The 72,089-nt window shown below is 32.5% G+C and overlaps 3 protein-coding genes and 2 long non-coding RNA genes across 8 annotated transcripts; 1 reads left to right on the top strand and 4 right to left on the bottom strand.

Moving 5' to 3' along the window:
* Nucleotides 1-9,668: 9,668 nt before the first annotated feature.
* On the bottom strand, nucleotides 9,669-10,830 carry LOC134247436 (uncharacterized). The gene is made up of 2 exons (XR_009987839.1): nucleotides 10,742-10,830; nucleotides 9,669-10,067 (listed from the first exon to the last, which is right to left on the bottom strand). It is a non-coding gene; the product is annotated as an uncharacterized LOC134247436 (long non-coding RNA).
* A 12,406-nt stretch (nucleotides 10,831-23,236) lies between these two features.
* LOC134247440 (uncharacterized) lies at nucleotides 23,237-30,334 on the bottom strand. Of its 3 annotated transcripts, none has more exons than XR_009987840.1 (6): nucleotides 30,273-30,334; nucleotides 28,853-28,936; nucleotides 28,698-28,742; nucleotides 26,259-26,307; nucleotides 26,095-26,175; nucleotides 23,237-24,556 (listed from the first exon to the last, which is right to left on the bottom strand). It is a non-coding gene; the product is annotated as an uncharacterized LOC134247440 (long non-coding RNA). The 3 variants fall into 3 exon arrangements; XR_009987841.1 differs by having other exon boundaries at nucleotides 26,259-26,299; XR_009987842.1 differs by lacking the exon at nucleotides 26,259-26,307.
* Nucleotides 30,335-33,145: 2,811 nt separating this feature from the next.
* LOC134247435 (pancreatic triacylglycerol lipase-like) lies at nucleotides 33,146-36,122 on the top strand (the record flags this gene model as incomplete). The annotated part of the gene is made up of 5 exons (XM_062729803.1): nucleotides 33,146-33,189; nucleotides 33,585-33,850; nucleotides 35,191-35,410; nucleotides 35,590-35,691; nucleotides 36,052-36,122. Coding segments are annotated over exons 1-5 (687 nt in total), but the record flags the coding sequence as incomplete, so codon positions are not given.
* A 5,854-nt stretch (nucleotides 36,123-41,976) lies between these two features.
* Nucleotides 41,977-54,880, bottom strand: LOC134247439 (ribonuclease T2-like). Of its 2 annotated transcripts, XM_062729805.1 has the most exons (10): nucleotides 54,828-54,880; nucleotides 54,328-54,444; nucleotides 53,942-54,026; nucleotides 53,812-53,855; nucleotides 53,356-53,416; nucleotides 53,185-53,252; nucleotides 50,777-50,887; nucleotides 49,200-49,248; nucleotides 49,026-49,109; nucleotides 41,977-43,637 (listed from the first exon to the last, which is right to left on the bottom strand). In XM_062729805.1, exons 2-10 carry the CDS (start codon nucleotides 54,366-54,368, stop codon nucleotides 43,482-43,484), a joined length of 699 nt encoding a protein of 232 aa, XP_062585789.1. In that variant the 5' UTR covers nucleotides 54,369-54,444; nucleotides 54,828-54,880; the 3' UTR covers nucleotides 41,977-43,481. The 2 variants fall into 2 exon arrangements, with proteins under 2 accessions (XP_062585789.1, XP_062585790.1); XM_062729806.1 differs by lacking the exon at nucleotides 49,026-49,109.
* A 13,961-nt stretch (nucleotides 54,881-68,841) lies between these two features.
* LOC134247437 (centrosomal protein cep57l1-like) lies at nucleotides 68,842-72,086 on the bottom strand (the record flags this gene model as incomplete). The annotated part of the gene is made up of 4 exons (XM_062729804.1): nucleotides 68,842-69,894; nucleotides 70,250-70,394; nucleotides 70,789-70,997; nucleotides 72,066-72,086. Coding segments are annotated over 4 exons (618 nt in total), but the record flags the coding sequence as incomplete, so codon positions are not given.
* Nucleotides 72,087-72,089: the final 3 nt, after the last annotated feature.

The following is a 72,089-nucleotide window of genomic DNA, read 5'->3' as shown; positions in this document are numbered from 1 at the left end:
GAATGCACGTACAGTTCATAAATAAAATACTAAAATAGACATCGCATCCAAGTTAACGGCATTTTATTTTACTGCAAATAATATTTTATTTGAGAACAAAACACATTTTTCATTGTACAAAATGTGACTTGATCAGCCTCTCACTGTGTACAAACTGCGTCATTGTTGCGAGATGACGTCACACTGACAAGTGCATTGCGATCGGTGCACCATTTGTATACTGTTGTGTCGGATAAACAAACGACAAAACTGCATGTAATAGTAAGTGTGTAATTATGTAGTATAGAGCTATCCAGCTGTTTGAAATAGCAAATAATTTCATTTTGTGGTATTTTGAAGACCTTATTTTATGTGTGACATCATAGTAAACATTTCCCGTACAAATTAGGCCCCGCCTCCTTACTGTAACCTTAACTGTGCTGCGTAATGCATATATTCACCAAGAGATTTGTTTGAAATTCGAAATATTTTTTTTTGCAATATTGTATAAAAACATGCCCTCCAAATAGACTTCAATGTAAAATTCAAAGTATAATTAATTTGACAATAATCATTTATTAAAGCAGAGCGCCATCATATTATACAATTATGGGCTCTTTTGGTGTTGAATATGGTTTGTTATTTACCAGAAAAATATTCATATTGACCGAGGCAAAGCCGAGGTCAATATGAATATTTTTCTGGCGAATAACAAACCATATTCAACACCAAAAGAGTCCATAATTGTTTTATCATATAGTGAGGATTTGAATAGACAAGACATTGAAGGCTGTATGACGTACGACACCATTCTTTTTTGCGATCTTCCATTGTTGAAAAAAAAATTCAGATTACTGTTTGTAACCTCCGTGTTTTCCTTTCCGAGTTTCGCTATGTGTAAGACGTCCAGATGTTAAAAAATAATCCTGAAATAGGTTTGAATAATTAGGTTCTGTCTTTGCACATGTCATGACTTTTATCTTCTTTAAAAATGATTAAATAAGTCAGCATTTAAATTACTAGCATTATTTCGCAACTGACAATTCAATATATTCATTTTACGACTTCCATAATTGTAATATTTTTTAGCTTTTATGCAATTAATATTCTTTATGGCAGTCTTGAATGATGTAAGTGAAGAGAGGTTTCGAATATTAAATGGTAAATCATTCCAAAGTCTTATAGTTGAAGGGAGGAAACTTTTCATAAATGAAGTTGTTTTGGCTTGTGGAATATGAAATGTAAGATTGTCGTGATTCCTTAAGGGATAGGAATTAGCTGGTAGAATGCATTGTTGTAATGAATCTTGCAAATACTGGGGTGCTTATCCATACACTATTTTATAAAATAACACTAGTTTATGTATTTTTCTTCTTATTTCAGGAGTATCCAGGCCAAGCTCTTCATAAAGCTTTGAATTTAATGAATTGATTCTTAAACCGGTTATTATTTGTGCAACTGCAACTTGAACATCTTCAAGTAATTTTGCATCTCATTCGGTACAATTATCCCATACAATATCTTAATATTCAAGAACAGGACGAATAAAAGCAAAATATATTTTTATCGAAGCATCCCTCTAAAGTGTGATATAACATTCTTGGGATATTTAAACGATTACATACTTTAGCATGAATATCAAGTATGTGGGATCTCCAATTACCATCCTGTTGAAATCGTAATTCCTAAATGAGTATGTGTTTTAACATTTTTAATAGTGGGCCAATCTTCACCAAACTTAATTTTTGGATGGCAAATATTTTTCCTGCTAAAATCTAGGTTGACTTTTTTACAAGGATTAAATTCTACTGCCCATATATTAGACCACTGTTTTATTTGTCCATGATCCTTAGTTGATAAGTTTGCAGAATTAAAAATATCATCATCAGCTATGACATAAAGAGAGGTGTCATCTGCAAAAGCCTTACAGGACATGATGATATTAATATACAAAGAATAAAAAGGGACCAATGACTGACCCTTGAGGGGCACCGGAATTGGTAGCTCTAGTAGTTTATGAAAAGCCATCAAGAACTACTTTTTGATTTCTATCAGACAAGTAGTTCTCAATCCAATTAACAATTTGTTCAGATATACCATAATATTTTAGTTTATAAAAGATACCTTTATGCCATACTCTATCAAATGCTTCTGAAATGTCACAAAAGACAAATCTAATATCTTTACCTTCATCAAGACTAGATATTATTAAGGTCTTCCGTCTTCACGGAAGACCTTATAGTGATTTTATTGTTTCTTATTATTATTATTCTTATTTTTTTGACTTTCTAATTTTGTGCACGCGATTTCTCCAAGACTACTCAATGGAATTACATGAAATTTTCAGGACAGATGTGTTGTTACATGAAATTATTATATCCGAGAGAAAATTTGGAAACTCGCTTCCGGTGCCAAGTTACGGACAATTTCCTGATATTAAAATGACATTTTGTCCGTGATTAAACTCAAAAACGGTAAAAGATATCAACATAAAACTTTCAAGGATTATAGATCGTGATATATACCATCCAGGACAGAGAAGCTCTTACAAAGTTAAATACTGTGTAAATATATTGTAGCTACTTGACTAGACTTTTATAGGCAACTTGGTAAGCAGTAAGACACCAGACAGGTGTTAAAGGCTAAATCAAGAGGCACCAGGCAGGTGGCTGTTGACTTATATAGTCAGTTGTATGGTGAGGCAATTGTCATATGGCACTAGGCAGGTGCCGGTATTAAGTGAAGGTATATAAGTGTACAAAGCACTTAGGTCATTTGATTTAAAGACACCAGGCAGGTGTCATATTATAATCGTAAATATTGCATTCAATGATATCCCCAGTAAAACTCGGTAATTCGAGCACGGACCTACTGACCGCTCAGGTCCGACACGTTACAGTAGTAAGTTGCAATTGAGTGTCAATCTTAAAACTTAATTTCCGTTTCACTGCTTTAGTGTAACTGGGCTAGATACAATATGTAATGTGTATAATGTGTTACATATACTTTCTTAACGTCGAAATAAAATAAAGGCGCTAAGAATGTTTTATTTTTAAAATTTAATTGAAGCTATCATACCTATTTAATAGATCAGTCCAAAGAAAAGGCGCGAATATTTACTCGTGGCGTTTGGCTTTTGAATGCTTTTTTATAATTCTTAGACAGGTGAACTGCAAAAGTATACACAAGTATGTTTAGAGCAGTACTCCCAATAGCTTAATGGTTAGCGCGTTGAGGATAAAAAAGTAAAAAAAAGAGCGCATTCACGTTGGCGACATGGGTTCAATGCTCCTTGTGACCAAAATTTTGAATCTCTTTTCAGCTCGATTTTACGTGGGTTTCTTTTCCTAAAACGGACGGAAGACCTCTCGTTGCTCGCAACGAGATCGTATCTAGTTATTATTATTATTATTATTAAGGTCTTCCGTTTCCAACGGAAGACCTTCTACTGATTCTGTTGTTTCTTTTCCACTATTATTATTATTTTTTTTTTCTTACCGATTTTGTGCAGGCGATTTCTCGAGAACGCCTCGACAGTTTTTCATGAAACTTTCAGCAATGATAGGAAACTATTTGAACTTCATGCGTTTTTTTTATTCTGCCGTCGTCACTTCCGGTCGCGAGATATGGCCATTTTTCTGTTTTTAAAGTGTCATTTTGTACGAGAGTGTTCTCGAAAAGGTTGGAGATTGAGTCCTGAAACTTTCAGGGATGAAAGGTTATGACTCTTAGATTTGAGAAAGCTATATGGTTTTTGTTGCCGTCGCGTCCGTCGTCCACCAGAAGTAGTTAAATAATATACAAAATTTTATTTTTTTCTTTTTAAAATGTTTCTTATGGAGGCAAATAGAGTGTCTCGAGTAATATTATGTCCACCGGAAGTTATTTTTTCCAAACCGGAAGTAGTCCAAAAAATGATCATTTTTCATCAAAATTATCAGGGATGATTCCTTCACACTCAGAAAGGAGTTATAGGTCATTTTAAGTACTTCCGGTCACACCGGAAGTGAATTATAAAGACCGGAAGTTGTTTGAATTTGATAGATTTTACTCTTAAATGTGTTCTCATGTATTTTGAATAATTGATCTGAACACTTTTTTTCATTTAAAGTTGACTTAAACCCTTATCAAAAATCGAACGGAAGACCTACTCGTTGCTCGCAACGAGATCTCATCTAGTTGTATTATATATTTCTAGTAAATGATTAATTGTGGAATCACCTGGTTGAAATCCAGACTGATATTTATTAATTAAATTATCTTCAAGTCAATAATTATACAAGTGCTTAAATATAATCTTTTCCCAGATTTTACATACAACTGAGGTTATTGTTATTGGCTGATAGCTATAAACATCTTGTGCACTTCTTTTATTCTTATAGATGGGAGTAATTTGTGAATTTTTCCAAATGTCTGGAAGTTGCCCAATAGTAATTAAAAGTGAATAATTGTAAAGTTTGGTAAGGGGATTTACTATCGAGTTAATTATATTTTTAAGAATTAAAGGTGACATACAGTCAGGACCTGGAGGTTTAGTAACATTTATAACTTGGAGCTGATCCAATACTTCTTGCTCTGTGATAATAAAATCATCAAGTGAAAAGTTCAATGGTGGTCCCGGTCCGTGTAATGGTACCTCAGGTTCATTGTAAAGGTTTGAAACTCCAGCAAAATATTCATTAAGTAAGTTAGGTTTTTCAACAGGATGAAAGTATGTATAATTTGTGGACTTTAAAGGTGGTGATGGTTTGCTTTTATTATTTTCTTTGGATAAAGATTTAACTATTCTCCACCATTTTCCAGGGGGTATAGATTTATCTATTTGGTCTGAAAGTTTTTAGTTGAGTCTATGTCGTGAAGCTCTAATTTCATCAATTACTGTTTCTCAAAATGCGGTAGTGTTCCCATTGTTGAGGGTTTTGAGTTTTCACTGCTTTCTTGTGTATACGATTTCTTTTCATCATTAGTTTTCAAATAGAATTATTCATCAATGCTTTATCTCTGGGACTAATTGTTATGGTTTTCGTATGGATATGTTTTTTAATGCATGCATTTATTTTGTTTATAAAATCTGTATTTATCTCATTGATGTTATTAGAATTATCTCATTGATGTTATTAGAATTAAAGACTTCACTGTTCCAATCAGTTGCATTTAACTCATCATTAAGACCTTTATAATTAGCACTTTAATAGTCGCTTATCTCTCTTTTATAAGCATACTGTTTCAATATATGAAATTTAACTTACACTCCAGTTACAGAATGACTACTACAACATGGTCGATAGACATAACTCTCATTAATTATACCAGTGTTGTTGGTAATGATTAGATCTATGCATGTACCTACACTTCGAGTGAAATTAGTAGGTTCATGTATCAAATTCGAGAGACCAAACCTTTGTTAGAGAAGTTTAAACTGTGAACTTTGATCTGCCAAAACATTAGCATTAAAATCTCCTAATAGAATGATTGGTTAATTACATTCCAGTACCTTTTCAATATTGGAGCAAAAACTGTCCAAATAGTCTGCTAATGAATTGGGTGGCCTAAGCAATACACCAGCATTTTTTTTCTTAATAACGTGTACCTCTGACCATAAAATTTCTTATTTCTGTGCGATCATGAAATGCAAGTTGTTTGGATATATATATTCAACTCCTCCTCCATGCCTATTTCTGTCCAGACGAATAGGTGGATGAAATCCATTTATTGCTAATACCTCTTTTTCTATGCTGTCATCAAGATATGTTTCACTAATTGTTACAATATCAAATGTGATCGTTCTGCAGTTATAATATCAAGTTTTGGTATTAAGCTGCACACATTGTTGTGTGCTATTTACAATGAACAAAGTCTCATATTATTTGAAGGACCTGGTTTTTTTTTCATGCATCCAAGTATTAGGAGAATGCGAGCCCCGGTGACATGATAATGAATATTAGAATATTTATCACTGTAGTTGGTTATATACAAAGGGATAAATAAAAAAACTACTTACTATCCATGGCTTGGATATACTAATCACACATTCAACCATTGGTATCAAAAATAAGAATATATTCAGGGAAGATAGAAAACAAAGCCCTGGGTTGTGGAAATCTGTATAAAACCGGATATAAATAATGGAATACTAAACATAGAACCAAATCCGCACAAATACTAGAAAAATAAATGTGCGAAAAACAAAACAAGAAAAAATATATATACAAACTAAAGAAGAAAAGAAATGTCTTGAAGGAATCTCTCGTATTGTGATGACAAACAATACGAAGTAGTAATATATTTATAATGAAAAGTATGTACAAAAGCCTCATTACATGTGAGTACATGTATACAATATAAGCGTAGTTGCTCCGTAAAATATCGAAATAATTAGAAAATCATTAATTAGACGTGTTAAAAATAATTTTAAATTGTATGATGAATAGAATATTATAAATATATCAATATATATTAATATATATTTATATATATTAATATATTAATATAGATATATATAAAGTACACATATTATAAACGCTTAAACGCAAATTAAGTCAAATCATGTTAAGAGGCCGTGTCAGTAACCATTGAGATTTACATGGAAAGTCAAAAATTTTGAATTGGGCAAAAACCACCCTAAAATATTTGAACAACAACAAAAAACACATTTAAGACAAATTTTACAAATTTATTCATCATCATTGGTTTCCATGGCAACAAATGTGATTTGCATAGTAAATTCTCAATGAAACATTGTAAAATAATACAAATTTAGACATATTTAAATGCAGAGGAGGGAACAATTGGAAGGTCTAAATTTGTTTTCTTATACTGAAATAATGAAAGATGCATCAAAGAAAATATCTTCATGTCTGTAAGTATTTTCAAAAATTTTGATATGGTTGCTATGGCAACCGAAAAATGACAAGGTTTTCATGATGGGAATATCCATGGAAAATTAAGTTTTTTCAAAAGTTGAATACTTAAAAACGCAACAACCGTAGATATTGTATGTCATATAAAGTTAAAGATATATCCCAATACTATGAAATAATAAAATAAAAATTGGTAGTCGGATGTCCCAATTTTTTTTTTCAGAAATCAAAATTTGCATTTTTTCAAAACACTTTCAATGGATTTTCGCAAGTTTTGGCAATTTTTTTTTAATATTACAACAGATATTTAATAGTTAGATGCCATATCTACAGAAACATAGTACTTTACAAAAAACTCCATAAAATGTACGACTTTTTTACAAAACAATAGGAAAAGTAATCTCCATAGCAACGGAATTTATACCCTAGCAACTGACTTGACTAGGATCGGCAAAACATGAAACATACACCCAGGAAATTAAAGCCTCTCAAGTGGAATATTTGGGTCATGGCATCCTGATCAACTGTCAACCCTGTTGTACTTACCCCATCATATAAGTAATAATAAGTACCATTGCTCTACAATGTCTAATAGTTATACAATATAGTCAGAATGTGGACCAAATACGCAAAAACTTGACCATATATGACATAACAAAAGCTGAAGTTATATGTCAAAATGACGCAATGTTCAACCCAAAGGGACTCCAATGCTGTCTACTGGCTAATTTACATTGCTGTACCATGTTTATTATTCAAGTTATAAACCTAAAAACAACTAGAACTGACTGTCCAAATGGGACAAAATACCCCCCCCCCCTGCTGGGTTTTTCAGAAGTTCTAAATCATGAATATTTTATGGATCGAAGAGAAGAGAGAAAAGCTAAAACATTTTAGTGCAAATGTAATTGCTCATTAATTTCTTTTATAAATGAAACGAAGGTGCAGCCTAAAAATAGACTAAATGTATGGATCACACATGAATTATGAATTTTTTTTTGTCAGTGACCTTGAACTTGCATAAATGACCTTGGTTTAAAGTCATGACAAGTTCTCAGGTCAAAGCAATGTTTGTGTAAAATGGGAACCTTCTAAGTTTATCCATAAGAAAGATATGGACCAGACATGAATTATAATTTTTTTACTGTCTGTGCCCTTGAACTTAGACAATTGACCTTGGGTCAAAGTCATGACACACCCTTATGTCATAAGTAATCTTTGTGTAAACAAGAAAGTATCCAAGTTTATCAATAAGAATGATATGGACCAAAGGCACAAATTATGAAGTTTTTCCTTTCAGTGACATTAAACTTACACAAAGAACCTTGGGTCAAGGTCATGACACATCCTCAATACAATAAGCGATTTTTGTGTAAAACAGGAACTTACCAAGTTTTTCCATAAGACAGATATGTACAAAACATGAATTATGAACTTGTTGCTTTTATAACCTTGAACTTGCATAGATAACATTGCATCAAGGTAATGATACACCCTTAGGTTATAAGGAATCTTTATGTGAAATAGGAACTAACCAGTTTACCCATAAGCAATATATGGACCATGCACATATTAAGAAATTTTCCTTTCAGTGACCTTGAACTTAAATAAACTTTGCTGAAGGTCATAACACACCAGGTCATAAACCCTCTTTGTGTGAAGTAGTAGATTCAAGTTAATCCAAAATAAAGATATGTGCCAAACATGAATTTTACAATTTTTCTTTTAGTGACCTTGAACATGCACAGATGACCTTGGGTCAAGGTCACGACACACCCTTAGGTCATGAGGAATCTTTTTGTAAAATGGGAACTTACCAAGTTAATCCATAAGAAAGATATGGAACGGACACAAATAATGAAATTTTTCTTCCAGTGACCTTGAACTTCCCCAAATGACCTTGAGTCAAGGTCATGACACACTCTTAGGTCATGAGCAATCTTTGTATGGAGTAGTAGATTCTAATGTTCCTCCGTAAGAAAGATATGGACCGTACATGTTTGCACAGCTAGACAGAGGGACGGACGGATAGACAGATAGACAGATAGACAGACAAGCTGATTCCTATATACACCCCCCCAAACTTCGTTTACAGGGGGTATAATGAGAAGTCATGCCTGTTAAACACAAGACGACCTTATACTTATTCAAATGAAAATAAACCTTAACATCTGCAAGGCTTGTGAAAATGTAGTTTACAGCAACTTTATATTTCAAGTTTTATCTTATTTTACTATCAAAGACCAATCAACTGGTCAAATATCAATGCTCACTAAAAGTATCACAGATATAAACGTAAAACAAGAGTTTTCCATTGAAAATGTGTGTCTCAGGAGTCAGGAATGACATATCAAATTGTGACAGACAGATAGACTGATGGTCAGCTAGTCAGACTGACAGACAATGGAGAAGTGATCCCTAGGAGTCCCCTTGCTATGCAGGCGACACAACTAGGCACCATTACAGCATATCTTGTACCTGATTCTGAGACTGAATTTTTTCTTAAGTGTACAGTCAAATATTTTACAGAAATACTTTGCTAGAAATAATAATATATCGTATAAGTGGAAATTTTAGCGAGATGCAAATTTAGCGATTTCTACCAAAGTCTGGTATTTTATTTTTAGCCAGAAGTAATTTTAGCGATTTTAAAATGTTTACTAAAGAAGCTATTACAAATAATAAGACATTAATTTTTAGCAATATTCAATTTTAGCGATGTCAGCACCATCTCTAATAATTCCAAAATTAAATCCTCGCTAAAAATTCTACTTATACAGTATGTTCTTCAGAGTACATTTATGCACAATAAACAAGAAGTATGGCACATTTGATTTTAGATATTATCTATTTTAACCAACTAGAGCTAGAGCAGTATAATCCAAGTGTTGTCCACAGACAGATGGACAAACAAACAGGGTGATTCCTATATCCCCCTTCCAAAAACTTTGATATCAAAATCTTAAACTTAGTAAGAAAATGTTTTTTAGTTCACTGCTTTAAGAGCCATATCAGAAATCTGATTCAAATTGTTCATGTTCCCTTCAGCTGTCAAGTCATTTTCTTCACAGTCAGTGTTAGACTTCTGCCTTTTCACCAATGGCATCAAGATACATAATCAAGGTCTTCCTCCTATGTAATGGACTATCTTCATGCTCTTGAGAATCCTGGCTTTCAGATGACTTTCACAAGGTGTTTGGAAAAGTTGTCGTCTGAAGTTGATTCCACCTACAAAAGAAAGATACAAAATCAATCCAACTAACAACTTCATTTAAAACAAGTTCATTTTGACACAAATAATACTCATGCTGAGACAGTGTTTCACAGCCCTGAGCCAAAGTCACACCTTCAATGTCAAGGTCAAGGTAAAATTTGAAGGAGTTTTCAGGTCTGTATTTCTATATGCCTCATGGAACAGCTTCATACTTGGCATACAATGCTCCTAATGATAAGTTGGTGTGCCATGACCCTAACTCAATGTCAAACTTCAATGCTAAGGTCACAGTAGACTTCAATGAAATTGTCTTATCTGAAATGCATTTCATACCTGCCTCAAAAGCACAGCTTACATGACACAAATGTGCCTCGTGATATAAGTCTTTAACAACCTTTGACAGAAGACCAGGTGAGCAATATGGGCCCATTTTAGGCTTCTTGTCTGGGTTTAAAATATGAAGTTCATAGGTCAAATGGATTTAAGTTATTGAGTCACAATCCTTTCAAGTTTGAAGTTTCCAGGACATATAGCATTTGAGTTATCTCTCAACAAAGAAATGGATGAACAAAGTGATTACCGGTACTCTTTGAGGCTGGGCTCTTAAGAATAAGCTGGCTCTTAAGAATAAGCTGATGCTCAAAGTAGTTCTAAACAATTCAGTACATGTAAAAAATTCAGTACAAACCTCTATTTGTTCCATATGCTTTGAATCTGGTTGTACTTCATGGTTATTTGGTAGTTCACATAGCAGCTCATCATCATCATGATTCTCCTGAAAGTATTTCATATCTGTTTACAAATTTACATGACCCTACTGCATATAGTTGCTGGTTCTTTATAATAAACAAGCTGATGCTTAAAGTAATTTAAAGCAAGATAAGTTTGTGAAACAGTATGCCCCCAGCGTCAACAAATATAGAAAAGCTAGTTTTAGCAAAAAGATCAAGGTCTAAAGGTTACTGATGTTGGTGTAATCTAAAAGAACTTAATTAGTGGATTATGTATACCAAATATGATCTCACAGTTCAAAAGTCATGGTAAAGGTTAAAGCTGACAACAGATAGACAGAAAGGACAAACAAAAATATGTTCATGCTCTTTGGGCATAATAATTCAGTACATGTAAAAATTTCAATACAAAGGACAAGATAGGGTAGCAGCCGAATCTGGCCCCTTATTTGATATAAAAATCAGAACACTGGTAAAACTGTGATAGTTTGTAGTTAAGAAGTTAAAATGATGCTTACTTCAAGACAAGCACTAATTTTGATTCAAAGCCTACATGGCAGCCACAAGAGGGTGCAGAAATAGGACATTTTCCCGAATTTCCTCAATTCTGGTGGAATTTCATCATATTTGGGATACATTTCTCTTCAGAAAACATAGAGCACACGCTTGCCTATCTGAGATTTTTACATATATACTGCATCTGATATCAGTGTATAAAATATATAAATTTAGTAGATAGGCAAGTGTGTGCTCTATGTTTTCCGAAAGAAAATGTGCTGTAAAATTAGTGAAAAATTACATAAAAATGAGAAATTTCGAAAATTGACCTATTTCCTGACCTCACTGTGACCCCTGTATTTCCTACATCTTAAAACCAACACTCATTATGTGTCAGGGGTGAAAACAGGTTTTCATGGATAAACTGTTGCATCATTCTGAAAGACACCCCAAATCGGGGGCCAAATACTGTTCTTACCCTATCTTGTCCTTTATTTGTTCCACATTAATTGGATCTGCTTGTACTTCATGGTTATTTGGTAGTTCACATTGCAACTGATCATCATCATGATTCTCCTGAAAATATTTTAGACCTGTTTACAAACTTACTTGAGCCTATAGCATATATAGTGACTGGGATATGATATATTAAGACATTAAACTGGACAAAGGGGATACTCCAATACTTGATATCGCGATTACTTAACTTAGTGGAACTCTTTCGCGATGGAGGTAGGGAACGTCTGTTGGCTTGGGACAAATGTGCTATTGAATACAATGCAAGATCGATCATTGTAGAATTTTTGAGGACAGATAAGTAAAAAAATCCTGGTGGAATACCGTCCTTAACAATCGCTGAACCAGCCTAATTAATTTTTGAGAGGAGCTAATCCTTCAATGTTACATTTTTCACGATATTTTTAACTAAGCGGGCTCTTCTCATTAAATTTTCATTGAAAATCATGGCATTTTAAAGCTGATAAAATAATCTAAACTTTCCTTATTTGACAATCTACTATTTGGAATTCAATTCTTGGCAATACATTGTACTTTCGGCATAAAATTGTTCAAATCATTCGATTGTCACTACTGTAAACAATGCCATTGTGCCCCTGTAATCTCGTGAGATTCGAGCTTTCTCGACTCCCCCCCAAAAGAGTGGTAGTAAGTTAGATAACTGCGAGGTAATCGCGATATTACATATTTAGTCTCACATTTTCAGAATTATCGTATTTGGAAATTGTGCCCAACCTGATCAAGGGCTTAGGAGGAATAGCACCCCACCCACTCCTTACTTATTTGGGAAGTCAAAATTTCCTGTAGTTAAAATTTATAAATCCTGGTTCCCCTCCCCTCCACTTTAAGGGTCAGGAGCAAATTTTGAAACCAGAGTTGAGTCTGTTATCCTAGTTTCCCTTCCCCTTTTCAAATCAATATTAGCAACCTCAAGTTTTATCATCTTGTTTTGGTGTAGCTGCAGAACTGTAGCTCTCCGAAAAAATATATATTGGTAGACCTGAGATAATGAGGTATAGCGGGTATGGCTATGAATTTTAAGAAATATTGTTTGAAATATTACTTATCAAAAGAACACTAATACGCAGACATACATGAGTGGAAATCTACCAATTTGACCTTATCAGTGATTGATGAATATGCTCTAAATAATAAAGTCTAAAATATCTGGCATTTTCCAGTTTTTTTTTTTTTTTTAATATTTTCTGTGCCAGGAAAACGTCAGAACCAGCGCCATTACGAAAACTGGAAATTTCGCCATTTCCAGTCAGAGTTGATTTCCCATACTTGGGAACCGCATTAAATGCCGTTGTCACAATCTATCAATGGCACAATGCTTTTAGTACTTGACAATATTAAGGGGGATGTACAAGCCATATTTGATCAAGTCTGGTGTAAAATAAGAAATACCAAGAATGCTCTTAATACTCTACCAAACTAGCCCAAAGTTACTCAAAGTGCTAATGTACTCATAACCTACTGTTAGAGACCAAAATTAGTAAATAATTAAGTTTATTTTGTTTTAATTAGAAGGAAATTAATCAGGTTAGAACTGCGCAGCTACAGCATTCACGAGATGATAAATGCATCGAAAATGATGTCAGTTCGGTTCATTAATAATATGGCTACAACCATTTGTTTCGCTTTTTTCTTGTTATTATCCATAATTCTTGTAAATTTCATTTTTCATATGGGGGTGTTCTTGAGGTCATATATTTATTGCGTCCGCCATTCCTCTGTCACACAGAGTTAAAAAAAACATTGAATTTAGAATAAATGCGACCATAACAACATCAAAACAAGAGATTACTAAGTGATAATCCTAAGGTTATATAACTTACTACTTTTATTTGTTGCATCGCACCGTCTGATTAATGAAAAAATGCAATTTTAACCCCAAACCAGCAAATCGGGAAAAACTGTTCTGTTTAAAGCTCGAGTTTCCTCGCTCATATTATTCCACTGAGCACGTGGTTGGCATGTGCATATATCTAATGTGAATAGATTCGTTTATTACCATGATTATATTTAATTTTTCATGGAACAAGTCTTTATAATTTGTTGGTTTCTCCAAAACTCAAGAAAAAAGATTAAAAATGTCCTAAACATATGTGTTTACGGTCGGTCTCTTTTCTTTGGCGATAGAAGTTATTTTCAAATGGGGCTCTGTAAGGAGGATACTTAGCTTTTAATTTGAAAATGTTAAACGATATGCCGTGCATGAAAAACAAATTGTAATTAAATGTATTACATTCGAAAAGTTGGTACACCTGTCAATGTTTTTTAGCAGTTAGATAGAAAAAATAGTCAGTTATAGGATTTCCTTCAGACACCTCACATAAATAGCTAGATTGTTTGCGATGACCCACACATTGTATGGAGTAATGTTTGGACATAAAAACACATCACGTCTCATTATGTTGACCATGTTGTAAGCTCTCATTAACATACGAAGTTTGGGAAAATACATTGAGTTGTTTCTTTGAAATTTAGAAGCGAGCACAATGTTTACAAAGAAAGGTTCATTGCATTATGCTATGCCTATCTTCGCAAAAAAAAGCGTGAGAGGCTACCCCCCCCCCCCCCCCGAAAACCCTATGTTTGTTTTTCAGAATAGTGCCAATGCTTCAGAAATTTTGCATTACTAAGTATGTGATGGAACATGTACTATAGCCGTATATTGTTAAGACCACGTTTTATAAAAATATTTGGTTGCCCTTTCTCCCGACCTACTTCCAGAAATGACCCGACTCAATTTTTTTTTTTTTTTACATTCCATTACAAGATATTTTTTTCCTTTTTTTTTCGTTAACAAATATGTTTAAATTTTGAGGAAGATTTTTTTTTCTCACCTATAAATACGGACCCAATAATTTTCCCCTGAGTTGGGAGGACCATCAAGCGTCATTTTAAAGATGGTCTAAAATAATTAATCATGTTGATTTTTTTTCTTTACTCTGTAAAATTGTAATTTTGACAATATGGGCAAATAGAAAAAAAAGTATTTTTCATTCAGTAAATCTCCTAACCCACGCTGAATGATTTCATTCCTATTCAAATGGTACTTCGATGCATGTGAATAAATTTGTAAATGTTTTTTGACACAGTATACTAGTAGGTACTAAAACAAGGTCATTCATATCGATTTTGTGTTTAGAAGGAATATAGGGAGATAACAAACAGTATTCAGTCTCAAAGTCCATAAAACAATACAAAATAAGAACAGAGCAAACACGGACCCCGAAACATCATAGGTGGGATCAGGTGCTATGGAGGAGTGAGCATCCCATGCCGACCGATCCAATTTTCTCTGTGTTTCATTTGATAGATAAAATAAGTTATCTGTGGCAGACTTTTTCAATTTGATGGCGCTCATTTTTCCTTATCTGGAACCAAAGAGTTTAAGAATTTTTTTTATACCAACAAGTATTTAACAACTGTTTGATAATAATACTAATTATTTAAGCCACACTATAACACATTTCCTCTTTTAAAAGTGTGCTTATCATTTGAAACATTTTGCAACTAAAATTCTCTTCTACTTTTTAAGATTATTATGTGCCTCCGTATTAAGAAGAGGTCTGGAAAACAAAATTCTGTGCTAAAAATAGACCACGTGCTGCTATCCATGAACTACTTTCATGGTTCTTTACACTCATTTTGAAGACAACAGTACCATGTTTTGAACTTGAAATAGCCATTTAAAAGTGCACAATTTAGACATTTTCTCAACAAATGGTTGTAGAGAGAATATTAATGCACGCTTTGCATATTTTTTTGGATTTTTTAAGGCTCTGCTGAATTCTGTAGCTGCGCAGTTCTAAAGAGCATATCAAAAGCATTTTTCTGCATGAGTATAGATTATACATGCACAATATGCATTCAGTTATGCATATTTATTGTATCTTTATCATTAGGACTTAAAATTTGATCAAAATATAATGTATTTTAGCCATTTGAAGAAATGTTTACATTTTGTTCTTACTGCACTAAGGGTGGCCGGACATCCCCCTTAATGAAAAGAAAATAATCACTCATCATTTGATTTCGATACAGGACTTGTATATTTTTTTTTAATTTGTAAACGCACGAAATGAAAACAAATCTCGACAGTCAGAGAAAATGTTTCCATCGGATCATATATTTACAAACAAACCATAAAAACTATATTGGTAAGTACTAGAGGCATTGTACTGTTGATAAATTGTGAGTTTGACAAGTAATTGCAAGTATCGAAAATACACCCGAGAATGCCGCTGCTTGGAATTCCCAGTTTTCGTAAAGGCGCCGGTTCTGGCGTTTTCCTCGCACGTAAAATATAGAAATAGTTAAAACGTCAGATATTTCGGACTATAAATAGTACTTTTCAGTCACCTACAAACTCTTGATGCTGTCATGTCCTCTGTAACCGCACAAGACCTGCTTTATACAATATACATCTTTACATGGTTTTTTCCTTCTCCGACTTCTGCTGCAACAGCAACTTTCTGTTCTTTATCAGCAGGAGAGTTCCACAAAAGGGAGGTAATCGTTCACGCGTTTTCATATTTGTAGTACATTCTAAATCAAATTATTTGCTATAGAGTACCCAACTACCATTTTTTATTATTGGATTTATAACTTCAAAGCTCGTAGTTTCTATTGCATGTATGGTTATGATAGAGTTTGGTTGCGTTTTCGTGTAAAATATTTATAAAAATCATGTTGATTTTACAGCATTTGGTAGAAACAAAGCAAGGTAGGCCCCAAATGCTTTAAAATAAACATGGGAAAAATTAAATCTCCCATGTATATTGAAATTAAGAAAAACATAGTTTGATTCTGTAATTAATTTTGACAGGGTTATCAATAATCAAATTTCACACTTTTCAAGCATTAAAATCACCGTTGCTATGGTAACAAGGAAGATGTGACCCAAATAACTCATGTTTGAAAGGACATTCATCTATACTTCCATGCACCCAAATATTAAAGCAAAACATTTTTTTTCACATTCCACTCACTTTATATACAATACTCAATGGTTACTGACACGGCCTCTTAACCATGATCAGAATGTTACTTAGGAAGCATATGATTCATATATCGGGAAAGAGCTAAAGCCACGAATTATCAATATCCGCCTTTAATTTTTGACAAAATTTAAGTTTAAAATCACGAAGCCTTTCATATGTTATCTTGTAGAGCACAATGTCATGGTACGCTACATATATTTTTTTGGCACACAGGTCACCGTCTTTAGCACATGCGCAGAGACAAATATACCTATGAAGTTAAAAACTGCCTAAAAACGCCGATTTTACGGCAGTTATTTCGAAATTTGAATGTGGCCACACTCAAGTACCCTTTCCAAACTTTGCATGCATGAAAATATTACATATATGCACCTTCATGCAAAATATTCCAGAGGTACTCGCGTGTGGCCAATATGAATTTTACAATTTATGAATGTTGAATTTCAGAAATTGAAGCAGGATCCTCCATTTCAGTAGTAATTTATAAGTTCATTATATGCGTAAATACCCTAAATTAGTTATTAGTACATCAGATTTATTCTTGATGATTATTTAATCTTATTTTTGTCAATAATTTTGTGATAGAATATCTTAAATTGTCATTTAATGTGTATTCTTTCGTATAAAATTTAAAATTACGCTCTTTTCTTTCCTGCTTACGTACATGATACAATGATGACGTCATAATTTGACCGTGAGGTCTACTGCATCTGAGCAAAAATAATTCCAAGACGTTTGTCAAAATAATTTAAAAATTAGAAAAAAGTGTTTAGAATTTATTTGTGTCGAGTTTCCAATTTGTTGCCAGCACTAAGATGTTGAACGTAATACTTGTTTCGAATCTTCTTATAAACATAAAAAAAAATGCCTAATCCGAAGTTGATATCTAAAATTCATGCAACTCTATGTGTATTCTAGGATGCATAAAAAGTAAATAGTTTTACTTGTTTACACACTGATATTTCAATTGAAGAAATATATAGCATTTATGAATATTATGCATTTAAGATTACAGTAAATGTTTGTTAGCTAACATTATTTTAAAACTCGAAGCTCTAAAACGCATGCTCTCTCTCTCTCTCTCTCCGTTGCTTTTCCATTCTTTATTAACCATTTACGATGACTGAGAGCCTTTTCTTTGGCATACCTTTAAAAAATAATACGACGCAGATTTTTTCTCGAACGAAAAAAGAAAGAAAAATTTATTGGTAATCTAATAACTCTGAAATTGAATAACTCGGGATGATCTATCTGCACACTTATACATTATAGAAGAAGTACATGTACGTCTCGATCGTAACTACAATAGAAGTTGGTCAAATGTGTCCGAAATTCTGTAACATCTAAATTCATTTTGAGGTTAATACCGAGGTTATCCGATTTAAATAAAAAGGTGTCAAATGTGTCCGAAATTCTGTAACACCTGAATGCATTTTCAGGGAAATACCGAGGTTAAATCCGATTAAAATAAAAAGGTGTCAGACTAACGATTTGCGCACATTTAATGAATAAAAATAATCATGGATTTTGAAACCTAATTTATCTTCTAGTAGTAATTGATTTGCATTGCGGATTTCTCAATCACATCTACAGTGATCAGACATAACCTGGATCGGACATATTACTGAATTATCTACATGCAGATAGAAGAAAATATCTGCAGAAGTGATGTAAAGCGTTACTTGGGGAAGACAATTATTAAAAATAAGTGATAAAAAAATTAACCTTTCATTTTCACTCCATTTTATATACATAACACCTATATATCTCAGCACCGTGAACGCGAATTGGGACATATAATTTTGTTTCTTATAGGATGCCCCTCCACTATGACTGGTGGTTAGATTGGTTTCGCTTCAAATATAAAAAAAACTGTGGCAATGTAGTGATTTTCACGGATAAAGGAGCAGGAAGAGGGAAAAAAACGGCGATAAATAATCTCTTGGAAAAGTAGAGGAAGTGGTCGAAATATAATTCGTCCCATTCCCGGGTACATGTAGTACTATTCCAACCATGCTGAGTGTGCATGGCGATTTTAAATATTTTTTTTTTATACAAACGAGTCTCAGTGTAATATTGGAGACAAGCAACAATTCTTTGCTGATTACTTGATTTTTTTTCAACAATAAACATATGCGCAGATTTTTTTAATGCAGTATACAATAATATAATTCAAAATTAAAAGATTAAAACGCATGTCTTACGTTACCCCCCCCCCCCCACCCTCCCAAGGCAAAATAGAAGTGAGAGCGATATAGAACATGAGCATTAAAAATACACTGTATAATTTTGCATAAAGGAAAAGATACATACCTGAAAGAAAAAAAATCTAAATCCAAATACGTGTGATATCAATATTAACTAGCAGACTATGACATACATGGTAATATAACTAGAAAAACTCGAATTTAGGGCTACATTCTATATATATTCAACTTTCTAATCAAATCCATGTTACTTGCAACCCCCCCCCCCCTTTTCTTTAAAACTTCAAGAATTCTGCAAGACATATATTTCATTGTCAAAATGCACGAAAAATCGGGGTTCGTCACATAGACAAAAACATACGTTTCAACTTTGATAATTCTATTTCGTTACAATAGGCCCAGATTCTTGTTTAGAAAAAGATTTAACGATAATTGCGCCGGGCTTCACTTTATATTTATCCAGTCACAGAATTTGAACTTTTCAGAATTTATTACATGTATATCAGATAATAATTATGTCAAATAATGCAGTGACATATGTGTAGAGTAATACATACTTTTAAAACTACGTGTTTAGATAGAGAACTATTGTAACGCTCGGGTGTACAAAAGTAAGCAGTTAATGTTGAATGTTCAATAGCAAAGGACTTTTTACGATGTTATGACGTTACATTACAAATAATGACGTTCCTAATGTAAATTTCATTCAAAACAATGCCATACTGTCAAATCTCTTCTTGAAAAAGTATTATAGATATCTAAAAAAGGAAAACAGTTATGAAAAGCTACAAGTCTACACCATCTTTATTAAAATTCTCATTGATTTTTTAGTTAAGGCGTATTTCGATGGTTCGTGGCTTTAGCTCTTTGGACTTTTAACAGAAAATTAAGTTTGATAATTTATCAAAACCTCTGATAAACGTAAACTATTATTATCTATTGCATACAAATAGACTGTCTGACGCAACGACTTGCACTACACATGTACCATAACGGCATCACGTGACTTCTATTAATAGTGAAATTTTCCTTAATAAAAAAGATAACATAATAACACTACCTCGGAGTTTAATAATTGCGTTGAGTAAATAATGTAATTATAAAACATAAATTTTGCCAAAAAGTGCTGCTAGAGTCCCACTGTTCTGTCAGTAAAATAATTATTCCACACCCTCTCACGAAACCTTACCCCATGTTTTGATTTTTTCATTTGAGCTAAGATTTTTCGTTAAACCATGCTTTACTCGGGATTCTAGCAGCATTTACCAAGTACTGTTAAATCACATATTTTCGTGGGGTCAAATTTTCGTGGTTTTAGTAAAAACTCTTGGTTCGTGGGGATTTGAATTCGTGGATGAAGAATAGTTGAGTAGTTATGTATGTAATAGTTTACAGTTCATGGTGGACATGAATTCGTGGGTCGGATCATACCTCGAAAACAACAAAAATTAAACCCCCACGAAAATTTGTGATTTCACAGTATTTTAGGAGGCAAACTTTCCAATTTTATGTTTTGAAATATACAGCTTATTGTTGTTCTGTTGCATTATTTTTGTCACCAATTTCAGGGGAAGGCCGACCGGGATACGTATATAGCTGACTGTCTTCGAAAGAGAACATAATCGATGAAAATAAATTAGCATACCTGCTTTAGTAACTGAACTCCATATGAATTTCACAAAATATTCACTTTTGGGTAATTCAATAATAAGAATCGATTTCATTTTAAATACATTTTTTGATCAAGAATGTAACTTTGATTATGTTCATGACAAAGAGCTGTGTTGGCTTATTCCTGAATTATTTTTGATATTTGTTTTTAAACTCCACTTTACGTATCCTTGTACATGTTGACTTAGACAAATTCTCTTTACACGACATGATAAATTCCAGAGTTACTTGATGTACACATATTACGTCATGAGTGGGAGATTTTAATCAAAATGACAGATACAGCAGAACAAAAATTTACGTCATCTCTCCTACTATGACGTGATAATATTGCACTGATTTAGTCAAGGTATAATATTTTGTATGCTTCCTTATTCCCCCTGCGTATAATGCTCGTTCAATATTTAAAAAAAATATATACCGACATTTTTCTTTTGCTTATGTCTTCACTGATACATAGCAGATGACACATGTGGATAATGAAGCAATTTTTATGTCGCCTGCAGAGCAGCAATTAGGGATCACTTCACTCGGCGTTTGTCTGTCTGTCCGTCTGTCACACCCTATATATATACATGTGTGGTATTGATTTGATATTTTACACAAATATTGCTTGGCACTACGGCTTTTGTAAATTACCATGGTTACTGACCTCATGATCCTAGACCTTTATTCTTAGATTTATTTACATTTTTAATGAAGCTACAAGCAGGCGAGACATGTTTTTCTTGGAAAGCTCTAGTTTTACGTGTCATTAATTCATCTTTAATTTTTATTCGGCATTAGGCTTGCAATAACATTGTTTATTTTACTTTATTTCTTTCTGTAATTTATCTTAAAAATATAGTAGATTTTATATATTTATCTTATGGGCCATTTACGCTTTCAAGAAAAGTTTGGTTTTTTTAATTCATTTAATTTATCATTTTATCGTGAAAATATTGTTTAAAAGTGTATTTGCTGAGTTCATTTTCTTATTTCAACAAAAGTTACTAAAGATTCTTTGCAATTACCCATACGAAAATGTTAAAATATATCGAAATATTGAAAAAAATCACCGTCATTTCATCTTAGTCTTTTCATGTTAATTTTTTTAATTTATTGGCAAATTGACAATTCAATAATCCTAATGACTTTTTATATAATATTCAGGTAACAAATCTTTATTGATGATTGATATACTTAATGTTTTTTTTTTTAATCTAGCAAAGCAGAAAGATTTTGTCATCATATGGTTTTTCATTTCGATAACTTTACTTTTCCTAGGCAAACCAAAAAAAAAACGCATAGATCATAGTAGCAAACAATTATACCTGCAATTAAGCATATCGCATTGTTAATATAGTTTGAGAGTTCTCATAAAGATTTTCAGTTAACCTTTTATGAGAATCCAACTCTTTATGAAAACTCTCTAACTATATTAACAAAGCAAATCATTATTTCATGAAATACTGAATCTTCATCGGACCTTGTGTAATTTTCCCCCATGGGTAGCCCCTCAACCATGAAAACGCTTTTTGAGCAATTAGATTTGTCGAAAGATAGCGTCTATTTGTAGCATTAATTAACTAAGAAGTACACTTGGTATTTATTCAGTTTCACTCCCAACTCCATTTCACAGTTTGTTAAGGTCTTCCGTTTTCGGCGGAAGACCTTCTTGTTATTCTTCAGTTTTTTGTCCACTATTTTGTTATTCTTAGGTTTCCTTTTCAGTTTTCTTTATCTTACCGATTTTGTGCACGCGATTGTTCAAAAACGGCTGGATGGATTTTCATGAAACTTTCATGACTTATGTATCATCATTTGTATCTTGTGTGTCTTTTCTTAAGACGTCACTTCCGGTCTGAGAAATTGCCGATTTTATGCTTTTTAAAGGGTTGGATTGTCCGGATATTTCTCATTAATGGCTCTAGTTCTTATTGTTTTTTTCTTACCGATATTGTGCAGGCGAATTCTCGAGAATTGCCCAATCGATTTTTACGAAACGTTCAGGTCTGATAGAACATGTGATATAAAAAAGCTCTGCAAATACATTTTGTTTTCTGAATACTACCTGCTTTCTCTTTCCCTCTCTATTTATCATTTCTTCTTTTCATTATTATGAGTGAAGATAGATATATGTATGCTTATTTGATATAAAAGTGAAAGTTGAAATAAAGATTAATTTTAAAAAAAAGTATTCAATCTTAAATGTCTTAAATAGAAGAACAAAAAGCTGAAGCAGAGCAAACACAGACCTCTAAAACATCAGAGGTGGAATCAAATGCCATGGAGGAGTGAGCATCCCCTTTCGACCAGTTACACGCATTGTGTTCTTCTTGTCATTATTGGGCAAATTTTTTTTAGAAAAAATCTAGAAAGATAGGTCTGTAACAACATTTAGATTATCAAAATTTTAAATAAAAATGATTTTTTTACGAAAAAAAAAAGCAAATTATAATTATGTACATTAGAGTTTATTTTAGATTTTGTGGATATATTTAAAAAACCATATAATGAACCTTTGTTACAGCGCACTTTGAAAAATAACGCACTGTGAAAAACAATTTCAAAATGCGTAAAATATGGGACCAAATAAACGCGCTTTGAAAAAAATATAATAACTTTTCAAAGTGCGTTAATATCGACCATTGTATGGCAAAGTTAATATTTTTGCAAATTTTAGGTATGATAAATAATTGAACCTGTTTGATAACTTTTCAGTGATGAGGTCACTACATGATGTAAAAGTGGGCAATTTCAATTTTTTTCACACTTCTAAAATTCTTTCTTTCCTAAATGTTTTAATGTTCTTAATTTTTTCAAGTTTGTATGCATTTGATGTTAACTAAAATTCATTGAAAGTTTTCAACGTTTTACCAGTTACGCAAATAAGTACTTACCTTTGAAGGGTCCCTCTTTCAATTTTCTACCGACGGCTATGTACAATACATGTATTAGTAAAAAAAAGAGTTGGGCTGTGAGTCCTTCTACTCATGTCCTCTTTGTTCCCAATGGAGTTTAAAGAGTACATGTTTTTCGAAAGATATAATTATAACGAATTGATTCTTGCAATTACTTGAATATAAATGTAGAATGTTTTGCTTTGTGTTTTTTTTTTAAACTGCGTTTAATGTCCCCATGGTAAAAATATTGATGTACGCTCTCAACGCACTTTGAATTTTTTTTTTCAAAGTACGTTGAGTGTGTCCCAAATTTTACGCAATTTGGAATTTTTTTCAAAGTAAGTTGTTTTTGTCCCAATTTTAACGCACTTTGAAAACTTTTTTTCAAAGTGCGTTAATTTTGTCCTACATGTAATTTTAACGCAGTTCGAAATTTTTTTTAAGGAGTGTAATTTTTTCAAAGTGCGTTGCAACAACCTTTCTAGCAAAGAAATTTCTGTACATTTTTTTTCTTTCACGCTTTCTATCAATTTTAGTTTGTGAACAAAAAAAAAACAAACAATATGTACATATCTTTCTTTATGCATTATTAACTCCTTATATTTAAAGAAAACTCTAATTCGCATCATCTTCATTTCCTATTTGGCAGATTGAATTTCACCATCGGCTATCAATTGTTGTGATGTGATCAACATACGTGTGATCATTTAGTTTGCAGTTATTCACCTCGAAACCATAAATTTGGTTAACAGTATTCTATCGTTTATGATTTGAGAAAAAAATATTTTTAAAAATATACATTGTGTTTTATTCAGAAATTAATTCTTGCAAGTGTTTTTCTTTTCTCCATGGACAGCTGTTTGAGAAGAATTCAAAGTTGGTGGATAAAGAACAGAATGTTGACCATTATTTTTCTTGCAGGCTATTATGCTGAATTCTTAATCAAAACAGAGTCGGACTTCAGATATCCAGAAACTAGTCTGAAATAAAAAAAAAATTCCACCGTAAAAAAAAATAGGTTGTCCATTGCTAACTTTCGTCTGACTGTAATATATGTTCTAAAAAAGACTGAATTTCTCGTATACCTCGGGCTGGTGCGGAAGTGGGTATTCCTATAAAAGTGAATTTCTTTGTGCTTTCGATATTCATTCTACATTTACATTTCTTCATTAATGTGAGTTTAAGAGCTTTTGTAAAACGTGCTTTTATAAATAAAAAATGATTAATTTTTTAGAACGTGTATTGGTAACAATCCTCTAATCAAACATATGTCCAAAGAATTGTTTCTCAACTCCATTCTCAATAACTATGAAATGTAGGGCAGCGCTGCAAGGATACAATCAGCATCGAAAGCAAATTTGTTGGGCTTTCCTGAAGCATTTTGCAAAAGACGACAAAGACCAAAGGAAATAGGGCAAAGTAATCAAGCTCAAATTTCCATTGAAAAATAAATCGGAAGCAGATCAAAAACGGAAATTCCACGGAAAAGGTGCCATAGAGGAGTAAGCAACCCCTTTCAATCGTTCAAACCCACTTCTATTTATGATCATAACCGCAGATAATCCAGTATTTAAATCATGGCCTAACAATAAATATGAAAATGTCAATCGGCATGCAAATTTATGATAGATTGCATTTGCTGACAATATCATTGTATCCTTTAAGAGGGTTTAAAATTGCACAACTCTGGGGCTTTTGCTTATTTTGGAAGTGTGGAAAAATTTCCATAAGAGAATGATAACTGCACTCATAGAATCCATTCACAGAAGAATGAAAGCTGTGACAGATGTGCAAAAATCTTTTGATGTCTTTTGCCCTACTAAGGTTATGAGACTTTTGAGAACAATTGGAGGGTACTGTCAAATGAGTTTCAGTAACTTGTGAGTTGTTGGTAAAATTGAAATGAGATTTTAGTCAATTGTTGAATAAAGAAGTGCTTAAATGCTATGGGAGATAACGATATTATCCAAGCTCATAAATTCATACAAACCATACAAATCAGAAGCATAATGGGAAAAACTCAATAATTTTACAGCTTTCAATGGTCACCATATGGCCGGGCACTCATAATCAAATTTTACCCGGTTGTCCTGTTAAAAGATGTTTTTTTTTTTATTATCGTTTTGCCTCCTATCTCACTAGCTTAATTAAATGTCAATAACAGCTTTTGTGAAACAAAGGAAACCCTGTCAGTACACGATATTGAACACGGTCGTGAATGTTGAGCAAGATAAAGATTAAACTTATAACCTCGGTCCTGAAGTGACCTATACCTAGATCCATGATGTATGATACTTGAAACCTTGCAAGTGTATACAATTCCTTTGTTTTAATCTTTATTGAAATTTTGACTGCTATACATTGCCTTTATTACTAATCAGTTATATGGTAAGCTACCATCAAATCCAAACATCCACTTTGAGAGCCAAGAAACAGATATCCTTTTCAAAGAAAAAAACCTATTTTGACTTAAGGCTACCAGATACATGCTTACCTTGGCTAGCAGATATGTGCTTACCTTTACATCTTTGATGCGTGTGTATGTAATATGAGGAATGGCATTTGTTTCTTTTACAATTCCGTCTACTATTTCAGGAATCTGAATCAAAAATATATTTCTGTATAAAATGATTTTTTGACAAAATCATTCCAACATGTAATCTAAGTTTAAAACGTGCTTACCCTGTATGTTTTTGTTGAATTAGGTGTAATGTTTCTCTTTTCTAGAAAACTGAATAAAAAGGTAAAACTAGAATTATTATATCAGGTATACAATTATTGTAACAAACAAGCCGGGACTGAATTTTGACTGGAAAAAAGTATGATTACGATGTATAACACTATTCAGAAAAAAATATAGCAATACATGTATTGCTTTTTGAGTCTTGACTGATTTCTCAATACTGTATCTTAATGATGCTTTTATATCATTACGATGTTCAAAAAGGGCAAAAATGTCATTTATTTTTCTATCAAACGTTAATTCTAATACATCAGTCTTGTGTACATTCAAATAAAAGCAAAGGTATTAATTTACTCATTCTATTTAATTCCAAGAATGAAAGATGAGATATGAAGGTATTGAACAGACTTTTTAATCTCGAAATTCCAATGAAACCATACAAATTTGGAGCAGATCAAACACGGACCTCAAAAATTAGAGGTTGAATCAGGTGTCAAGGAGGAATGAGTATCCCCTGTCTACAGATTACATCCACCGAATTAGATGAATTGTCAAAACTTGACTCATTGATAGGTTGTAGTTGCTGACATCATCATTATATCGACCGTAAATTTGTCGATATCCTAGTTTTATCAGCTTGTTTGTCAATAGCTTGCCTCGTTCTGGAATTTTTAATCAGAAACTCAAACATCTTTTTAAAATCATCTTTAGAGTTATACTTCTTTGTACAATCAAAATGTTTTTGACTAAGTAATTTTGCAAACGACTATGCAGCAATATTAAGGCATACTACGTTGATTGATTGATTGATTGATTGATTGTTGTTGTTGTTTTACGTCCCATTTGAGATATTTTCACTCATATGGAGACGTCACCATGCACCGGTGAAGAACTTTAATGTTTTAGACCTTTAATTGGCATTCAGGGACATCGAACAGTGAAAGACTTTGTCGTGCCAACGCTGTCGTGAAACGGGAATTCAGTTTTTAAGATTTTACACGAAGGACCCGCAACTTTCACTTTAAAGTTCCGAGTGTTTGGCGAAGGAACAGTTGCTATCTACTTTGGTCCACTTAAAACGGCCAAAATGCTGGGCCCGATTTAAAGTCTTCAAGAAGGTGGAATTTTCCTCTTCCTTTTTTAATTTGTTTTTTAAATATTCTAATTTTAAGACCATAGGTTGCAAACTATGAAAAGAAAGTATAAGGATTTAATTTCCTTAGTTTTTTCCTTGAGATTTACAGACCTAGTAAGAGGATAACTGTTTGCCAACTCTACAGCCTTTGTAAAGTATTCCGCCAAAGACCTTGTTCCGTTAACATCGGCGCATGTTCCGTGTTTCTTCCATTCATATGACCTGTCAATTTCGAATTTCATTTTTTAATTTCAATTATTATTACTATTGTCAACTTTTGATACCATTTGATTTTTTAATTCTAACGATTTTTATTTAGCCAGTTTAATGTGTCTTATTAAGATTTTATTAACTTTTTAATGAAAATTCTAAACAATTTTATTTTTATTTTCAATAAAATGTTTTATTTTTTACCTAGTTTTTCAGGTTAAGAATGCATAAAACATATTTGAATATCATATTACATATTTATTGATATAAATTTTTAAAATTTAAAAAATATTATTGATTATTTTATTGTTTTTTTTTTATTTCAGTTGACAAGATGTAGAAAAAAATCGGCTATTTTGAAAAAAAACATAGCTTCATGTTTTATTGAAACAAGAGTTGTAATTACCAAAATTTCTTATTCTCATCCTTTGATTTTAGATCTGGCCATATCTCATTCATGGCGCTAGTTATATTCTAAAAACAAATGAAAAAATTAACTTTTTATAGTAACTAGTACTAAGGTCGTCTTTCTTATTGCCTCTTTTCAATTGTATACATCTATGATTGGATATAGAAAATAAACTAACCTCTGGTATATTTTCCTCCTATAACTTTCGTTATGTTTGCAGTCAAACACAAATGGAGGATTAAATGTTGAAGGCCTTAATGTGTAAAAGTAGGTAAAAATAACATTTGAATATAATTTTTGATAGAATTTTAACTGAAAAAAATCTTATTCTCAGATTTAAGTATCAACATCTATCCATGATATTAAAAAGGAAATCTTTAATTGAAATGATTTAATTTGTTGTTCCCAACTCAATATTTCTACATTCTAAATCTTAAATAAACTACATTTGCCAAAGAAATTTCAAAAATTAAATTAAAAATACACAGTGTATTTAGGATATGAGGCTGAACACTTTTTAGTTTTAAACGGAAAATTGTACAAACTTGAAGAAACGTTGAATGCTGATACGAAGTTTTATTATAGTGTGAATTTACTGACACCCAAGCAGTGTTTTAGCCTAACGAAAAGTTAAATGTATATTTCTTTTAAAATATTGAAATAATGATAACAATCATTGCATACCAGAGTCCATGTATAGTCCAGTTGCTGGGCGGTTTTCCTCCTGCACTGTGCAAAATTTTCAAACATGTGTTAAGATAAAGTATTTTAAAAGAGAAAAATATATATATTGCCCTTGTGGGATACTGAATGTATGGTTTATATTAAATTTAACTTACATGTTGAGTTTTAAAAAATGTTACTGGCCATTGAAGCGCCAACATAAAGAGTCAAACTCAACTGCTAACACATGATTGTTATCACTATAAAAGAAAAAAGGCAAATGTGAATAAATACAAAGAAACAAACTCACCTGTTATTGGTTTCAAAAATTAGTTTTTTACAGTTTGATTCTGTTTGATAATTGATCTGAAATCTGAAATTTAAATTTCTCAGTTACTGATAAGTTGAGCAACTTAATAGCGTCCTATTTTTTGTTATTGTTTGCATTCCCTTATATTTTCATTTACTTTCCATTCCTTATGCAATGGTTTAATTGGTGTTGCAACCCTATGTTTTATTATTTTATCGAATCATGAAATTCCATCATAAGACTGTTTCCTTATTCTTTTAAGTACAAACCTGCTAGGCATAACAATAAGCAACATAAACAGGACGAAGGGCATCATGGTCAAATCAAAAACTTGCAATTGTTGAGTAGACCACACAGATGTCTAAGACAATAAAGAGTGTTTGGAATTAGAAATATTTTGATGGAATTATCGCAAAACAGGTACTTGTGAATCAAACAACTGTGTAGATAAAAAGACAATCTAATAATAAAAAGCATTTTATATTTGTTACTTCTTTGTGTTAAGGGGAAATAGAAGGAAGCCGTCGCATTTCTGCATTTCTATTTGGTCGAAATAGATATCTTTTCAGAAAATTCTGGAATTTTTCACTCATCTTGAGACGCCATCACTTACCAGTAAAGAGCTGCAAATCGTGTCCTATGCTCGACATTATACTCTATATTATGCAATTATGGTTTTTCCATGCCAACACCTACTGTGACATCGAACCTCTACTTAGACATCGGACCTATGTTGATACCATCTCATCCGAAGAACCGGTGTCTACATCTGGCAGTAGGATACGAACCCGCGGGGTAAGGATCAACTCCTTACTCCACGACTCTAGAGCCACGCGAGCGACTCAACGAGGTTTAAAAAGTCCCTAATACCAACTTATCTGTCGGCAATATTCCTCGTTCTAGATAATAATTATGATTGTTCTTGAACATGGAATATGTAAGCGCGCTGTGCAATCTAAAGCGGATTATTATCACATTAATAAGAAAAAAAGATGATGGATCATCTTGTTTGTCACAGTATTTAGTGAATTGGCACTTTTCGTCTGTAAACAGTAAAACATCCAAATATGAAAGAATGATTTACTTTTTTTAGTCTGCATGAAAAAAATTCTTATTAGGCTTTTCAGAAACTCTTAGGTTCTATATACTTCAATGATTTTTATTAGTTTTTCGAGGAATTACATGTACAATAATTACAAAAGCAAAGATAAAAAGTAGATGCCTTTGTTATAATTTATATTTCTTTTCACTTTAAAAGAAACCCCCAATAAATTTAATGTACTTACGCTGTTTAAGACCTGCACACTGAAAATTTTAGAGAAAAAACTTCCGTTATCTATAACTGTTTTATACACTGTGTGAAACAAACGGATGTGGACTCATTTTTTGGGGGGTTTTTTTCAGCTTAACGCGTAAAACAAAAATTAATTCAAAATACTTATCGGCATGAGTATGCATTGATCAAAATATATACTCAGTCTAACAATTCTTTCCATGGGGAAAAAAGACTTTCCCTTGAATTAATTAGTTTTTAATTTTTTCAAGAATATAAATTTTTTTTAGATCTGATATATTGTTAAACAAACAGCATCTAACTGTAATGAAGGGTAACATTTGGCATTAATATTTGACAATTAATGTGCATCTATTCATGAGATTTTAAAATTTCTCACTCATATAGAGACGTAACCATATACAGGTGAACGGCTTCAAATTTTTAGACCTTTACTCGGCACTCAGGGACATTGAGCAATGAGGGATCTTTATCCTGCCAACGCCTGCCGTGACACGGGACCTCAGTTTTTAAGGTCTCATCCGAATGACCCGCAACTTTCACTTCAAAGTGCCGAGTGCTTGGCGCAGGAACAGTTGCTATCTATTTTTATCGACTTAGGTCGGTCGAAGCCGTGATTCGAACAAACAATTTTCCGATCACGGAGAAAGCGCTCTACCGACTGATCTTCTCTGACCACCACTTTACTTTACAGACAATGGTGAAGCCAATGTATGTTACGTCACCATTCACCGTAAAAAAAAATGATGACATTACATACATTGTCTTCGAAAGTATTGTATTTGGTTTTCTACGTCATCATAATGTGTTTGACAGTCCACTTTATAGTAAGGGCCTACTCGTGGTAAACCGAAAGCCGGATTTTGGGTTTTAAAATTATGGTACATATAACATTAGCAAAAACGTAACAAAGGTTTATGCTACTTGATGTTTAAATATATAATGTTTATAAACAAAATGAGCACATTTTACAGAGAATGGTATTAAAGGTACTTGGACACAGATTTGAAGTTAATGTTTTCTATATAATATCACGACTTATATATTTAAATAGCATTTCACACAAAAATTAATTTAAAATCTTATTTCATTTAAAAGATATTAAAACTTCAAATTTTTTGGCGGGTTTGATTGACACATCCTTGCACTTTCATAAATTTTAATTTTACTGTTAATACTTAGGAAGAGTGTCAATCATGTTTTGTATTAATGAGAAATACTAAAGCTTTAATCCATTGTCTACAACATACGACCACAGACCTTTTAATTTTCCGTCAGCTTACATTGGTTAGTTCTTATTGTTTTTTGTCGCTCATGTGGTGCAGTGGTTTGAGCGTCTGATCTCTGGATACTTACGTCGCGGGTTCGAATCCCACTGTGGAACGTGTAGACAGATATTTCGGATGAGACCGTATAAAGCTAGGTTCCATGTCGCAGTTGCTGCTGGTATGAAAAAGATCCCTCCCTGCTCTATGGTCACCAGTGCCGAGTATAGGAAAAATTGGTAGCTCTCCATCGGCAAGTCGTGACACATAATTTTAAAGGATTTCAGATCAAAAAGTGATATCTCCTATTTATTCAAACTTATTCGATCACAAACTAATCAGAATTCTTTAATGTGCAGTGTAGAGAATATTCTTTGAAATATTATTCTTCCTACAAGCTGGTTTAAGCTCTCGACAAGTAAGTTTATTTTTTAACTATTTCCCTAAGTTACTACACTGTATGTCACTCCTTTTCTCCTTTTCTTAATAAACCGGTATATATAGTTAAAATGGGATAGTAATATCCCCAATACACATTCAAAGTATGTGGCGATCTACTTCAGGGGCTTACCTCAATAATAGTGATGGCCAGACTCCGTGACTCAATTACATTTTCAGCAGGAAGAAATGACTTAGTAATTCACAAAACCTTCTCTTCCAGTGAATGTATATTTACTATTCTTTGTTTAACTATGAACCAAACTTTAAAAGTTTCATAAGAATATAGATATGCAGCTGTTTAATAAAACAGATGGTCACTCGTTCAAGATTATTTAGATTGAATGGAATATCTGTAATATTTGTTCAATGTCAGAATTAAACACTACACTGTAAGAATAACAAGCGATGCGTTACTAGTTATATAACGAATTAGACTCAAGTCAAATGAGAATTTTTGAAATGTGCACCGGAAATATGACTTTCAAATAATGCAAATTGCAGTTTGATAATTCTAGTGCAACCTGTTGCAGATTATCTTTCAACATTTCATAAGTAAGGTTCTTTAAAAAATTTAGAACACGTTTTGTTGAGCTGTTATACATCATATTCTCTTTCAACCAACCATATATCTGTTATGAATGCCATCATATGTCATACTAGAAGCAAGCAAGAGCAGTAAGTGATAGTTTTGTTATTTGACATATTGTAAATCTCAGTGAACATATTGGACGCTGTCTTTAAAAGGAAGTGTATTTAAAGAACGCAGATAGATGAACGGTAGAGGTTGAGACCATTTCAGTAAACTCTCATCATGGGACAGTACCATTACCATTGTGTACATTCACGTAAGACAGTTTATGTTCTTTCACTGTATGAGAATTTTGTTTCAGTACTTAAGATGGAGTCTATACGATAAATTGCATTATTGACCTTTGATATGATTTTTATTGCAGCATGTCAATGGGTTCAAGTCAATGGTAAAAGTATGTACACTATATATTTATATGAGGAAACATTCAAAAATCATAAATTGCATTGCTTGTATATTACGTCCATAGTCCTGCAAAACAACCACAATTTCTTCGGTATTCCTGCTCAACATTTAAAACTCCACAAAAATAGTTGAGAAGAAAAGATTATAAAATCATTTTATTTCAGGGGAGGCACATTCCTATATGGAACCGCTTGAAAACTCTGGCGAAGGTATATTTCAATAGCATTATTTTCCTGTCCTTTAACACATTTTCTGTAAAATAATAATATTGTGTTTGTCTTAATTCCTATAGATTCCACCCATTCTTATTCCGGCCTCCTCGTCTTTTTTTATATAAACATCTCCTTTGACTCTATGAGCACGTACATTTACTTAAGATGCTGCATTTAAAGTCATTAAAAATAATTTAAAAATAAAATTTTTATTTTAGTGAAATTTGGAGATTAACCCGTATTGTTAATGATATATTTTTTGCAAATTCTATCGCTTATTTGTTGATACATTCAGGTTTATGTTTTGTTTTGTTCAGATATCACTGTCCATCATATCAACTAGATAAATGGTTTACTTTTATTGAAAAAGAAACCTGTACATTCAATTTCAGTCTTAACGATGCACAAGGCCACAAGCTTGTGTTTTGCAATCCTGGCTGTTAAGATGTGTATGGGCAAGAGATTCAACAGAACACCAGAAACTCCAGAGGAGATGAGACTGAGAAGTATATGGGTGGAGGGAGTAGATAAAATTACTGAAAACACGGTCCTACCAGAAAGTTTTGATAAGACGAAAGAAACTGCTGTCGTCATTCATGGATATTTGGTGGACACTACGCTACCAGGAATACAAGATCTAGCTATTGGGTTGAGGAAGGTTAGCTTGATGTAATTACGAGGGTTGTCCCAAAAAGTCGTAGACAGGTAAAACAGTTTTGTTTCTCTTTGCTTCATTGAATTTCTTTCCTTGTCATAGCAAAGAGTAACATTTTATGATCATGCACTTCAAGTTTCATGATGATATCACATCTTATAACAAAATTATGAAAAAATAAAGAAAGAATATAAGTGTAGACCGGCGCACGAAAGCAAGCGTAAATTACGTCTCTTATATAACGTCATGATCTCTTTGTCTGCTTCATGAAGCTGATATTAACATTCAATAATTTTTTTAAGTGATAGTCCACTCTTGATAAAAGGGTATTTGAATTCACTACTGTCCGTTTGTTTTTTTACTTGTTTTTTTTTTAATCAGATTCACATTTCAGTCGAAATTAAGTCGAAAGTTTGCCTTACATTAAAGGCAAAAAAGAATACAGATTGTTTGACGTTCTTCGTGGTTCAGATTTTTCCACATCTTCTGTGTTTATCAAACAGTACTCTTCTTCTTACATGCCGCTATTAACTATTTTCGGTACAAAAGAAAAACTCTCATTGAATATCGTGCGATTTAAAAATAATTTCTTTATTAAAATCTGGTATGAAATGTCACTTCCGTACTCTTTTTTCCCGTCTCCGATGTATATTAACCATATCCAGCACAATTTATTACATCTCTGTGCGCCGACTACACGTTTGACGACGTCATTTTCATCAAACTAAATTTCAACGATACTATGAAGATCATGACACCAATCGTCTGTGTCAAATGATATTTATATGAAATTTTGACATAATATTAAGATTTTTATTCTGGTTTCGGTGATTTAAATTTGAGTTCAATGTATTACACAGTACCTAAGAAATAAAAGCAAATGTAATAGTTATAAGAGTAAATTATTCCGAATTTTGTCCGTGCGCCGACAGGCCTTATCAGCCTTCACATAAATCGTCCTAATATTATAAATATGAAAGATATGTATTTAAAAATTCGCAATTTTAAAGATCATTGACTATATTATGTCTTTGCAAAATTTGGTAAGTATTGGTTGCATGATTAAAAAATTATAAACATTGTCTATGACTTTTTGGGACAACCCTCGTATGTCAGGACTATATGTATATTTTAGGCGATTCGGTTATTATAATAAGCAGTGCGTTTCCTTGTAATCTTTACACAGTACCTTTTCCTTGGGTACATGTACAATGTAAATGAAATCAAGTTCCACTCCTGATTAATTACAGTCTGTCAATGTTAGATATTTCTTTTCAAGGACCACACAATATATAAAGCTAACACATTGAATACAAAATCTGCATCCTCTAATCATTCTGTAGAGAAACCTGAATGTCCTGATGATTGACTGGGCGACAGGGACGAGGGAGGATTACGACCAAGCTGCCTCCAATACCCAGACAGTCGGGGCGTACGTGTACCAAGTTCTGAAACAAAACAGAATTCCTCTGGAAAAGGTTCATATTATTGGGCAAGGTCTCGGTGCACATGCCGCTTCACAGGTTGGAAGACTGTCAAGTGGACAAATTGGCCGTATTACAGGTGAGGGTTAGAATCTCCGCTATAATAAACATTCTTGTCAATTTGCAGGTGCTAAAATATTGATTCATAGTAATGTGGTTCTCGGTGAGTACTATTGTTTAAGCAATTAATGGTAAATGATGTTCAAACACAAGCTAACTAAATAAAATTCTGTGGGTGATAGAATGTATCCTTTTCAGGTCTCGATCCATCCAGTCCTTTGTTTGTAATTTCCGAGTTTGGAATCAACAAAGAATCTGCTCAGTTTGTGGACATTATTCACACGGATGCCCGACAAAACGGTAAGAGGAAAGCTTATTTAATACATCTTTGACACAAAATGCAGAAGGCATTGGTATAAAGATATATGACTTAAACAGCACACTCGATCTTTACTTCAAGAAAAGAGTGACTATTATTATACAATATTCCAAAAATATGCAACTGTTGTATAGCAGCAGATGTTATACTGAATAGTTTCTATTATTTTATAATTCTTAACTTCTTGCAAATTTGATAGATTAACACCATTTCTATATCCTAAAAATACTGAGAATGATTAAGATTTTCATGCTTTTTATCGAAGTGCATTTTGTAAACATTTTTACGTATATAAACTGTATAGTCATTCAACTATACCGGATATATTACAATTGATGTAGGTTATGGAATGAAAAAGGCTTGCGGTGATGTGGATATTTATGTAAATGGAGGGAAACGTCAACCAGGATGTACATTCAGGATCTGAAGAGTAAATCAGAATGTCCTTGATTCTGTGTTTATATACTAACAATATCAAAACATCTCTGAAATGAATAGTGAATACAACACTGGGCACTTGCTACAAATAACTTTTTTTCTTTAAAAAAATCATGAAAATATAAAGGATATAGCGATAAAGTAAATAAGTAAAATACTGTAAAAGCACAAATATTCATGGGTTATTAAATTTCCTTTATTTCGTTCTTAATAATTATCAACGAAAATTTAAATCCCACACAAAATTTTATATAACTATATATTGAATAGGGTTACTTTCAAAACAACGAACTTAATGTCCGCTAAACTATTTTTTATGACAAATCAACGAAATTTTATCCAAACGAAAATTTGTGATTATACCGTTAAGTCTTTTATTCCCATTTTTTTTATTTCAAGATTGATACATAATGTCTTATGCAAAAATTGGAATAGAGATCCGAGAATATTTATAATCTTATGATAGACCAGGGATTCGTATTTGCATCGTTTACAAACAATGAAACAAAATTCCTAACATATGAATTTAATATCCTTTTTTTTGTTAGAAATATTCCAAGATTTCTTTTACAGAAAACATTTAGCAAAATGTTTTTCGCTTGTAGAATATATTTCTAAAGTAAAAGCAAAAAAGCAATCTTAAAAGACACAATCAAAGATATAATCCAACCTTTCTTTTAGATGCAACGTTTGAAAAAGCTTGTGGACACTTGAAGGCAATTGGATACTACGTGGAGTCTATTTTTGACAACTGCAAGCTTAGAGCCTGTGAGTGTACCTTCCAGAAATTCCTTCAGTCGCAATGTAGCTGGACTAAGTGTGTTTTCTGGGGTTTCAACGCCACGAAGAATGTCACGGGACAGTATTACGTCCCGGACTGTAGAGTTAACGGAACTGAATAAAATGTATTTCTGTGACAATAAAATTTTGCTTTGCACATGCATACCTTTTTTTCTATTCTTTTTTATTATTATCTGCTGGTTGATTATCCTCTTTAAGTACATAGTGAGAGTATGTTGAAAATCAGAACAAACTACTTCTATACAAGAGTAAAACTTGACATTTAGATTGAAACCTTTTTTTCATAAAGACATCATGAATTCATTCAAAAAAAATTTAATAATAATTTTAATTAACAATCTACAGCAAAGCTCGTTTAGTACGAACACGGATTTTGCGAATTTACGGATGTAGCGAAGTCTTCTAGCTTGGATCCCCAGCTTTATAAATTTAATGAATTTCATGAACAGTTATAACGAATTATGGATGTAACGAAGTAATTTCATAGGTCTCAGTGACTTTGTTATAACCGAGTTTTACTGTAGTAATATTTAATAAAACGTAGGGTGTGAACTCCTTTATATTCTAGTCATTAAAGACTTTTTGCCATATTTGATATGAGCAGAAAAATAATAATTATTTTATGAGAAGGATTTACATTCCAGGGGAACATTTTTTTTTAGAAACTGCGAGAATAATTTCAATCCAAGATACTGGATTGTGTAATCTGAGGGAACAAAGTGATAATCTGTGAGATCAAATACACTAACCAAGTGCATAGTTATGATGAGCAAGAATGCCTCCTCCAATTTTTTAAGTTTATGGCCCCAGGGTCAGGGGTTCTGATATTAGGGTGAGGTTCTATTGATTATATAGTGAAAATACATTAAATCTTTGAACATTTTCTTCTCTGCTCCTAGGTATTAAAAAAAACTGACTAAGTGCATAGTTATGATGAGCAAGAATAACACTTCCAAAATTAATTACACCTGTTTTAGGAGTTCTGGTGTTAGGACAGTATTCTGTTGATTGTATATTGAAAATACATTAAATCTTTGAAAATTTTCTTCGCTGCTCATAGTAATAAGAAAATGAACTACCTATAGAGTTATGATGAGTAAGGGGCATAATTTTCCAGAATTGTGAAATTCAATGCCTCAGGGTCAGGGGTATCATATAGGGGGGCTGTGCTTTTACACTGAAAATTGTTTGAAATCTGCTCCTTGATATTTATCAAATATTTTTTTGAAAACAGGGATGCCTTTTCAAAAAAAATGCAATGTGTGGATCTAGGCCTAAGGATCGGGGGTTCGTGTATCATGTGTATGGTAGAGGAATTACTGATTATTGCGGAATATAACTGATTAGTTGAAATGCAATTTTGTTCCCCTACCCTGCCTATGGTTATTAAGTAACCAAACTAAGCAACAGCTAAGTGTATGGTTATAGTAATCAATGGTTCCTCTTTCAAAATTGTGAATTCCATAGCACCTGGCTTAAAACATGAATCAAATTCAATCAATGGAAAGTTGTTGCATAATGCTCAGGTGATTTATAAAACCCATGGGTCTCTTGCTGAAATATTAGTAATATTTTCCAAGTCCTTTCATTTTCCAGTTCTTTGGAGAAAAAATTCTAAGAATTTTCCACTTATCTGAACTCGTGACATGATATTAAGTATCCCCCAAAGAAAAAAAAATGTTTGTATCAACTGTCTTAAAATAGATTAGTGCAATGAAAGTCCTTTTGATGAAAAAATAGAAATTCAGTAAATTACATAAATTACGTTATTCCACGATAAATGAACAAAATGTGTTTGTGAAACACTGATGACCCCCCCCCCCCCTTTATGGTAATATAGCGAAGATTAAACTTTTCTTAAATGTAAATTAAATATATTAATACCAAAAGTAGGATATTCTTGCGAAATACAAAATACGAAATAAGGCCAAGGCTAAAGGTATTCCATAAGTACAGAAATCTAGAGGTCAGAATGATAGAGGTCAAAGGGTCACAATTGTTGGTATGCGCAGGGGGAATATGGAAGCATACAAAATATTCTTCCTTGGTTAAATCAGTGCTGCATTATGACGTCATAGTAGGCAAGATGACGTCAATTTTAGAAATCAGGTTTTCATAATATTTGTATTTAGCGATGGTAATTTATTAAACTAAATTTTCTTCAAAAAGTCTAAATTTCCCGAGAAATTACTTATATGCTTCCTTAACATACCCGCGTGCAATGAAAGGTCGTTCCACAAAGAATACATACTAGTATGTGAAATATGAAGACCTTACCCTTCAAAAGTTATGATCCAGGAATATTTTTTTTCAAACTCCAAGGTCAAAGGTTTTGCTATCAAATGAAAGGTCCTGTCACAAGGATTAAATATTTAAAGTATGAAAGCAGTAACCCTAAACCTTTCAAAGTTATGGTGAAGAATTTTTAAAAGTAGGTCCTTTTTCAAGATCAAAGGGTCAAAGTTTTTGGTATCCAATGAAGGATAATCTCACAAGGATTACATGTGTGAAGTATGAAATCACTTTACCTTACCATTCAAAAGTTATGGCCAAGGTCAAAGTTTTTTAGGTAATGGTATGGAAATATCAAAGGTCAAAGGAACAAAGTTCCTAGTATTCATTAAAGGTCTTTCCACAAAGAAGCATCCACAAGTCATTTTTTATATTTTGATATTTACCACATGTATTATATACTGTCTTAAAGCATATGGAGAGTAGAAAAAGAAAATAAAACATTTTTGTTTTTTATTCATAAGTTGTTACTAAAAATAGACTACTAAAAAGTATTGCTTGCGCTTTTTTGTGTGACCATTTTGTTTTTCAGAGTAAATATTAGATGCAAGAAAAATCCCATTTTGTGAGTGCAGAAAGGTCAAATAATTGATTATGCGTAGGAATTTGAAACTTTTTCTTCGTCAAAATTTAAAGTGTCTATTTTAAAATAGACTTATAGTTTATTTTGTACCATGCTTTATTTGGATAAAAATATTACAGGGAAAACATTGAAGATGTAATTATTTATTAAGACATAGATTTCAGTGCAAAAAGGTCAGATTTAATGTACTGTAGCTCCAAAAGAAGCATATTGACCACCATATTCTGATTTGATTTTTAATTAAGCTATGCGTGGAGAAACAAAAAATAGACTTGAAAAAAAAATTTCAGACTTTAAATAGCAGGATCGAAAGTCTTTAACATGCTTTAGGTTATTAGTACACAAATTCAAAAGATGAGAAACTTCCTTAGTATAATCTTGAAATATCAGTACATAAACAAAACCATGCCGGAAGAGGAATTACCAACATCCACTTATATATCATATCTCTCGAACAATGTGAATTAAACATGTATTATTGGAATTAAAAAAAAACGTTTCTCTCATAAATTTTTAACCGACGACTTGACAGAGAAGACAAATACAATGCTGTGCACTACTTGCAAAAAAACTGCTTGTGTGATGTTTCTATTGTTCTGTTGGTTCAATTTGGTATGTGGAATCTCTGGGTGTGTCAAAGCATATGCTTATAAAGCATTATATCAACCAGCATATGTACATGCTCTCTGGGTAAAGTTAAATATAGAGATTTCGAATGGTATTCAATCCCAGAGAACCATTGACATGAAACAAATCGGGGCCAAGGGAAACACGGACATCTAAATATGAGGGATGGAATCTGGATGCTTCTGAGGGGTACCCCTCCCCTCCCCTGCTTACTAATTAAACCTAGCTTTTTGTGACCAGAAGACATTATGTGAACAAGAAGGATGGCCCAGTAACAGCATTTGAATTATCAAAGGGGCCTGAACACATTTTCAGCCAAAAATTACATACCATTTTTAATGTTTACCAACACTTATCTAAAGTATTTCTAATGATCCGCATTTTTTTTAATTCCATTTCAGTCAAGTTTCAAGACCAGATTTAGAACTCGAGGCCTTTGTTGAAATGCTGAAATGTGTTTGTCAAAACAATTTTTTTCAATAAAGAAGTTATTAGAGAAATTAGACATTTTCTAATGAATTGCTGAATCTAGTTTTGTTCAAAACATATCTTCAAGTGCTGGCAACGAGTAAACCGTCGAACGCTGCGAGTATCGGTTAGTAAAACTGCAATCCGGTTACTCTATGAAAAAAATATACATAGTAAATGCATATAAAATGATTGTTTTATAGTTTATAAATTATATACTTACACATTTCGTTAATTTTAGGTACCGTTTGACTTGTTCTAATTCATGCTTGTGGTGGATCAAATTGTTTTGATTAGTTTACACAGTTTATATAATTAATAGCTTTGATGGCTTGCGGTATACAACTTTTGAAGGTCTGGGTTATGATTACCTCATTTGATAATTCAACATAACGAGATGCCGCCTCGGAAAAATTAAGCTTGAAATGTAACTGTAAGAAAGAACAGTTGATTTACATTCTCAACAAATTAACTATTAATTACGGAGTATGTACTAGATAATTATATTTTCCTTGATAGCGACATATTTCGGGGACTGAAAAGTAAAGCACAAGAAAAGGAATTGTGAGACAGTGATTGACGATGTCTTTATTTGTTTTCTTCGTGTGTCAAATTTCTTATTTTCTTTAATCTAAAATCAAAATTCGTTCACAATATTGCCTGTGTGTATTTTAAATATAATGTCCATAACAGTATATTTGTGTATTACTACTACCGATAAGTAAAGCATAAGATGAATAAAAGATCGATGTGGATACTTTTACGAAAAATTATCCAATAACCGGCTACTCGATCGGAAGATGAAGCGAGTAACCAGTTACTAAAAATCGTCCAATTTGCCAATACTAATATTTTCTAAATGTTAACAAAAACAAGGCATGATCCTTGTTATCAGTAAGAACAATTTTCAGTCCTGTACATGTATATCTTTTGTTAATCAATGATCATTAAAATTTCATTAAATCAGTTAAAACTGTTCTCATGCCCCTTTAATATGCTGTACTTTTGAATGTACATATGAATGTACTTTGAAAAAAATAAACAGACAAACAGAACGAACCACAAGTTTATTTTATTAATTCTTTTTGATTCAATTTTAGATGGCACATTTTTACCACAGAGTATAAATGATCTATACAGACACATGTACTGAAACCCAAAAACATTTGCTTACCATTAATAAAAAAAATGCATGTCAACAAATTCAAGGGTTTTCAGGAACTGTTGGCTGTTCATTTATTAAGCTGATATGCAGCAATATTCCCAAAGATTGTTTCTGGAAGGTAGACTCAATTTTTTCAGGTAATGATATGAAAATTATTCAACCGTATAATTATCAATATTAGCAAAGTTGAATTTCAAATTACTTTTTAAATACAAAAACAAATCTTATACATAATTTCCCTTGAAATGGGACGTTGCGTCTGTTTCGTAGTTTTGCATTTCAGTATATTAGCAGAATATATTATGTCCCAATCTCACCAAAAAAAGCTTTAAACTTTATTACATATTGTCTAATCTATTACATAATCAATAACATCGGAGCATATATGTAAAAAGCAGACTATCAGTAAAAAAAAACACTATGTAGGTATGATTACAAATGCATGCAGTTTTAACACAGGCACCTGAAGTATGGATCATACACCCCTCCCTCCGTTTTTAATGGAAAAAATGTAAGAGATATTTAAACTATATAATGATTAACCAATCAGATAAGGCTAAACAGAAAAGCGAATCCAAAACCTCCTCCAAAGCTGCCAGTGGAGAACATAAAATGTACCCAATTGATACAGCGTTCGATTACGGCATATCTAATGTTAATAGCGGGGTTTAGGTTAAAGAGACCAGTAAAAGAACACCTCCCAGACAGAGTGCTTGCAAAGTATGATAGGGAATCCACCGTTTGTTCACAGCTTTTGTTTCATATACCTTGTGTATTTTCATTACACAGAATAGGGCTATTCTTTAAACTTAAGAAAAAGAACATTCTGCTTGCATATAACGACATATAGATTGTGTTTGACGGGAGATTATATATTTTTGAGGTATTATGCATTCTTACATTTTGTTATTTAAAAAAAGGGGGAGGGGGATTTTCCATTCTTCAGATTTTGGCATGGCATATCGAAATGTTTTGACGTTATATTTACATTGCTAATAACATGACGTCACAGACTCGCGATTCCTTGAACGCTCCGCTCACTGAATACATTGATTGGTTTAAATTACTAATAAATATTCATGAGGGAGTAGTCCCTGGGAGTAGCTCTGATTTTTCAGGAAGTAGTCCTCAGATGAGTAAAATTGTCTCTTCTCGGGACAGTGGTTGGAAATTAGCTCTTCAGAGCTGATGTTCATTGTTGATATACCCGACTTTAAATAAATACCAGGTATTATTTTATCTATCTTATCTAGACAGTTTTATGGTATTAATTTGATATAGAGTGATTACAAAAGAGGTATAATAATATTATATAATACATGAATTTCGAAAGGAATTCGTAAAATTAAGTATTATAATTCAATTCTGTAACATTTATTTGCTTCTTGAAAATCCTTTTAATTCTTGCAATTTTTTTTGTTTCCTCCCTTTACATGTTTTGGAGATGACGGTGGTGGATAAAGAACGCGACCTTTACCATTATTTTTGTTGCAGTTAATTATGTTGAATGTCTTATCCAAACAAAGGCGGACTTCAAATATCCAGTTTCTAATCTGCAATAGAAAAATACATCAACATGAAACAAAAAGATATCTAGAGCTAATTGTTGCAGGGCTGCTATACATGTTAAACAAATAACTAAAATTTAACATCATTATGTCCATTTGCAATAAGCTTCAATTCAATTGGTGATCCCTTATTGTTTATCTTATACATGGATGTACATCATACTTTTTTGGAATATATAAGTGAAAAAAATAATGCCAATGTAACAGTCCTCGGGGGACAACTCTATCCTACCCAAATGACTTGATAATTGGGGATGGGTCCCTTCTAAGCAGTCCACAATTGTATATCAATTTATTACAAATTTGGAGATGGGTGAATATGACGAGAGATTAGCCCATAGTGCAACAAACATGAAGGTGAAAAAATAAAATCTCAATTTTATCAAAATTTTCCCTAATATTTCATCTAACATTAGAGTATACTTTATGTAAAATCTCTACAACTTGCACGAATCTAGTGAAAATTGAAGTTTTTTGCCTATGAAATATGATACACGCACGAAAGAGGACAAAACGAGTCATTTTTTCACACTATAACACTATTTTTCGTTATTAGTGGGTCTTCTCTCCATTTTTTTGAAAGGTAACCCTCAAAGTTTGCATAGAAACTTACATATTTTGGTTTCCAAAATTATGGAGCAATGGCCCACTATACCTAAAAAATATAAGTTTACTAGATAATTACCCGCGCAAGCGCGGGAAATTGAATTTATACATAGAACTTTACCATTTACAACATAAAATTATATATTGTAGTTAGAAGTTGTAGATTTTACTGACAGATTACAGACTTACAGAGGGAAGAAATACTTTGTTCAAAAGTCCGCATGAAAGAAATATTAATGTACGTCACTATTCCCACCCACTCTTTGTGAAAACTTTGAATAATAAAAAATGCTTTAATTGACGTTTATGTCTTCAACATGTTCAAAACTTCATACAATGTTATGGATATTGTACTTCAAATGTTCTTATTTCATTTTCGTGAAGGCTAAAAGCAACGAATATACATAATATACAAATAAATTGATTTAGGGGAGTTGGGGAGTTGATGTACCCTTATTGATACCTAAAAAGGCTGCCCCCCCCCCCCCCCCCCGCTTTTTTCCTACCAATACTTTTACTATTGGAAATGTTCAGTGAAAGGCTGGTTGCCCCCACCCTCACCCCCTTATACTACAGGAAATTCATATAAGGAAAATGTAGTGTTGAATACCAAAAACTTTGTTCTGAAAGAAATTGGCATTGGAGGAAGACTTTTTTTAGAGAGAAAAAAGCTGAAATGTCTTTATGAAAGCACAAAACTTTATAGCTGTAATTAAATGTATTTGAACAAAACCTTATTCATAAGTTTTCTCTTTTATTGAACGCAATTAAGTTGATTACAAATTGTACGTCGGGTTCGTTACCACGATGCTCTCAGTACGGAAAATAGTTTTTATCGATAAACTAAGAAGAAAAAGATATATGTACACTACATATCTATTTTGGTCTTTCGATGTATGTATTTCCTGTATTCGAAATATTTTCATTTGTCATTTACTCGTCCTCAACTTATGTTACCTCGCTGTCGGCTTGTCATGATTTCAAATCGAATACACATTGAATCCCACGATTGCTTACCATGTACCATTTGTCTGCTAATATAATCCTTGTATCAATAAATATTAGTGTTTTTTTCCCGGCAAGAATATGTTTCTGATAAATTCCAAGCATATTTTGCTCGTTTTTACAAAACAATTGTTTTTATTGTATTCTAATTTTTATAACATCATTTGTTGAAAAACTATTTAATCAATTAACCCGTTAATTACAATATTTATAATTATTTCTTGATTAAAACAATGTAGCAAAAGGGACGCGATGTTCTAGAAGCTTCCGTCAATATTGAGATCGATGATTGACGAAAATAATTTACACTTTTCGCTTTTTAATTGGTTATCGCAACTTGTTTCTTTTATATCAATCAAATCAAGTTTTGATTGAATAATTCAGTGATGACATTTTATGAAATAAACAATAGATTGTTTGTTGTCAGTTTCATTAAAATTTGTCAGTAGCTTAGATCCGCCAACCGGAAACGCCACAATTCTCACGTTGATGCTATTTCATGGCTGTTTTCAGAAAATTGAAGTAGACTTTTAATTTTATGTACGATACTTACTATCCGAGTGAAATCTGAATATAGTTTACGGACATCATCTTGTATGTAGTGTAGTATTAGAGTGGTAAGTTAGAACTCTTGTGCACCCGTTTCGGAGTTTATTTGCAAAATTTATTAATTTATAAGTATAGATGACATAACTTTCGTATCTTTTTAAAAAATACTTGAAGTCCCTTAAGTCAATGGTCATACCACAAACAAGATTTAAATGCCACACCTCATCAGGACTTGTGTAGCGTAGTGGTTAGCGCGATAGTCTCAATACAAAGTGCAACCTAAGATTTTTATTGCCAGGGTTCGAACCCAATGGATACCACATTATTTTTCTTGATAAAAGAATAAATTTTAACCAAATATTTTCCTCAGAACTTTTTGTTTATCGTGATTTTACAAAAATCAATGATGACAACTTTTACTCTAAATACTAAAATAACAATTTGAATATGATTTTTATATATCTGAAGCTTGTGGGTTTTTTGCACGCTAAGTTCACCCATCTCCTTTACCCCTTTAACACGTGGATATAGCTCATATGAGATCATTTTAATATCTCACACTCCAGTCAAGTTTTGACGTCACAATGGTTTTTGTGTCAGCATGATGAGGTAAAATGTAGCATAGTACGATATAAAACAGTGTAAAATATCGGTTGTGAAGTATTAAACATGAATTGGATAAAAGAATCTCCCATGATGTGTATTTGGAAATGGTTTTTATCCAAGGCTGGGGTATGAAAATCACACAACTCGTTGGATAAAAACCATATCCAAATACAAACCATAGGAGATCCTATTTACGAGGGTTGTCCCAAAAATTCGTAGACAGTGAAAACAGTTTAGTTTCTCTTTGCTTAATCAAATTACTTTACTTGTCATAGCAAAACGTAACATTTTATGATCATACATTTCAAGTTTCATGATGATATCACATCTAATAAGATATTTATGTAAAAATCATAGAAGAATGTAAGTGTACATCGGCGCAAGAAAGCAAGCGTAAATTAAAAACGTCTCTTATAAAGTCATGATCTCTTTGTCTGCTTCACTTGCATGCAAACTCAGGTACTTGTGGACAGGACCCCCCCCCCCCCCCCTGTTATATATGCCCCTGGTCAAAATATTTTTATTTCGTTTGATGTCATGATTTGAACATATTTTTGTTGATTATACTACACAAATGGGATTGGGCAAAAGTTCTAAAAACTTATTACGCCCGCTCCCTAATGCTTTTATGTCATGAATTATGTTTATAATACTTATCTACAACGTATTCCATATGAAAAATCCAGAAAATAACATAGATTTAACAATTTATTTAAAAAGTCGTACCCTGGCATTATGAAATATAGATGGTTAGTCATTTCGGTTTGATAATTCGGACCCGTCTTGAATATCGGGCCTAAGATATCATATACCTACTACCTGACCAGTGGTGTATATAAGGGGAGGGGATCCTGTCCACAAGTTCTTGTGCTCGCGTGTACTACAGTGTAACATTCAATATTTTTTAAGTGCATGATAGACCAATCCTGACAAAGGGACTTCTTTAAATTCACTGCTCTCTGTTATTTTATCTGTTTTTAAGCAGATAAAAAATTCAGTCGAAATTTAGTCGAAAGATCGCCTACCCTTTTGGGCAGCAGAGAATACACATTGTTTGACGTCGTTTGCAGTCCAGATTGTTCCCATTTGTCTGCGTTTAACAAAAAGTATATATATATATATATATATATATATATATATATATATATATATATATATATATATATATATATATATATATATATATATATATATATACATATATATATATATATATATACGTGGGTTGTCCCAAAATTCCGTAGACTGAGCTCATATCTTTTAAAGAAATCAATGTATCTTTATCAAATTTTCAGGGTAGATAAAGCGTGTTCTTGGCAGATAGATTACGAAGTTCGATCATGTTTACTTGAACACTTTTTGAGTAATAACATATAAAGTGATATCGTTTTCTAACACCCGGAGCAATCTGCAATGTCAAAAAATACAAATGTCAATGGTTCAAATTTTTGGAGAAAATATTTCACCCCATTACCAGAATCAAATTATTAACTTAACCGAAACGGTTATAGTTATAAATGTGAAATATCTTAATAACTATAATATGATCAAACATTAAAATATGTAAACAAAGTATATGCAAGTACAGGTATGAAATAATAATAATTTGAAAACGCTACATTTCTACGGGCTTTTCGTCTGTTTTCTCTGATGGAGTTGCACATTGGAATTTTTGCCCATTTCTTAACCTTGTCTTTTATTTTAGTTACTGTTACATGTATTTAAAAAGAGAAGCCGTTTTAGTCATTTTAAGTACAATGGAAAAGAAGGTTTCCTGGTCTACCAAATAATTATGACTGGTACATTTCTGTAAGAGTGAATTCAGGATCTAAACACTTGATCATAGTCAAATGCACCGCCTGTGCTAACGCAGCCGCCATTTTTCAAAAAGTCGTATTTCAACCCGATGTATATAAATCGTTATAAAATTCTTATTTATCAAAGCATCTTTACCCAAATTTGTGGAAATATAGTTAATAAAGAATTATTAAGAATTTTTAGTTCCATTTAAAAGATACAGTGTAGTAATTACTTTTCCTTAGGATTTTAAATATAAAATACCAAATTTTAATTGAAACTTTTGGGTATTGCCCCGTCCTCCTACACCCAACAACGAAATGTGTCTTTTAAAATGGAAAAAATTGTGTAGTTACACCTTATTTGTCTATAAATTTATTTGATAGCGTTGGTTTAATCTATATACCAAGTTTGATTAATGTATGACATAGGGTTCCTACAAAACAACGCTTGTCTACGGAATTTTGGGACAACCCTCGTATATGCGAACATTTTTCAGAATTTTGTCCGTGCTCCGACAGACCTCATTAGCCTTCATATAAATCGTCCTTATTTTATAAAAATGAAAGATAATATATATTTAAAAATTCACAATATTAAAGAACATTGAATGCATTATGTCTATCCAAAATTTGGTTAATATTGGTTGCATGTTTAAAAAGTTCTGATCATTGTCTACGATTTTGAGGGCAACTCTTGTATACCTTACTTTCACTCTCAACCTCGAGATACACCAAGCATACAAACCTACATAACACTCCAGGAGAAAAATTCTATTACTGAGAGGTTTACAGATATGTGCTTATATACCTTTCCATCTGTCTCTAAGCGTTCGTAAAGTATTTGAGGTTTTCTTTTCGTTTCCAAAAAAATAGCGTCTTCTATAGCAGGAATCTTCAAAAATAATATTTGTCTTAAAGAATTTGACAGGAAATTAAGAAACATATTTTAAAATATTGCCTTTTTAGTCGAAAACATGCTTACCGTATAAGTTGTTGTTGCGTTGGGTGTTATGTTACTGTTTTCTAGAAAACTAATAAAAAGATAATGTTGTGTTTATAAAATTCTTCTCATTATAAGCAAATATCGAGAACGAATCTTTTCCATGTTTAAAAAAATACACATGTTTAGCAATACATTTGTGTACATTCAAATTAAAGCAAAATTATTTAACTGTCACTGTTTACATTTGTGGTGTATACTATTACTGTTCTTGAACACTTTCATGGTAAATCAATCCTTTATGGTGTCCAAATAGGGCCATTAGAAAAGTGTATTAGCGCGTTAGAAACAACACGCAAGTGCATTAATGTCAATGCGCTAGCGTGTTAATGTCAACACGCTAGTGCGTAAATGACAGAGTTTTGTGCTTGCGCACAGTTATATTGTGCACAACGAGCTAGTGCGTTGTCATTACTAGCGTATTGTCATTTACGCGCTAGTGCGATGACAATAATGTGCTTGCCTATTGTATTCCAACAACACGCGACCGCATTTATGACAACGCACTAGCGCGTAAATGACGATACCCTATTGTTGAAATATAACATTCTTATATTGTTGCATTCTTGTATTGTTGTATTGTATTATTGTTATCTTGTATTGTTGCACTAGCGCGTTGTTTACAGCACGACTTTGCACTAACACACAACCCGTTGTCATGAACGCGCTAGTGCGTTGTTCACAACATGACTTCGCGCTAACACACAACTCGTGTCATTAACATGTTAGCGCGTTGACATTTACGCTCTAGCGCATTAGCATTGATGCGTTTGCGTGTTGTTTCTTACGCGCTAATACACCTTTGCAATGGTCCTATTGGAACACCATTATCCTTGGAATGACTTGGAATGTTGTTACTATTTTTGGTATGCGTTAACTGCTATTTACACTATAACTAATTTCTTGTTGAACTGCTTGAGCAACCCTGATGTGGCTATTACTTTGTTTCGTAGTCTTTATTTACCCAATATTTAGAGTGCGTAAATCCACTATATAAGTCTTTCAATGTTATTTTCTGTTATTTTTTCACATTATCTGTGTGTATTTCATAAAGTTCCAATTTAGACAAGTTTTTGATTTAAAAGTTCAAAACATTTTCATAAGTATGGCATGTCGAATTAGTGACTAATTTGTAATAACTTTTTTTTTCTATTTGAATTCTATACCTGTTCAAATTGTTTGTACTTTATTTCTGAGCTTTTATTTGTATTTTGTGTTTTATGTGATGTTTTTCTTACCACATACTCACTCGTGCATATATTATACGCATGCACGCGTTCTGTGTATACAGAACCCACACATTAAAGAACAATAAAACTTGTCCATGCATTGCGTTAAACTTCGTGTGACCTTAACTTACTTTCATGCAATACAGTGTTGCCTATCTGGTTAGCAATCTGCCTGCAGTAGTTAGAATGATAGTATTTTGTAGCTAGATCAAAAACAATGATTTTTTGTCTTCCCTTTTTTGAAAGTTTTTTTTCCTTAATTAGACCGCAATATGCAGATTATAAACCGATATTTTTAATTTTTTAGCATTGTTCCTGAGATTTTCTTACCTAGATATACTATATCTGTGTGCCAAATCTACAGCCTTTGTAAAGTATCCCGCCAAAGACCTTGTGCCATCAACATCAGCGCATGTTCCGTGTTTCCTCCATTCGTCTGACCTGTCAATAAGTATTCTTTTTTAATATCAATCATTATTAATATTGTCTACATTTTTTTCACCATTTAAAAGGTTTATTCAAAGAGGGAAAAATAATTGATGCTTGAAAAATTAACTAAACCCATTTATAATAACTCAATAAGATTTAATTCTAACCATTATTAAGGTCTTTCGTCTCCAGCGGAAGACCCTACCATTATTTTATTGTTTCTTTTTCACTTTTATTATTTTTTTCTTTACAATTTTAGCGCAGAAGATTTTATGGGATGATTCGACCGACTTGTGTAAAAATTGCGGAGAAGGTGTATCTTTATCTAAACCTTTTTTTATTTTCTTAAAATTTACTTCCATTCGGAAGTTATCGCCCTTTGATCGAAATTTTGATGTCCTCCATGTCAAGGTAGAAAGCTGATTTTTTCAGGAATGATAGAGGGCATTTTGCCATATTGCAACATTGTCAGGAAATTTTCCGGAAGTGCCTACTATAGAAACCTCGGTAGGGGGTCAAAATTTAGGACACAAATCATGACTGAAATTTTGAGAAATTTTGCATGATATCTTTTATATTATAATTATTTTGTTATAAAATATTGAGCAATATATGGGCAGAATGACAAGATCTTCAAATGATATCAAGAAAAAAGTGCTGACTCGTCACATTAGGGGCAGAGAGGGGCCAAAAGTCTTCAATCGATAATTCTTTAGCCAGCAATATTTTGTTATACATTACTGAAGCAACAATGTTTATCTCAACAATCTACAGTTATATATTATGATTTTTAGTGTTGTACGTTACATAACAAAGGGCCATAAGCGGCCAAAATTCTAAATCTTTGACGCTTTATATCTCAAAAGCGGGGAATATTTTGATAAGTAAAATTGAACAAAACATGTTCAAAATCATGTTCTGAATAATATGCAGCCTTTCATTTCTAGCTAAACGTCCCCATTAAGGAATTGAAGGGCTGGCCCCTAAATATTTTTTTTGCAAATAAATCAAAAACGAAAAAGAATCTTTGATTAGTTCTTGAACAAAAAGTGTTCAAAATCCTAAGAGCTTTAAGAAGATGGATATGGAAATAACGAACAGTATTCAATCTCAACGTCCATTAAACAAATATACAAAATAAGAGCAGAGCAAACACGGACCTCCGAAACATCAGAGGTGGGATCAGGTGCCATGGAGGAGTGAGCATCCCCTGCCGACCGGTCACACCCGCCGTGTGCTCGTTGTCATAATCAGGAAATAACGGAAAAAATCCGTGGTCAATTCAGTGTATAAATAATGGACTAACAATTGGTATGAAAAACGTCAGTCAGCATTTCATTCAATGATAAATTGTATTTGCTGACAAGGTCATTGTATCGACCATAGAATTTACGAAATGATGACTTTAAACGAGACTGTTGATATTCGTGTTTCATCAACTTGCTAGTCAATAATTTACCTCGTTTAAGAAATTGTTCATACGTAGAGCATGCTCTAGCGTATCGAATCAACTGAGATATAAATACTCTGTATGCAGGTGATGAAGGTATATTGCTGCATAAGAAGGATATGGAAATAACGAACAGTATTCAATCTCAACGTCCATTAAACAAATATACAAAATAAGAGCAGAGCAAACACGGACCCCCGAAACATCAGAGGTGGGATCAGGTGCCATAAAGGAGTGAGCATCCCCTGCTGACCGGTCACATCCGCCGTGTGCTCATTGTCATAATCAGGATATAACGGAAAAAATCCGTGGTCAATTCAGTGTATAAATAATGGACTAACAAGTAAGGGAACTTGACGATAGAAAAGTTAAAGTCATCACGTTTATCATATAGCTTGGTTGTTAGATTACCATTTGTGTCTTTTTCAAGTAAAATATCCAAGTATGAAGCAGAAGTGTCGGACTTATGATGAAAACAGGACTGATCCCTAATATTAGTTGCCGTGAGTGGCCAAATGACGATTTTCAAAGTCTTAAATGTTCAATGACTTTTTACAGATTATGTAAAATTATTATTTTAGATTGAAAATATCTATCAAAATCTTATCTCATCTCATCAAGAATCAGACGGAAGACCACTCGTTGCTCGTAACGAGATTGAATCTTTTATTTTCATTCTTAGCTTCATTAAACTGCCTTCTTTTAGGGCTATAACAGGCGTTTATCAACTTCAATCTATGTTTGAAAATGTTTGTTTCCAACTTTTATTAATAAAATGAGTAAAAATGATCGGCTTTTTTTAATACAGATAGCTTTTCAGCTATTGCAAAATAGAACTTGAAAGTATGTGAACAATTACCAAAAATTTCTGTTGCCATTCTTTGACGTAAGATCTGGCCAGATGTCATTCATTAAGGCTTTAGTATTCTGGAAACAAGTTAATAATGCAAGATTATCGGTAGTGATATTTAATAATATTTCTTATTGCTTTTATTCAAATTAATTAATAGAAAATACAAAAAGAACTAACCTCTGGGATATTTTTCTCCTGAAAACTTTCGTTATGTTCGCAATAAATCACATTTGATGGCCTTAAAATTTAAGAATATTTGAATAAACAGTTTTTTGGGGTTTAAGTCTAAGATAAAAATTCTTATTTTAAGGTTTGATTATCCTCAGGTACATCTGTGATTATTAGAATTAAATATTTATTTCATATGGTTTAGATTATACCGTATATTATGTTTATTTCTAAAATAAGATATCCTAGCCAATGATTTTCAGAAACTTTTTAAAAAGACACTTTATGAAGGATTTAATAATGAATATGTTTTGGCTATAAAACAAAATAAACTGTGCTAACTTCATGAATTGAAGTGTTGGTCAATTATATTTGCACTCAAGTAGTGTTCAAGCCCAGTGGAGTGTTAAATACTTATTGGATTATTTTTTATTTGATGAATTGATAAAGATCATTATTGCATACCAAAGTCCATGTATAGTCCACTTATTAGGCGGTTCTTTGGCGCACTATGTAAAAAAATGAAAAAAAAAGTTCAATTTAAATGTCGTCAAAACATTTCTTTAATACATATTTTGTTTTTAAATTGACTTACATTTTTAATTCTGCAAAATGTTACAGGCCATTGAAGTACCAAAATAAAGAAATCAAACTCAACTGCCATCACTTGATTGCAGGCACTGTATAAAAGAAATCATATTATGCTTTTTATGAATAAAAACAATTGAAAAAAATCCATCTGTTGTTGGTTTCCGTTATTAATTTATTTCATAATTGTTAATTATCTGATTTCTTTAATTCATTTTACATAAATATTTGAAGCACCTTTATAGTGTCAGGTTAATTCATTATCATTTTTATCATTTTGAATTCGCTATGCATGCATTCAATTGTGTTGTTTCTCTGCGTTTCACTACCTCGTCAGATTTAAAAAAAATCACTTTCAATCGATTCCTTACTTGTTTCAGTACATGTACTTACCTGCTTATTATAATAATTATGATATAGATGAAAGGAATCATGATTCAATCAACCACGACTTATCCCTGAGTTGACTGTGCAGATGTCGAAGACAATATCAATGGAAGGTATTGGCAACTATAATAGTTCGTTCACTTGAAACAATTTGATAATCAGAAAGACCTTATAATAAGAAGAAGCAGAGTAAAAAAATATGTTCCCTAACTTGGTTTGGGGAACATAATTAAAATGAAAGAACCTCCCTTCAAACAAATTAGTATTCACTACTTGGTCAAAAATAAAAGTGTATTTTTTTATCAAAATTATTTTATTCCTCGACACTAAACAGAATTAAACAGAAAATCTTAACCTTACCCTTCAGCACTTGTGAAGTTATATTAAATTTACCATGAAGTTACTATGAAATCATTCCCACAGAAGAAGACAGAAATATATTTTTTATGGTTTATAATTGTGAAATTTACTTAAAAAAAGAAAGCCATCGATAATAAAATACTTACCCTTAGAAAAGCCTGAGTAAATCTGAAATGAAAATACACAACTTCCGTAATTTATAACTGCTTAATATACACTGTACAATCGTTGAGTCATTGTATTGTTTTTCCAACGCGGAATACGAATATTCATACACACTTAAGGTCAAGATCTAGTAAAAGGAAGGTGCTTACAGATTTTTCAAATTTAAGAAATGTATTCCTTTAATGATGCTTTATAATATTAGCTTGGTCAAAATAGATGTTTGGGGGCATAATTTGTAGAAAAACAAGATGAACCCCATATTTTAAACTTTCATTTTCAATGAAAAATTAATAAAACCAGTATTGAAAATGGGCGATTTTTTATTTCAGGCAAAAAAATGTATGCAGATTGCCTAAAGTTTTTCAGGAAACGGTTATTTGTATTATCTTAGTCTCTACTTTAAAATAATGTCAAATTTAAGATAGGTATCGGGACTTCTTTTCATGTGATTTCAAATTGAATTCCATGGAAATACTTTATTTTATACATAATTCTATTAGAGCCGTAAAGTACGGGAAAAAGAAAGTTGAGAGTGATTTTGACGTCATAATGGATTCAGCACTGAAAAGTTATTCTAAAGTCATTTACTAGATTTTGACCTTAAGTGATTTTAAGCAATGGCATCTGAATATGAGTACTTTAAATATAAAACAAAAGTAAGCGGGTTTGGTATTTTTTAAAAGTTTAACAATAAAGATAAAGAAAGTTCTGATATATTATTAATTTAAGTTCAAAACATAATGCATCAAATTCATCCCATAGGTAAATGAATGACAGAATGTTTTAACAGAACCCTTTTTGATATTCTTGGTACTTTAGAATCGCATCAGAAAAAGAAATGGAAAGCATTTGTTACGACTCTTGTGCATTCATATACTTTGACACGACATGAACGTACTGGAGAGACTCCATATTTTCTCATGTTTGAGAAACATCCTAGACAACCCTGATCTGGCATTTGATATCAAAGAGAAGAAATATGGACACTTATACAATTATCTAAAGAACCTAAGGGAGAAAATAAGAGAGGCATTTAAGATTGCAACAGCGGAGAAAGCAAGACAGAAACAAAAGAAGGGGTATGACTTATAATTAAGATCTAAAGCATACATACAGGTAGGAGATTTTTGTTAAGATAGTTTCTTTGACGGAAAGCATAAGATAGAAGACATATGGGAGGAGGAACCTTATATACCAGTCAAAATTGCTAACGCACTATCAAAGGAAGTAATATTTTACTTTTCAAAACTTGTTTAATTAAAATGTAATTGATACATTATTATGTAGCAAAATAAAAAAAATAAAGCATTTAAATGTCTTAATTGATAAATAACTACATAATGGTTACTGAAGAATGACTATTTCATAGAAATCATGAAAAGCAAGTCTATTCTAATTTTGACGGAGAAATTTCAGATTTTTTTCTTTGCATTTTTGTTTTTTATGTCTTTATGTTTGTACAAATTAGAAAATTGGAAAAAACTATTTTGTATGCATTATTTGATCCCAGAAACGTAAGAATATGTTGGTTCTTTTACTGCTGATATCATAAAACATAAAATTCAATCGTGATTAAATCATGTTTTTATATCTGATAACCAAATGACGGGGACATCATTTTTTCAACAGGAGAAGTTCGTGGTAACGGGTTATTGGTTGCATTTTAAAGTGTAAATAAATTGAATTTAAAATAATTTAATAAACAATCTAAGTGTAATAAATAATTAAATAAATATAAATTTTAAATTGAATTCCATTTGATAATAACATTTTCTACACTTACTTACATTCAGCCATAAGACAGATTGCTAGCTTGTCTGATACATTATGTTGATTATAATTATTTGGGAATGGAAATAAGCCTGGTTTCAGTCAGATATGGTTTGGAACAATTTGATGAGACACCCATATATATTTTGGACAGCCGGCTAGGCCAACAACAAGGGTTGATATCCACCTATATTTACATCTTACACAAATTAAAAGAACTCCGATCAACGCGAACTGCGTTCCGTCTCATTATTTGGGAAAACCCGGTTACACGTCAACCAACAAATTTGTGATTGCATGGAACATCATCGAGGAAGCAGATGGGTATAGGGTCCCGTACAGCCCCAAATAGAAGCACACAGACTACACCTTTTAATGCACGACATGTATGGCTCAGCATTATGTCGATATGGCCCGATGCCTGCAAAGCTAGCCTCGAGCTATGGGACAAATAGCTTCATTGCCTTGTGGGAAGGGCTTAAAAAAGTAAAAAACTATGAAAAAAGATCCAGCTAAAACTTCCGTGTAGATGAGCACAAATTCAATCAGAGGAACAAAATTATCTAAGGGAAAAATCATTCTTAAAGAAAACCACCGGTCTTCCTAGTTCAGGTTTATGATCAGCAAATCCTAACATGTTAAATCATGCAGCAACGAAACCTTAATCAGAAAGCAAATGTAAGAAGGATTAAAAAAATTCAGAGCAATGATAGTATAACAAGTAAATTTCCCACCCCGTGTCATTTAAACAAAAATAACATGTAGAGTGCTTTTCTGGAAGGTTTGCACCCTCTACCAAGCAAGAAAAAAGTTTATAAAAACCATTTTATATACAATAAAAAATTTCTTGTTGAGATGATTGTGCATAATTTTTGATATATTTTGTATGAAATATCTTGATACATATGCATATATTCTATGTAAGTATGCTTGTATAGGAAGGAATAAAATACGTGTATTAATTTTTGTATTTATAGTAAAGAAGTTTTATTTCGTAAAAACGTTTTCTATTGAAGGAACACCAGTTAAAATCTATATTTAGAATTAAGGTTGATATGAATGATAACCAAGCATTGACATTTTCTATGAAGAAAAAACTTCCGGGAAGAACGTCTCTCTAAGGGGAGGTTTCCTCTGATTCATGTGTTGTCTTTGTATGCATACTCTGTATACAGAGGCAAGTTAAACTCGAATCTAAAGTATTTATAAGTTGCATAATTGACATCAAAAAGGTATTCCGTGAAGAATTGCTAGAAAGAAAATTTAAAGAAAAAATAAATAATAAGGGGTGTAACAGTAAATTCCTATTTTCCAACCCTTTAACTTACATGTAATTTCGTTGATAATGCATAGCCTCTATGGAGTGGAGAAAGCCACAGAGGGCTACAGAGTGGACATAAGGACATGAGGACTGTAATACAATTCTTTAGATACTACCAGTAATTACCATTTAGTTTTTAGTAGGGGGAATTCCATTTTGTTTAAAAACTTATTTTTCACTATCATTAATGAATAGGTGTATAATTTTTGGTTTATTAAAAGCCTTAAAAAAGCGTAATTTGCATACCTTCAAGATGAGTTTTAATTTTACAAAATTGTTTTAAAAAATGTTCTTCCCAAGTCAGTGTCTGATGAAATTCACTGTTAAGTATGGGGATAAAAAAATGAAAACCAATATCTCATCTAGAAAGATTACCTATCTATCAGATGTAATAACACATTTTAATTGCATGCACAATCAAGTTCTCTGAGAGTGACATCAAAAGATGCTTAAAAGAGTGGGGACCAAATCTATTAAATATTTATTTGAATCCTCATGTGTACTGATTGTGATCCGTTATTAGCAGACCTATGTTTGTATTCATATGAAGCTGAATTAGAGCGAAAATGTTTGCGTGAAAAGAATAAAAAAAACTTGTTGTGCCCTTTCACTCGACATTTAGATATATCGACGACGTATTGTCAATTAACAAAGGTAATTTCAATTTCTCTGTCGATACGATATATCCTGGTGAGTTTGACATAAAAGATACCACAGACACTTCTATTTCATACTTGGATATTTTACTTGATAAAGATGTTATTGGTAATCTAACAACCAAGCTATATGATAAACGTGATGACTTAAACTTTTCTATCGTCAATTTCCCTTACTTATGCAGCAATATACCTCCATCACCTGCATACGGAATGTATATATATCTCAGTTGATTCAATGAGCAAGAGAATGCTCTACGTATGAACAGTATTTAAAAAGAGGTAAATTACTGTCAAGCAAAATGATAAAAATGAATATCAGCAGTCTCGTTTAAATTTTGTACAATGTAAGTTCAATGGTCGATGCAATTACAATTTATCATTGAGTCAAATGCTGACTGACGTTTTTCATACTAATTGTTAGTCGTTTGTTTATACAATTTGAATTGACAACGGATTTATCTATGAAGAATAAAACAACATAAAAAGGAAATCAAACAAGAATAAACATAAAATGAACAAAAAATATATGCATATGAAAAATAAAGTTTATAGAATAAAAAGTATGAATATATGTACACAAATTGCATTTCTGTAGTTTTAAATAGTTGTAGTTGGAATACCACCTACATGTATGTATGTAGATGCTTAGGATACAATGGGTAAATTTTGAGATAATATATTTTTTAAAAGTTTTTAAACCCAAACAAACAATTTTCAAGAAAGTAAGCTGCTGAGTGATCCATAGAACAAATTTGAGCAACAATCACTAACTCATGACTCCAGTATTAAATATACACACAAAAGGATTAGATGATTCTAAACATGTAAGAATTGTGAGAGTGATAATGGTAAGAAGATTTGAAATTATCAAGTCAGTATTAAGGATGATGTTTACTCAGGTTTGAGAAATCAGAGAGGAAATTTTATAAAGTATAATATATTAAATCAAAAATTGTTCTAAATCGATAAAATAAGTTTTATCTCAATATCAATTTAAAAATTTAGTATGTAAGTATTTGAAGAAAATATACAGAAACAAAACTCAATATATATCTATGCAGAGGAAATTTGGACTAAAACTTTACTTTTTCGTTTTTGTCGAATTTTTTATATAATATTAATCACAAAGTAAATGTTACATGTATTTTAAGACATCATTTTGCGAATTTTATATATGTTTAAACTCATAAATTATTTCAAATAGAAAAATGCTGTGAAAAAAGAAATTCAAAAACATGAACAAAAACCACTGCAGTCAACATATCTCAATAATTTGATAATACACCCCATATAATATTCATACCTTGAAAATGAGGGTTACAAAGGTAACCTGAGGCTATAAATAATTTTGAGTTCTTTTCACTCATACTTTTGATATTTGATTAAAAATAAGGAAAAATATGAATATGTCCTAGGAAATTCGGACTGTAATAATTGTCACGTTAATGACTCTACTCTTTTCTTTTTATGGAGCAACTCAGTGTTCCATTGCTATAATATTTCATTATTTAAAGAGTTTAGATGCTTGTAATATTTTGTGAGTGAAGAAAAGATGGTTATCGTGTGAAAAATTGAGGTTTGTCCCTAACAATATTCAGGGGCCTCTGGCATGAAAAGGAGGTCATTGACCTAGTTATTTGAATGAAATTTAACACAATAATCATAAGTGTATAATGCGCACTAGGTGGTTTTTTCGTTCTTATCAGTGGAAATTTAATCATCTGAGTACTAGAGGTATACCTTAAATTTCATACATACGTACATGTAGGCCTCTCAACCAGTTTTTCAATTTTCACAATTACCACAAATGGTAAAAACATTTCAAAGAAATATTTTTAGGTTCATAAAATTAGCAAAAAAGATATTAACTTCTACATACGGTTAAATGAATTAAAAAGATTAATTACATATAATTGATATAATTTATAATTAAAATAGATCTGGATTTTCACTTTATGAAAAAAACTGTATATACAACGTTGATTGTAAACACAGTTTTCGTTAAAGTACGATATAACATAGATGGTTATGTGTTTCATACGAAATACAATATCAACACCGATCCCAGTTTACATTAAAACAATGTATGATTAAAACAATGCATAAGTATATTGTCACACATAATGTACACAACACACCATTTAATTCGGTTACAAATATTATAAAATGTGTTTATACATGTATTGTTGTTGATTTTTTTATACTTTTTGTTTGAGCCTGATTCCCGCTTGGCTTGTGAGGGATGGCAACACTTGTTTTCAACCTCTGACGATATCGGTCTTAAAAGAAAACAAGTTGTAAGCTATTATAGATTTATTTTGGAGAAACCGCAACTCATATCAATGAAATAATTGAGAATCTTCCAAATGTGAGTTATACAATTCCGAAAGTTTACGAATTCCTTCTTGAAAGTTCCGAATTTCTTCAGTTTTGATTTTTGATAAGATTGTGACTGCCAAAAATGTTTTGTTTAACGTTTACCTGGATGTTATCAAATCTGTTGTTTGTTGCAGTCATGAATGAAGAAAAGTGATGCGATTGCATTTTGATAAATTTAGTGACTTGGATGTTGTTTCTGATTAGGGAATTAACATTTTGTTTAAGGATATTTACATCTTCCATAGTCGCTGGGCCAAACGAAGTTTTAGAAAGGTCATCAACAAAAGGTAAGAGAGATTTCTTCTGTCTGTTTGAAATGTGAATAAATGGTACATTTTCATCCAGAAATTCATAATTATGTATGATTAAATTCTGCTAATGTGAGCGAGTCTAAATATTCAATCTGATGCATGAATCTTGTAAAACTCAAACAAGCCTTTGTCGGGAGTGTGATACAATTATATTTAAGGTTCGATTTGGGAGGCAATTTTGGAAGAACAATCTCGTATGTTTGCCTCCAATATTCGTTTGTCAAAACTAAACTGTTTTCTCCTTTAAAAACACCACCATAATTACGCCTTTGAACTGAGTTCGGAATAATCAAGGGACGTGTACCTTGCATTTCTATTCCATGAACCGACACGTGGAGAAACCCGCTCCATAACATCACCACTATTACAATTGTGGGCCATCGAATTTTTGTAATTGCCGGATGATCCAGTGGTTGTGAAGATTGCGGTCTTGTTATAGAACTCAGGATACGTCTGACCCTGCCCAGGTTCCGGAAAGTGGGCGGTCCTGTTGGAGTTACTTCAGCGGATGTTGTTGGGGCGGATGCTCCCCCTGTAGGCCGCATTCCTTGAAAATTCATTTGCCTTCCACTGCGCAAGTCCATTCTCAGGATCAGCGAAAGGATTCTCCACCAGATTATTGTAGTTGATTTTTGTATATTTTTTTAGCCTGATTTCCGCCTGGCTTGTGAGGGATGGCAACACTTGTTTTCAACCTCTGACGATATCGGTCTTTAAAGAAAACAAGTTGTCAGCTATTATAGATTTATTTTGGAGAAACCGCAATTCATATCAATAAAATAATTAATTTTACAAAACAGTCTGAAAAAGAAACAAATCATTAATAACATTTCATTTTATTCAACATATTGCAATTCAGTTATGTTTACTTTCAAAGTATATAAACATGAATATTATTAACATAAGAATGATTCAATTTACATGTACGTACCTTAAAAGAAAACAAGTTGTATGCTTTTACGAATTTATTAAATTGAGAAACGGCAAATGAGGTTTTCATGGCGCGCACGGCCATTATATACCCCAGAACCGGTTTCCATGCCAATTTAACAACTTGTTCATTTTTTCAGTACCCATGTGACTTGACTACATGTGGTCATCTTGTGATCAGTGTTTTCGTTATTCTATTAAGAAATTAACCTTTGCCAAATTTAGAATTTCATATTTGATATCTTCAATTCATTACGTGTTTAAAGTCAATAAGTTTAACCGAAATTCTCACTTTTATCATCTGAGAACACTGACCACTTACATGAAGTATTTAATCTATTGATAGCGTGTTGATTTTATTACTCAATCTCCTGGTCCGAATACACAGTTTGTAAATAAGTATAAGATAATAAGCTGACAACATCTTTACATTGACAAAAAGTAATATAACATCTGGCCTTGTACTGGTTATATGAATAACACATTGAAAATCAATAGATATTAGATTTGTACTTAAATTTATATAAAAAATTGAAAAATATCACGAAAATTCTAAAAGTTATGGCAAAGGTTTGTTTTTTAAAAGTACATCAAACTCCAAGGTCAAAGGGTCAAAGTTCTTATTATTCCATGAAGGGTCTTCTCACAAGGATAACATATGTGAAGTATGAAAGTCCTAGCACTTACCATTCAAAAGTTATGGCCAAGGTTAAAGATTTATTATAAGTACAAACATCTTCAAGGTCAACACTTGTTTTCAACCTCTGACGATATCGGTCTTTAAAGAAAACAAGTTGTTAGCTATTATAGATTTATTTTGGAGAAACCGCAATTCATATCAATAAAATAATTAATTTTACAAAACAGTCTGAAAAAGAAACAAATCATTAATAACATTTCATTTTTTTCAACATATTGCATTTCAGTTATGTTTACTTTCAAAGTATATAAACATGAATATTATTAACATAAGAATGATTCAATTTACATGTACGTACCTTAAAAGAAAACAAGTTTTATTCTTTTACGAATTTATTAAATTGAGAAACGGCAAATGAGGTTTTCATGGCGCGCACGGCCATTATATACCCCAGAACCGGTTTCCATGCCAATTAACAACTTGTTCATTTTTTCAGTACCCATGTGACTTGACTACATGTGGTCATCTTGTGATCAGTGTTTCCGTTATTCTATTAAGAAATTAACCTTTGCCAAATTTAGAATTTCATATTTGATATCTTCAATTCATTACGTGTTTAAAGTCAATAAGTTTAACCGAAATTCCCACTTTTATCATCTGAGAACACTGACCACTTACATGAAGTATTTAATCTATTGATAGCGTGTTGATTTTATTACTCAATCTCCTGGTCCGAATACACAGTTTGTAAATAAGTATAAGATAATAAGCTGACAACATCTTTACATTGACAAAAAGTAATATAACATCTGGCCTTGTACTGGTTATATGAATAACACATTGAAAATCAATAGATATTAGATTTGTACTTAAATTTTAAAAAAATTGAAAAATATCACAAAAATTCTAAAAGTTATGGCAAAGGTTTGTTTTTTAAAAGTACATCAAACTCCAAGGTCAAGGTCAAAGGGTCAAAGTTCTTGTTATTCCATGAAGGGTCTTCTCACAAGGATAACATATGTGAAGTATGAAAGTCCTAGCACTTACCATTCAAAAGTTATGGCCAAGGTTAAAGATTTATTATAAGTACAAACATCTTCAAGGTCAAAAGGAGAAGTTTTTTGGTATCCAATGAAAGTTCTTGCCACAAAAAATACAGATATGAAGTATAGATTTCCTATTACCTTCTGTTCAGAATATATGTCCAAAGTAAATTTAAGTATAGCATTTTTGTGTAAAAGTGGGTCAAACTCCAAGGCCAAGGTGAAAAGTCAAATTTGATGGTACCCTAAGAACGGTCCTGCACAAGTAACACATGTGAAATATGAAAGTCTCAGCTACACAAAAGCAAAAGTAAAAGGCAAATTTAAAATTTTTGCGTGCAAACAAAGAGACAGATAAAGAGAGAAACAGACAGACAGCTAGACGGATGAACAAGACGAAAACTATATATATATATATATATATATATATATATATATATATATATATATATATATATATATATATATATATATATATATATATATATATACTTCATTTTTCTTTAGATGATTGCAAAGCCACTGTCAAACTTCATATGGCCTGATGCCTGCAAATCTAGCTTCGAGCTATGGGACAAATAGCTTCATTGCCTTGTGGGAAGGCTTCAAAAAGTAAAAGGCTATGAAAAACGATCCAGCTAGAAATTCCGTGTAGATGAGCACAAGTTCAAGAAAAGAAACACAGTTATCTAAGGGTAAGATCATCCTTAAAGAAAACCTCCAGTCTCCCTAGTTCAGGTAGATATGTTCAGCAATCTTAGTAGATCAGCAATCCTAAAGTGTCAAATCATGCAGCAATGAAACCTTAACCAGAGATCAAAATGTAAGAAGGATGAAAACCATTCATAGCACTGATAGTATAACGAGAAAATTTCCAACTCTGTGTCATTTGGACAAAACTAACACGAAGAGCGGGTTTCTGGAAGGTTTGCACCCTCTACCAAGCAAGAAAAAAAGTTTATAAAAACCATTTTATATACAATAAAAAATTTCTTGTTGAGATGATTGTGCATAATTTTTAATATTTGTTGGATGAAATTTCTTGATACATGTGCATATATGATTGTATAAGGAATAAAAAAATACATGTATTACTTTTTTGTTTTAAGTAAAGAAGTTTTATTTCGTAGAAAAGTCTTTTATTGAAGGAACACCAGTTAAAATCTATATTTAGAATGAAGTTTGATATGAAAGATAACCAAGCATTAACGTTTTCTATGAAGAAAAACTTCCGGGAAGAAAGTCGACATCTCTCTAAAGGAGAAGTTTCCTCTGAGTCATGTTTTGTCTTTGAATGCACATTCTGTACGGAGGCAAATTAAACTCAAATTAAAAGTATTTATAAGTTGCATAATTGACTTCAAGAAGGATTGCTTGCTGAAGGAGATATTTTTTTAAGGAAATTAAAAAAAAAAATGGGGTGTCACAGTAAATTCCTATTTTCCATCCCTTAAACTTACATACATGTAGTTTCGTTGATAATGCATATCTTTTATGGAGTAGAGAGGGCTATGGAGTGGACATAAGGACTGTAATACAATTGTTAAGATACTACCAGTAATTACCATTTAGGTTTTAGTAGGGGAAATTCCATTTTGTTTAAAAACTTATTTTTCACTTTAGTATCAATAGTGAATAGGTGTATAATTTCCGGTATAAGAAAAGAGTAATTTGCATACCTTGAAGATGAGTTTTAATTTGATAAAATTATTTTTAAAAATGTTCTTCTCAAATCAGTGTCTGATGAAATACAATGTTCAGTATCGGGATTAAACAAAAATGAAAACCAATATCTCATTAAGAAAGAGTACCTATCTATCTATTGTTAGAACACATTCTGATTGCACACATTCAAGTTCTCTGAGGTACACATCAAAAAGATGCCAAAAAGAGTCGGCTCCAGGTCTACCAAATATCTATTGGAATCCTCGTGGGTACCGATTGCGCTCTGTTATTAGCAGACCTAATTTTATATTCATATGAAGCAGAATTTGCGCAAAATTTTCTGAGTGAAAAGAAGAAAACACTTTCTGTGACCTTCAACTCGATATTTAGATATATCGACGACGTACTGCCAATTAACAATGGTAATTTCCATTCCTACGTCGATACGATATATTATGGTAAGGTTGAGATAAAAGATATCACAGAGTCTTACAAATTTGTTTCATACTTGTATAATTTACTTGAAAAAGACATTAATGGTTATTTAATAACCAAGCCCTATGATAAAAGTTATGCTTTTAACTTTTCTATTAACTTCCCCTTACGTTTGCAGCATTATACCTTCATCACCTGCATACGGAGTTATATACCGGTATCTAAATTGATTCGATACGCAAGAGCATGCTCTACGTACAGAGGAACAATTTCTAAAAAGAGGGTTTTTTTAAAAACAAGTTAATGAAAGAAGAATGTCAGCAGTCTCCTTTAAAGTCATCATTTCGCAAGTTCTGTGGTCGATACTATGACCTTGTCAGCAAAGACATTTTCGTACAAATTGTTAGTCCATATATTATTTATCATGTTTATACACTGAATTGACAAGGGTTTTTATCTAAATTTCCCGATCATGAGATGCTAGAATCTCTCATCCATGACACCTGATCACACCTCTGATGTTGAGCAGGTCCGTGTTTGTTCTGCTCCTTTTTTGTATTGTTTTATGGACTTTTGCTTTTGAATACTGTTCGTTATCTCCGTATGTTTCATCTATCATATTTTATTCTAGCTTGTTGTTACTTTTTAAAAACTTTATTTCTTTCTTAATAAGTGTAAATAAGGAGAAAAATACACTTGGCATGCAGTCTTGGGACCGTTCCCAAAACACAGAATTAAGGATTTCAATAGACGTGATTAAGAAAAATTTGGTGATTGCTACATTTATACTTCATGAGTATAGGAACAAGAAAATGCATTTCACCTAATCAACAATATTCTGCGATAACCGACAGAGCCCCCACCGCGCAGAAACTCTTAGCCCTGCGTCCACACATTTTTGAAAAACGCACCTTTGCTCATTTTATATGTTTGATTAATACCAAGGAGCAGATTTCAAAGCATTTATTGAATTCATTTTCAGTATATAATTAGAAACCCCTCTTCTGTTGTACCCTTGGCTCGGGAGCCATGAAATCACGATTCTGTAAGATTGATTGATTGATTGCAATTGGCTGTATATTATTTAATGTCCCTCTCGAGAAGTTTTCACTCATATGGAGACGCCACCACTTCCCGGTGAAGAGTTGCAAATTTTGTCCTATATTCGGCACTGGGGGCGTTTGAGCAGGGAGGGATCTTTTTCGTTCCAGCACCTACTGCAACACGGGACCTCGGTTTATACGGTCTCATCCGAAGGTCCGATCTCCATGTCCCACAGTGGGATTTGGACCCACGACGTAATGATCAACTCCTTACTTCGCGACTCTAGAGCAAACGTTCTAACCACTGCGCCACGCGGGCGACTTATTCTGTAACAAGAGTCGTTGTTAATCATAGCTATAGGCCTATAGGTAGATAATCTGCTTTATACGCAGAACCAGAGGAGAAGATTTTCAGAGAATTGATGCATATATCTACTTTATAATCATTCAATCAGTGAATAGAGTCCCAACCTAACACCAGAATTCCGTATTCAGGGACCATGAAATTCACAATTTAAGAAGAGACATCCTTCCTCGTATTATCTTTGTATGTAATTAGTTTAATACCAAGAAACAGAGAGGGTTTTCAGAGAATTTTTGAGTCATCTATTACGCCTCATCCTAACATTAAAAAGAATGATTCGGAGTTCATATAGTTCACAATTTTAAACTACGCATCCTTTCCATCATAACTACGCATGTAGTTAGGTTTTTCATACCAAAGAGCAGAGGGGAAGATTTTCTTCAATACAGTGCACCTGATCCCACCTCTGATGTTTCGGGGGTCCGTGTTTGCTCTGCTCTTGTTTTGTATTGTTTTATGGACTGTGAACTTGAATACTGTTCGTTATCTCCATATAAGCGTTTTCACTGCGTTATCTTTATAGCCCCGCCCTAACACCAGAACCCCTGAACCTGGGGCCATTAAATTCACAATTTTGGTAGAGGATTCAATACTTATTACGATCATGCAAACACTTTGATTGCTTGATGTTCAGGAGCAAAAAAGATTTTTCAAGATTGTATGAAAGTTATGGAGATCAAGAACAGTTTTCTTACGTACATAAAACATACAAAATAGGAGCAGAGCAAACACGGACCTCCAAAACATCAGAGGTGGGATCGGGTGTCATTGAGCAGTTGGCATTCCCTGTCGATCGGTCATGCCCGCCGTTTCTTCCTTGTCATGATCAGGAAATAACAGGGAAATCCGTCGTCAATTTAGTGTTATAATGGACTAACAATTAGTATGAAAAACGTCAGTCAGCATTTGACTTAATGACAATTTGTATATAAATGAATGATAAATTGTAAGTTTGCTGACAACGTCATTGTATCGACCATAGGACTTTTATCGACTATAGGACGAAATGACGAATTTAAACAAGACTGCTGAATCAGATATTCTTGTTACATCAACTACTGCTGAATCAGATATTCTTGTTACATCAACTAGCTTGTCAATATTTATTTACCTAGTTAACGAAATTGTTCATACGTAAAGCATGGTCTTGCATATCAAATCAACTGACACATAAACTCCGTATCCAGGTGATGAAGGTATATTGTTGCAACCGAAAGGGAAGTTGACTATAGAAAAGTTAAAGTCATCACATTTATCATAGAGCTTGGTTGTTAGATTACCATTACCATTAACGTAAAATATCCAAATATGAAACAGATTCAAAAAAGAAATAACATAATTTCAAACCTTTTATTGAGGTAAAATATTTTATTTCAAATGTATATAAATATATAATTTATGTACAAATAATAATTTACAACTGAGTTTAAAAAATGAATAAGAAAATCTAATACCATGTAAAAAGTTAAATTATATTTGGATACGACAGCTAAGTCAGAGGAATATTTCAACATCATTTTACATTTACAGTCTTCAACAAGTAGAAAGTTAATCAAAAATGATGTGAAATTTTAGAGAGCTCAGATTCGCTGTTTCTTTCTTTATATCAATGACATTACAGTGTTTCTTTCTTTTCGTTTATAAAACTTGTTTGAAAAAAAAAGCTTTTAAAAGTCTGAAAGCATTCAGGATTTTCTCATGATTTTGTGTATTCTCACACATCCATAAAACTCTGATAGATATTTGATATAAATGCTGCTGTCTTTCATCAGAGGACCTTTGAATCAGTAAAATGTACACGAAACAATAAAACACACAAAAAAATTTTGTTCTAATTTTCTGACAAGTTAAAACAGGAAAAACATTTTGAAGCAATTGTTTTAATTATGCTAAATTTGCAAATTGTTTTGAAAAATTATAGAAAATACTTCGGAGAAAATTTTTTGGGCCTGTATTGCAGGATTCTAAATTTTAGAGAACTTAATTATTATAGAAAAAAAATTTACACATACAAATAAGATGTGTTTGGCAGTAAAAGGATTTTGTTATCATTCACTCCAAAACAGCTGACAGTCGTTAGCAATAGACAGGTGATCCATGATTACAACACTTAACACTCGGGAACGATATGAGCGATCGAATTAATGGGATTCCCCTCCCCCCCCCAAAAAAAAGAGCACAGGCCATGCAGTATCACAGTCGCAAATGGAAAAAACAAAGATAAAATCCATAATATCAAATTTGGCTACTCCCAGGCTAAATCATCTTTTCGTAATGTGGTCTGTAATTTTTTCATGTCTTTTAACACATTTAATGACACCTCCCTTGCATTAGTAGGTTGTACGTGAACGACGCCCGCTGAGCGGCCCCGAGTTTTTATCGTCGTGGTCACTTCCACTTCTCCGTTCTGGTGGCTGTATGCGTTTGCCGAGGCTGACCGTCGTTTAGACGGGTCCACGGTCTTCTTTTTCTTCTTCTTTTGATCTATCTAAATAAAGAAGAGAAATATGCTTGATAGAGTTGTCTATCTTTGAATGCAAATTGTTCAGGTTGGAAAACTTTCCAAGTAAAAAATGACTGGAAAAAAAATTAACAAACATCATTTGCTTACTTTATTTTGATGTCGTATTTTAGAGATTTGCTGACTATACTTACTTTATTTTGATGTCGCAATGTTTTAGAGATTTGCTGACTATACTTACTTTATTTTGATGTCGTCATATTTTAGAGATTTGCTGACTATACTTACTTTATTTTGATGACACCGTATTTTGGAGATTTGCTAACTATACTTACTTTATTTTGATGTCACCGTATTTTGGAGATTTGCTGACTATACTTACTTTATTTTGATGTCGCCGTATTTTGGAGATTTGCTGACTCTTGCTCTCCATTCGCGTCACCAGCGCGTCGAGCTCTCTCTCCAGGTCCTCTCTGATCTGGGGGTCCGTGGCCTCACTGATCTCGTGGGACAGCTCCTGGTGCTCACTGAAAGGCAAAGGAAGACCTTAAAAATCTGTCTCAACTACAGCAAGTACATGCACAACAGACACAGGAAAAATTCTTGGATACAGATATTATAAAATAAACTTTCGTGTACTTTTTTCTAATGTATTAAATAATGGCAGAAAGAAAAACATAATTCTCTTGATATGATTAATTTAGGGATAAAATAAGACACCAATTTACATCATGATAATGTGACACAGTGTGATTCAAGCATACACTATCCTATACAAAACGTCCTAATTTTTAATCTTGTGGGTCATCATGATCATAAATTTGATCTCCTGCTTGCATATACATTGTAAAACACTGTGTATAATATCCACTTTAAATGTTGTCAGTAATTTAAAATGAATGGAATGAAATCCACACTTACCAGCTCATCTGGCCAAACTCATCCTGAAGCTGTAGTAGGAGCTCGGCCAGGTCTGTGTCGATACTGCCCGAGGAGGAGGATCCAGAGGACGGACTGGAGGATCTAGAGGGGTGGTGGTCCATACCGTTACACAGCGCCATGTTGTGGGACTTCATCAGGGAGAGCACCCGCTGTACATTGGCCCCCACTGAGTGACTAGCTGTCAGGGACTGTAAACAGATACAAGATTATATAGACAGGACTGTAAACAGATACAAGATTATATAGACAGGACACGTTGTACATTGGCTCCCACTCAGTGACTAGCTGTCAGGGACTGTAAACAGATACTTAAGGAATCACTGTCTTGTTTTGAGAGTATGCCAGGGCATCAACAATAGTGGGAAACATGGGATAATTTGCATAACGGGCGAAGCCCGTTATGCTAAAATTATCCCATGTTTCCCGCTATTGTTGATGTCCCTGGCATACTCTCAAAACTAGACAGTGATTCCTTATATTTTCATGTCATTGTGAAATAAAATTGTAGATTTAGACTTTAAAAATGTAGACATAGACTTAAATCACACGAGGACTTCCATGTTAATTTCAATAGTCCTCGCCCACTGACGTCAAACACAAAGGTACCCGCACGAGATTTACATGCATATTTGGCCTCTTTAGCGTTAGACACAGAGACAGATGCGCCCGAGATTTGCATGCGTATTAGGCCTCCTTAGCTCCTGAACTATCGACCTGCCTAATTTACATTCCAGCAGAATTATCAAGAAATAAACTCCGACAACTTTCAAAGAGTTATCACAGAGAAAAAAAATTAGAAATGGAAATATAAGATTATATAGACAGGACAGGCTGTACATTGTCTCCCACCCAGTGACTAGCTGTCAGGGACTGTAAACAGATACAAGATTATATAGACAGGACAGGCTGTACATTGGCCCCCACCCAGTGACTAGCTGTCAGGGACTGTAAACAGATACAAGATTATATGGACATCATACACTGTACACTGAATAACTAGCCGTCAGGGACTGTAAATAAATATTTCAGTTTTATTCCCAATTGTGATTTTTTATGATTAGCAAGTCATTTTGCTTAAGAGTTTGCTAATGAGCATAAACATTAAAATTATAAAATACACTGTAGGGTGATTTTGACATTTAAATTAAAATTGTTTGTCCACTGACTTAGAAAAATTCTGAATTATTTATACAATGTACTTTCTACACATTTTGCAAAAAAAATTTACCTGACATGAAGTTTCTACTGTGACTTACTTTTCCTGCTACAAATGGGATGTC

The sequence above is a fragment of the Saccostrea cucullata genome, unplaced genomic scaffold (assembly GCF_032062105.1).
Source record: "Saccostrea cucullata isolate Sc308-1 unplaced genomic scaffold, CSIRO_AGI_Scuc_v1 ctg2021, whole genome shotgun sequence".
Classification (NCBI taxonomy): Eukaryota; Metazoa; Mollusca; class Bivalvia; order Ostreida; family Ostreidae; genus Saccostrea; species Saccostrea cuccullata.
The sequence above is the reverse complement of the archived record's forward strand: the minus strand, read 5'-3'. Positions and strand labels throughout refer to the sequence as shown.

What these genes read in the sequence shown, in the direction of transcription:
- LOC134247439 (XM_062729805.1), bottom strand. Translation starts at nt 54,368, where the DNA reads ATGATTCCTTTCATCTATATCATAATTATTATAATAAGCAG. An exon ending in TGGACTATACATGGACTTTG is followed by an intron (nt 53,417 to 53,811) that starts GTATGCAATAAT and finishes TTAAATTTTAAG; the next exon opens with GCCATCAAATGTGATTTATT. An exon ending in GCTTAGAGACAGATGGAAAG is followed by an intron (nt 43,638 to 49,025) that starts GTATATAAGCAC and finishes TTTCTATTGCAG; the next exon opens with ATTAGAAACTGGATATTTGA.